Source organism: Lacerta agilis, chromosome 4, assembly GCF_009819535.1.
Source record: "Lacerta agilis isolate rLacAgi1 chromosome 4, rLacAgi1.pri, whole genome shotgun sequence".
In the NCBI taxonomy this organism is placed as follows: Eukaryota; Metazoa; Chordata; class Lepidosauria; order Squamata; family Lacertidae; genus Lacerta; species Lacerta agilis.
In genome coordinates, this window is record NC_046315.1 from 7,746,220 (window position 1) to 7,805,312 (window position 59,093).

At 46.7% G+C, this 59,093-nt stretch overlaps 1 protein-coding gene across 1 annotated transcript; it reads left to right on the top strand.

Moving 5' to 3' along the window:
• Positions 1-1,101: 1,101 nt before the first annotated feature.
• MOGAT2 (monoacylglycerol O-acyltransferase 2) lies at positions 1,102-37,395 on the top strand. Its single transcript, XM_033145740.1, has 6 exons — positions 1,102-1,238; positions 8,584-8,762; positions 28,297-28,501; positions 30,808-30,982; positions 32,522-32,721; positions 37,199-37,395. Exons 1-6 carry the CDS (start codon positions 1,145-1,147, stop codon positions 37,351-37,353), a joined length of 1,008 nt encoding a protein of 335 aa, XP_033001631.1. The 5' UTR covers positions 1,102-1,144; the 3' UTR covers positions 37,354-37,395.
• Positions 37,396-59,093: the final 21,698 nt, after the last annotated feature.

Consider the following 59,093-nt stretch of genomic DNA (forward strand, 5'->3'; position numbering starts at 1 on the left):
GCCTCCCCCCATTTAGGAAGATGACTAAAGGATTCCGCCCAAGGCCTGAAACCGCCAAAGTTGTAATGAGTTGCTATGGGAAAGGCGAAACCTGCCAATGCAGGGAAATTCATTTCCGGCCCTTCAACAGCGGCCTTGGCATAGCAGCGCCTGCGTGCCTGTGTGCCTGTGGAAAAGAGGTTAACCTGCAAAGTAAGAATTAATTGGCGGAGTGGAGGGTGGGAGAAGCTCTGGAGCTGACTGCTGCTTCTCAGGTAAGCTACACCCTCTATTGTGTACTATGTGGTCCCTCCTCCCACCGGGCCAATCCCGCTGGCAACACCTCCCCAGGCGGGATTGGTGGCTGACTGGGGTAGGTGGAGACCACAGGCAGGGCCGGCGCGTCCATTAAGTCAAACTAGGCAATTGCCTAGGATGCCAAAATGGAGGGGGCGACTGCTGCTTGCCTGTCCACCACCCCCCACCTCCCGCTAAAGCAGGCTTTGGCGGGGGGCAGGCGGCGGGACGGGCGAGCAGCAGCTTCTCTGCTACAGCGGAGAAAATGCTACTTGCCTCTCCACCACCCCCACCTCCCGCTAAAGCAGGCTTTCGTGGGGGGGGTGGGGTGGGGTGCCAGAAGGTGGTCTCTCCTAGGGTGCAAGAAGCCCTAGCACTGGTCCTGACCCACAGGTACCTGCGATCTAAGGGGGCTGCGCACGACCACGCAAAATGCGCACCCCATTTGATGTGGGGAACGTTCATTGTGAGGCATAGGAATTCGTTCATTTCCCCCCAAAAAATTTAGTCCGGTCCCCCACAAAGTGAGGGGCAGTGGACCGGCCCCCTGCTGAAAAATGTTTGCTGACCCCTGCCCAAGAGGCTCAGTGGTTTAAACCACATGCTGGACTAGACAGGCCCCTGCCGGACTCTCTCTCTCTGCGCACTGGCTCGATGGCTTGGCTACCTTTCTTAAATCAAAGTTTCCTAATGCACACAGGAGCACTTGATCCGCCCCATGGGATGGGCCTGATCCACTCCCACGTTAATTGCTCCCTGCGTACCACTCCTTTGATTCTGCGTCAGCAGAGACTTTGCTCTCTCTCCCATTTCCTTCGCTCGTTTGCGGAGATCCCTTTGCCTGTGCAGTTTGAAGACACGCGCCGCAATGAAGGTCGAATTTGCTCCCCGCTCCATCCCTTTAGAAAGGAGGCTCCAGACTGCTTCCGTCCTCCAGTGGGTCTTCAGTTTCCTGGGCCTAGGTAAAACAAAACAAAACCCTGCTAAATATTTGATTCAAGTAGGTAGCTGCGTTGGTCAGTTGCTGCAGTCGAAATAAATGAAAACAATTATTTAAGAAGATATTTTAAAAAGACTCTTCTTAAAAACCTAAAAACTCCCTTAAAAGAATCAAGTATTCAAAAAAGTTATATGATCTAAGAAAGTATTTAAAAGAATCCTTCCAAAAGAATTTAAAAATTATAGTGTAGCACCTTATAAGACCAACTGAGTAGTTTTAGGCACTGTATAAGCTTTCGTGTGCATGCCCAGTTCTTCAGATGAAAGTGTATATACACAAAAGTGTATACACGAAAGCTAATACCTAAAACTACTCAGTTGGTCTCTTCTTGTTTAAATTTATTTCTGAGACACTGCCATCTCGATCCTTTTTTCCCCCCCAATAATTTTTTTTATTGATTTTCACATATTGAAACAATTACAACTTATTTTCTATAACAAGAAAAAATACATCTCATTTCTAAAAACGAGGGAGGGCAGGCTTCGTTTGCTTAAATCCTACACACTGCACACCTGCTAAAGGTGAACTCCCCCCCCCCAAAAAAAATGACAGTCCCAAGTGTCCAGCAGACCACTTTTTGACTGTGGGCTCTGACAGTTGGAAGTTAAGAGTCTGGTGATCCGTTGTAGAGGGAAAGCATTCATTGTGGTGCAACAGAGCAATGTTTCACGCTGGCCAACATTGAGCGTTGGGGAGATGAGGGGATGCTTGCAGTTTCCAAGGCGACAAGTTCGGGAGAGGAATGCAGTGGCTTAGGAAGCTCGTAGGAGTACGGAGTGTTTTCTGGAAGAAACGGAATGAGGCAGCAGGGGAGAAAACAAACCGAACAATAGATGGAGTCAGGTGGATCTTGCCCAGAATGGGTGTGCTAGGAACCCCGCAAACGGGTCCCAATGATTTTTTTAAATTTTATTTATTTAATCATTTTTTTCAATACAAACATCAACCACAAAAGACACATAGATAAAAAATCATAACAAAAATAATAACAAAAATAATAACACAATTTGACAATTCAGATTTGAATACAGTGATATACCTATGACTAAAGCATGTAATGTTCTACAGCATGTAATGTTCAATTGCCCTATGTACAGATCGATACGTGCCAGTATATTAAATCCGATAATTCAGTCCATTGCTGATAAGCCAGTTGACCTACGTCTTGCTTGGGTTCTCCAAGATGTGGACCCTTATATAACTCTACAGGTTGCTAGATTCCTAACAGCCGTCATCTCGCACAAGAGACAAAATGGGATGTCAGCCGATTACTGATAATTAGATATGTTTTTCAAAAATAGAATTAGACATTGGTTTTAGTTTTGGGTGCCTAAATTTTAACTTTAATTCTTTTTTATATATGTTTTATCGAAGTGATAATATTGGTCCCTGTGAGTTGTGTTATTATATCCGCAGCCTGTATTGGGTTATCGTTTTATTTGATTTTATCTGATTTTTGATTGACTGCTTGTTTTGTATTGTATGATTGTATTGTATGACGGGCGCAAATGCTGAATAAACACCTATCTATCTATCTACCTATGACTAAACCTTTTTAAACAATATTTCCCCACCTCTCTCTCCTCCCCCTGCTTCCCATCACAATCCGCCTTATCGCTTAAATATTCGTTCCAGATTTCTTCATATGCAATTTGTTCGTATGTAGCTCATCTGTCCATATTATCAATCCATGTGCTCAGTGGAATCTTTTTGCGGCTCTTCCAATTCATCAAAACAAGTTTTTTGGCTACTAATATAGCACGGTATATTTTTTGACCTCCCACGTTTCCGGAATATAATTTAGAATTAAATACAGTTCCCCTAAATAACAATTTTTTAAAATTGCTTTTGCCAGTGTTGTGATCCCAAGCATGGGTGTGCTAGGAAGTCCGCAAACAGGTCCCAATGATGGCATTATCCCACGCAATATTCCACCCAGCAAGTGACGCAGTTCATGTCAAGGGATGCGGAACCAGTTGTGGACCAGATCATTCCTTCTCTTCCCACGTTTAAGGGGTGGATAGTGCCACCCCCTGTCCATCCCTGGATGTCACCGGGCAATGCATTTTTTGCCTGAGCGACCGGCTGACCATTGGGGCCTTTACCTGCCCCAAACAGCTTGGGATCAGGATGCTTAGAAAATTGTCTCACCCCTTATATGCCCAAACAAAGCTCTCTGCTGGTGAGGACCTCCTGTGGATGCCAGCTGATCAGGAGGTCTGTTCCACACAATGCTTTTAGTGTGGTGGCCTACCCCTTGGAACTCCCCACCACTTGAATATTAGACAGGTGCCCTCTAGGTAAAAAGTAAAGGACCCCTGGACAGTTTAAGACCAGTCAAAGGCGACTATGGGGTTGTGGCGCTCATCTCGCTTTCAGGCCGAGGGAGCTGGCGTTTGTCCACAGGCAGATTTCCGGGTCATGTGGCCAGCAGGACTAAACCACTTCTGGCGCAGCGAGACATGGTGACAGAAACCAGAGCGCACAGAAACGCCGTTTACCTTCCCGCCGTAGCGGTACCTATGTATCTACTTGCACTGGCGTGCTTTCAAACTGCTAGGTTGGCAGAAGCCCAAGAGGATCCGTGGTTTAGACCACAGCGCCACCCGCACCCCTCAGGCGCCATCTCTAACCATCGTGGCTGGCCGCCATTGCTAACTCTCTCCTCCATGTATTTCACCTGTCTGGACTGCGCCCTCGAAATTTGGAAATGTTACTTGGTTGCCTGGATAGAGAGAGGGTTTGAATCATAGAATCCTAGAGTTGGAAGAGACCCCAAGGGCCATCCAGTCCAACCCCCTGCCAAGCAGGAAACACCATCAAAGCATTCCAGACAGGTGGCTGTCAAGCCTCCGCTTCAAGACCTCCAAAGAAGGAGACTCCACCACACTCCTTGGCAGCAAATTCCACTGCCGAACAGCTCTCACTGTCAGGAAGTTCTTCCTAATGTTTAGGTGGAATCTTCTTTCTTGTAGTTTGAATCCATTGCTCCGTGTCCGCTTTTCCGGAGCAGCAGAAAACAACCTTTCACCCTCCTCCACATGACATCCTTTTATATATTTGAACATGGCTATCATATCACCCCTTAACCTTCTCTTCTCCAGGCTAAACATTGACGAGACAACAAACTAGCCCATTCTACAAAAGTAAAATGATAATACAGTCGTACCTCGGAAGTCGAATGGAATCCGTTCCGGAAGTCAGTTCAGCTTCCAAAACGTTTGGAAACCAAAGCGCAGCTTCCGATTGGCTGCAGGAAACTCCAGCAGCCAATCGGAAGCTGCGGAAGCCCATTCTGCTTCCGAAAGAACATTCGAAAACTGGGACACTCCCGGGTTTCCATCGTTTGGGAGCTGAATTGCTCAGGAGCCAAGGCGTTTGAGATCCAAGGTATGACTGTAATAATAAAATTACATTTGAGGCTCCGCCCTCCAGTGGCATATGGCCCTTGGGATGTCGTTCGGAAAGGAACGCGGCCCTCCGAAAATGTCCCCCAGCGCTGCGTTAAATGGAAGCGAGTGTGGCATGTGTGTCTGTGTCTGTGTGTGAATGTGGCCTCATTCCCTTGGGACATCCTCTTTGTGCGCCTGCTTTGGGGAAATTGATCTGTTTGTCTGGACGCTGCAGCCTGCCTCTCTCTCTCTCTCTCCACGGCACGGCTGATGCCAGCCGTCCTGCCCGTTACCAGATGGGCTGGGTGGCAGCATCTCGGCTCTGCCGCTCTCAGCCGTTGCTGTGGTTACGTGAGGGAAGCGCAGGAGGCCTCGCTGTGTGAGGGGAGCTGTTTCGAAAGAGGCGAGCACAGGGTGCCCCTCGCTGGCACCAAAACCCGCGGCCGTTACCCTCAGCCTCTCCTGTGTGGTCCCTTTCGGAGGAGGACAAGGGATTCCATAACAGCATGTTCGTGAAAGGGACCGCCGTCAATGCAAAATGAAACGAAATGGAAAAAAAGGACGATGCGAGTCCCTTTTGTTGAAAGGACAAAGGAAGCATTTTGTTTTTATTTGTTCAATTTCCATACCGCCCTTCATCCAGGGAGCACAGGGTGGTTTACAACATGAAAACACCAAAATACGCACCGTAATTACAAACGAAAATAATATCCCCCGCGGTTTAGGAAGGCCACGGATTAATTTTTGCCACCTTCGCACCCTGTTTTCCATAGCGTTGTTTTTTCTCTCCTTCTGCTGCACCCTATTTTCTATCCAGTCGTAACCACAATGTTATAATCTGATTGCTTCGGTTGCTCATAAGCTCAAATCCTGCTTGTGAGGTCATCGCACTATAGCAGGCTTCCTCAAACTCAGCCCTCCGGATGTTTTTGGCCTACAATTCCCATGATCCCTAGCGAGCAGGACCAGTGGTCAGGAATGATGGGAATTGTAGTCTCAAAACAGCTGGAGGGCTGAGTTTGAGGAAGCCTGATATAGTGCGATGACCTCGCAAGCAGCTGCATGTGGAGGAGCGGAGACGCGAACCCGGTTCACCAGATTACGAGTCCACCGCTCTTAACCACTGCACCACACTGGCTCCCAGTAGCACCAGTAGAGTTGTCCAGCTGTTTATATTGAGCCCATCACCTGTCAGAATCCGGATGCCAGTTGCTGGAAGCTGCAGGAGAGGAGAGTGGTCTTGTGTTCAAGTCCTGTTTGCAGATTTATCACAGGCATCTGGTCAGCCACTGTGAGAACAGGATGCTGGACTAGATGGGCCATTGGCCTGATCCAGCAGGCTCTTCGTATGCTCATATAAAGTTCATGGGTGTTTATTTTCTTGTTCAGAAAGCTCCCCTTTAAAAAAAAAAACCCTCTAAGGTGGCATGCTACCACTACAACTGATGATGATGATTATTATTTAAAAGCCCTATGAACCCTGAAATTACAAACAGACAACAACATTGCAACAATGCAAAAACAAACAGTAAAATAGGAATTATTATTATTATTATTATTATTATTATTATTATTTTATTTATACCCCGCCCATCTGGCTGGGCTTCTCCAACCACTCTGGGTGGCTTCCAACAAAATATTAAAACACAATAATCCATCAAACATTAAAAGCTTCCCTAAACAGGGCTGCCTTCAGATGTCTTCTAAAATTCAGACAGTTTATTTCCTTGACATCTGATGGGAGGGCGTTCCACAGGGCGGGCGCCACTACTGAGGAGGCCCTGCGCCTGGTTCCCTGTAACTTGGCTTCTCGCAGGGAGGGAACCGCCAGAAGGCCCTCGGAGCTGGACCTCAGTGTCTGGGCTGGATGATGGGGGTGGAGACGCTCCTTCAGATATACTGGGCCGAGGCCGTTTAGGGCTTTAAAGGTCAGCACCAACACTTTGAATTGTGCTCGGAAACGTACTGGGAGCCAATGTAGGTCTTTCAGTAGTCTGAAAAAAAACCCTCCAGATGTTTTGGACTACAGTTCCCATCAGTCCCAGCCAGGGAGTTGTAGTACTAAACATCTGTTGGGCGCCAGCTCGAGGAATCTGGAGGAGACCAAAGGTCCGAGTGGTGGAGAACAATAAAGGGAGAGTGGTTTCACTCATGTCTTCTTCGCATGGTGATCTGACCCAGCCGAGAGCTCTCCTCGCTTACTTAGAGGGGAATCTGCCCTCAAGACGTCTGGGAAACAGTGGGTCAAGTTGGGGCTGAGTTTTGCAAGCTGGAAGGCACGGCTGCTTCTTGCCCCACGGAGGAAATCTCACCCCCCGTCTTGCCTAACAATTCTCACAAGCATCCAAAGGGCTGGCAGGAATCAATGGATCCCGATTAATCATCAGTCAGCCGGGCTGAGGGCAAGGACATGGTATCTCTTCCCGACTTGTACTTTGGGCTCCGAACAATCATAAAACGAGGCAGCTTACAGAATGTGGCATTTTGCAACAGACTAATCATATATATTCATTTATTTTAAATTGTCCTGGAGCTGTTCAGCTCCTGTGCATCCACACGAAAGCTCATACCAATAACAAACTTAGTTGGTCTCTAAGGTGCTACTGGAAGGGATTTTTTTTTTATTTTGTTTCGACAACAGGCAGCACATTCATAAAATCATAGAATTGTAGAGTTGGAAGGGACCGCGAGGGTCATCTAGTCCAACCCCCTGCAAAGCAGGAATATCAACTAAAATTCAAAAGGTAATGCTCACCCCGGCATGAAGTAGGGATGGCTGAACCTTGTCAATGTCGGTTTCTCAATTCTCCTGTCTTCAGTTGAGTTTTCCACATTTATGCAGCAGTTCGTGATTTCATTCTTTAAAGAAAAAACTTCAGGAAAATGAAGTTTGTATGCAGGTTTGTATAATGTACACACTTTTGCAAGAGTTTCCCCTAATATATTGCAGGATCCGGGAGAGAGTAGACAGGAGGACCCATAGTTGTATATCGTAATTTTTATGTCATGAGCCAACCTCATAGGGGTATAGGGCAGTTACAAATTTAACAATCATCTTCAACAGCAGAATCAGAAGATTTGAAAGGATGTACCCAGGTTTTGTAAGGTGGCAAATCTCCACCATGTTGCAGATGGTTTGCAGGAGCTCAGACGACTTTATTTCTTGGCCAATGACCATCTGCATTTGCCAGCTGGGAAGGAAAACTAAACTTCCTTTTTCAAAGCTAGTTCCTTTGTTTGCAAGGAGTTTCCCACTTTGACTCCCCATGTTTTTTGGTGTTGGTGCTGACCTTGAAAGCCCTAAACGACCTCAGCCCAGTATACCTGAAGGAGCGTCTCCACCCCCATCGTTCTGCCCGGACACTGAGGTCCAGCTCCGAGGGCCTTCTGGCGGTTCCCTCCCTGCGAGAAGTGAGGTTACAGGGAACCAGGCAGAGGGCCTTCTTGGTGGTGGCACCCACCCTGTGGAACGCCCTCCTATCAGATGTCAAGGAAATAAAAAATTACCTGACTTTTAGAATAAGGTTACCAGATTTTTTTTCAATGAATCCGGGGACACTTTTGAACTTCCTACTAAATAGATGGATTTTGTCAGGGGGCTGATTTGTAAATCCGGGGACAGTCCCCGGGTAACGGGGACATCTGGTACCCTCAGAAGACATCTGAAAGCAGCCCTGTTAGTGGAAGTTTTTAATGTTTGATGTTTGATTGTGTTTTTAATTTTGTTGGGAACTGGCCAGAGAGACTGGGGAAACCCAGCCAGATGGGAATAAATAATAATATATTATTCTTATTTATGAAAAATCCCTGTTGAATATAACTGCCCGCATCTTCCTGGGGTAAACGCCCTCCTGCCTAGGCTCTGTTCTGAAGACACACTTTCCTCCTCCTGACCAACGTGCTTTCCTTTTGTAGCGCAATGTTGCATCGCTATCTTCGTCGGCCTCCTCTTCACCCGCTTCTGGCTGATCAGCGCTCTGTACGCGGCCTGGTGGGCCTGCGATTGGGACACGCCAAGCAAAGGCGGGAGGAGAGTCCACTTCGTGCGGAACTGGGCAGCCTGGAGATACATGAAGGACTATTTCCCTGCCACGGTAAGTGTGGGAGATTTTGTGGAGGGTGTTTAAAATAACCTTTGTAAAGAAACCAGAAGCTTTCCTTTTGGGAATTGCAGGGACAGAACTACCTAAATTGTGTAGAACAGGGGTTGGCAACCTAAGGCCCATGGGCCACAAGCGGCCCACGGGGGCCGTTTAACTGGCCCCCAAGCCACCCCCGAACCGAGCCACCCACTTGGCAAGTCCCCGTGCTGTGCTGTGCCGGTTTAGAGCAGCGCGGGGGGACTCATTTCCGCGGCGCCGGAAATCGCATCTGCGCAGACGCAGACACCAGAAATTGTGGGCGCGCTCACTGACACATACACACAATCCGGCCCATGGAAGAAGAAGAAGAAGAGGAAGAAGAAGAAGAAGAAGAAGAAGAAGAAGAAGAAGTGGCATTTGGATTTGATATCCCGCTTTATCACTACCCGAAGGAGTCTCAAAGCGGCTAAGGTGAGTGGGGCTGAGAGACTTCACAGAAGTGTGACTAGCCCAAGGTCACCCAGCAGCTGCATGTGGAGGAGTGGAGGCGCGAACCCGGTTCACCAGATTATGAGACTACTGCTCTTAACCACTACACCACACTCACTCTCTCCGCTAGAGTGAACCGGTCCAGGCGAGGTAAACCTTGCTGACCCCTGGTATAGAAACTTATTCATGTATGCTACTACAGCAGCAAGAATGTTATTTGCCCCAAAATGGAAAGAAGCAGAAGCCCCAGTAAAGGAAGAATGGATACAAAAACTCATGGAAAGCGAGGAAGAATTATAGAACCTTTTAATGAGGGTGAAAGAGGAGAGTGCAAAATATGGTCTGAAGCTCAACATAAAAAAAACTAAAATCATGGCCACTGGTCCCATCACCTCCTGGCAAACAGAAGGGGAAGAAATGGAGGCAGTGAGAGATTTTACTTTCTTGGGCTCCATGATCACTGCAGATGGTGACAGCAGTCACGAAATTAAAAGACGCCTGCTTCTTGGGAGGAAAGCAATGACAAACCTAGACAGCATCTCAAAAAGCAGAGACATCACCTTGGTGACAAAGGTCCGTATAGTTAAAGCTATAGTTTTCTCAGTAGTAATGTATGGAAGTGAGAGCTGGACCATAAAGAAGACTGATCGCCAAAGAATTGATGCTTTTGAATTTTGGTGCTGGAGGAGACTCTTGAGAGTCCCATGGACTGCAAGAAGATCAAACATATCCATCCTTAAAGAAATCAGCCCTGAGTGCTCACTGGAAGGACAGATCCTGAAGTTGAGGCTCCAATACTTTGGCCACCTCATGAGAAGAGAAGACTCCCTGGAAAAGACCCTGATGTTGGGAAAGATGGAGGGCACAAGGAGAAGGGGACAACAGAGGACGAGATGGTTGGACAGTGTTCTCAAAGCTACCAACATGAGTCTGACCAAACTGCGGGAGGCAGTGGAAGACAGGAGTGCCTGGCGTGCTCTGGCCCATGGGGTCACGAAGAGTCGGACACGACTGAACAACAACAATAATATATGAGATAAACTGCCCATTCAACGAAAAATGTATTTCATAGGATTGGAGGGGACCACAGCGGTCATCAACCCATTGCAATGCAATAATCTTTTGCCCAACATGGGGCTCGAACCCACAACCCTGAGATAAAGAATCACACGCTCTACCAAGTGAGCTATTGCAACTGGTCTGGTCCTCAGTGATTGTTGGAGAGGCTGTTATTCCCTACTTGATTTTGGACTGCAGCTATCACCATCCCTGACCATTGGACATGCTGGCTGGGGGGTGGGGGTGGGTGGGCGGGGGCTGGAATCCAGCATGTGCAAAAGTGACAGGTCCCCCCCACCCCACCCCCATTATAATGAGCCTGCATGAAACGTGCCATGTGACGTTTGTCCAGCAGGTGGCACCTCACAACCAGGAACATCCATGTCATTCTGAAATGCCAAAGACATTTTCCCTGTAAAATGCTGGAAGAGGATGGAGAGCTGTTAATAAGGGAGCTTTGAGAAGGATCACAGCAGCAGGGAAGGATGAAAAATGCTCTACAAATTACTATTAAACTACACAATATTTGCCAGAGCCTGCAAGACAGATGCAATATATTGTAGATTGGGAGATATCGGAGGTGCATTTAGGTTAGCCAGAGTGGAACTGAGCTGGGAGTCAGCTGACCAGCTCAGCTGATAAGAGCATGAGAAGAGGTCAATGGACCAGGCCAAACATTTGCCTTTGAGAAACCAGCAAGCAGGATTCGAACACAAGACCCCTTTCCAGCAACTGATATTCAGAAACATTGCCGACTCCAGCCGTGGAGGCAGAGCAGAGCCATCGTGGCTCGGAGCCGTTGATAGCCCTCTCCTTTGTAAAGGTATGCAATTCTCTTTTGAAGCCATCTAAGCTGGTACCAATCACTGCCTCCTGAGGCAGGGAGTTCCACAGTTGAACTCTGTGCTGCACGAAGAAGGACTTTCTTTTATCTGCTCCGAATCTTCCAACATTCAGCTTCGATGAGCTTGATTGTGGCTCTCAGGGCGTCTATTGTCTTTTTCATTCATCTTTTCTTCTCTGGAAGGTGTTGATAATAGAGCAAATCTTGCGTGGTTTCGCATGAATCTCTATAGCACATTCAAGCTGATCGCAAATTCTTCTTGGTGAGGATGCTGAGGCTGCAAGTGACTGTCGTGGGTGAATTTGGGTCCAAACCCATGTGAAGGGCCAACTGTATGGGGTGCATGTGTGAAGCTGGGAGATCAAACACAAAGTCTTGAGGGACTTACTTGACATGAGTCAACAGTGTGATGCAGCAGCTAAAAAAGCCAATGCAGTTCTGGGCTGCATCAATAGGAGTATAGCATCTAGATCAAGGGAAGTAATAGTACCACTATATTCTGCTCTGGTCAGACCTCACCTGGAATACTGTGTCCAGTTCTGGGCACCACAGTTCAAGAAGGATACTGACAAGCTGGAATGTGTCCTGAGGAGGGCAACCAAAATGGTCAAAGGCCTGGAAACGATGCCTTATGAGGAACGGCTTAGGGAGCTGGGTATGTTTAGCCTGGAGAAGAGAAGGTTGAGGGGTAATATGATAGCCATGTTCAAACATATCAAAGGATGTCATATAGAGGAGGGTGAAAGGTTGTTTTCTGCTGCTCCAGAGAAGCGGACATGGGGCAATGGATTCAAACTACAAGAAAGAAGATTCCACCTAAACATTAGGAAGAACTTCCTGACAGTGAGAGCTGTTGGACAGTGGAATTTGCTGCCAAGGAGTGTGGTGGAGTCTCCTTCTTTGGAGGTCTTTAAGCAGAGGCTTGACAGCCATCTGTCAGGAATGCTTTGATGGTGTTTCCTGCTTGGCAGGGGGTTGGACTGGATGGCCCTTGTGGTCTCTTCCAACTCTAGGATTCTATGATTCTATGACTTACCAAATCTTTTGAGGTGGCCATTGTGCCCTCTGGCTTAATCCATTGAATCGGGAGCCACAGGAACGGCAAAATCCCATGCACCCCAACCGGAAACAACACTCCTGAGCTTGCTCTGAAGCATCCTGAGCTTCGAGGTCTGTCCAGTCTCCTACAAACCCTCCCTTGGAGTGGGAAGGTGGAACTCGTGGAGCTTGTCTACGGTCACCCCTATTCTTCCCTCTCCCCCTCCATGAAGTGAAGTGAAGGTGTGTTCCCACGAGGCAAGACACAGTGATAACAGCAAGAACCTTTATTGAACTACATAACTGAGAAACGGGGGCCAAAGATACTGCTTATTCCTGAAAGCCTGGGCCACTCCCACTCCCAACGTGATTGGCTGTCTAAACTTCCAAGCTGTGAATCGCGACTCAGAGTTTAAGGGCCAATGGCAGAGGCCCAAATGCTGAAATGTTCTGTGATTGGACATTGTGTGTTGAATCAGAACACAGGAACTAGCTCAGGGGCGTAACAAGGGGAGGGAGTAGGGGGTGGCCGCCCCTTGTTCCATAATGGAGGGGGTGACAAATTATCAAGGAACAATTTCTGCCCTACTAGGGCGCTTCATAAAAAACTTTTTAAAAATGCCTGCTCCAAAGGTCTTATCTTACTATACTAGGGATTATATAGCTATAGATGAAATTTCATGCATATCGGTTAATATCTTGACCCTCCTCCACCAAAATAGCTGTTTACTTGGCTGTTTTCCTATGTCGTGAAGGCTGAAATTTCAATTCAGTGGAGCACTTACTGTTCCCAGCCCTAACCCTGTGGAAAGCCATCTAATTAGACTTTAATTTGATTTTGAGATGTTTTTAGGAGGCAATTTAATTATTGTTTGATTTTATACCAATGTTATATATCTGATGTTAGCCACCCTGAGCCCGACTTCGGCCAGGGAGGGCGGGATATAAATAAAAGTTTATTATTATTATTACTTGTTATTATTCCTTTGTAAGAAAATATGAAATAACGTAAAACCATTTTTTGCAAGGGGGGGATCAATGGGGGGGTGTGACAAGAAATTTTCCGCACCGGGTACCACCTGACCTTCCTACGCCTCTGAGCTAGCTCAGAATCCTTAGCCCGAATTCAAGATCAGGCAAACACAGACATAACACCAGTGGGACTCCGCTTCCTGCAGAAATCCCCGGAGTTGTCATTGTCCCAGACCAGTCTTTCGGACATGCGGTTCTTCCATCGGCTCTCGAGGCGCCAATCCAAAGTGTCTGCCAATTCCAGAGGCGAGAGCTGGATTTCCTTTCCGCCCTCCCAGTGCGGAGCTGTGTGTCGAAGGTTTCTTACCTGAGGCTTAGTCGCTCCCGAGAGATTAACCAGAGCCTTCTAATCTTCCCATAATATCTCTGTGGCACAAACGAGGGAGTGTGTCTGGGGATAAAGAGGTGAAGTGATGGGATCTGGGCACCGTGCCCACCCACCCTTTGCCAGCGTTAATCTAGGAAGTGGCGCTCCAAGACCCAGGGGCAGAGAGGAAGAAGCACGCTGGGCATGTTTAGCCTGGAGAAGAAGAGACACAGCGGAGATATGATATCTGAAGGTGTTATGTACTTGAGCTGAATCCTAGAACAATAGGATCCAGAATGCAGCAGTCTGATTGGTCCTAGAACAATAGGAACCAGAATGCAGAAGTGTGATTGGCCCTAGAACAATAGGAACCAGAATGCAGCAGTCTGATTGGTCCTAGAACAATAGGATCCAGAATGCAGCAGTCTGATTGGTCCTAGAACAATAGGATCCAGGTTGCAGCAGTCTGATTGGTCCTAGAACAATAGGATCCAGAATGCAGCAGTGTGATTGGTCCTAGAACAATAGGATCCAGAATGCAGCAGTCTGATTGGTCCTAGAACAATAGGATCCAGAATGCAGCAGTCTGATTGGTCCTAGAACAATAGGAACCAGAATGCAGAAGTGTGATTGGCCCTAGAACAATAGGAACCAGAATGCAGCAGTCTGATTGGTCCTAGAACAATAGGATCCAGAATGCAGCAGTCTGATTGGTCCTAGAACAATAGGATCCAGGTTGCAGCAGTCTGATTGGTCCTAGAACAATAGGATCCAGAATGCAGCAGTCTGATTGGTCCTAGAACAATAGGATCCAGAATGCAGCAGTCTGGTTGGTCCTAGAACAATAGGATCCAGAATGCAGCAGTCTGGTTGGTCCTAGAACAATAGGATCCAGAATGCAGCAGTGTGATTGGTCCTAGAACAATAGGATCCAGAATGCAGCAGTCTGATTGGTCCTAGAACTATAGGATCCAGAATGCAGCAGTCTGATTGGTCCTAGAACTATAGGATCCAGATTGCAGCAGTCTGATTGGTCCTAGAACTATAGGATCCAGAATGCAGCAGTCTGATTGGTGCTAGAACAATAGGATCCAGATTGCAGCAGTCTGATTGGCCCTAGAACAACCTCTGGCCGACAGCAGAGGGGGGGTGGTGGGAAACACCGGTACAAACAAACTTGCTGTCCAGTGATCGGGATCCTGCTGCCTTCTCTCCCCCCCCCCCCCCCGCCCTGTTGCCTTAGTCAAACAACACACTCCAAGGAGACATTAAGCAAGATTACCTTGTACAACAACCTGGAGAGAGTTATGTAAGGCCTCTAGGCTCTTCTTAGGATGCAAGGGCTGGTACCATGGCAACCAGGAGTCGGGAGAGGGATGGGAGACCTCCACTCTGGCAAAGGAGGGTAAACAGGGCCAGCTAATCATTCAAGAGAAACATCCGCTGTTTAATGGATGTGCTCAGGCGAGGATGCTGTTTTTGTTGGGAATGCCTACTCCCAAGTAGATAAGAACATGAAGATCCCTGTTGGATCAGGTTAATGACCAGATGCCTTTGGGAAGCCCGCAAGCAGAATTCGAATACAACTGATGTTCACTTTTAAAGAAATCATTTTTATTTGATTTTACAAATATCCATTTATAACAATCCAAATTCAGATTTCTCTGGAATCTCGCAACTCCCCCCCCCCTCCATGGGTCCTATTGTCAACATTTACAACTGCATATTGTTCCATAATCTATATTTTGTATCCATCTATATCATCCATAGTATTTGCTACAAGTGTGATTAAAATCCTGCTAATGTTTTAATAATAATAATAATAATAATAATAATAATAATAATAATAAACAACTATTCCATAGGGAAGTTAGTCCCAAGTGACTTCTGACAGGCAGTCAATAATAATAATAATAATAATAATAATAATAATAATAATAATAATAATTTATTAGTTATACCCCGCCCATCTGGATAGGTTTCCCCAGCCACCCTGGGCAGCTTCCAACAGATTGTTAAAATGCAATAATATATTAAACATTAAAAGCTTCCCTAAACAGGGCAGCCTTTAAATGTCTTCTACATCACCTTGCCGACAAAGGTCCGTATAGTTAAAGCTATGGTCTTCCCAGTAGTAATGTATGGAAGTGAGAGCTGGACCATCAAGAAGACTGATTGCCGAAGAATTGATGTTTTTGAATTATGGTGCTGGAGGAGACTCTTGAGAGTCCCATGGACTGCAAGTAGATCAAACCTATCCGTTCTGAAGGAAATCAGCCCTGAGTGCTCACTGGAAGGACAGATCCTGAAGTTGAGGCTCCAGTACTTTGGCCACCTCATGAGAAGAGAAGACTCCCTAGAAAAGACCCTGATGTTGGGAAAGATGGAGGGCACAAGGAGAAGGGGACGACAGAGGATGAGATGGTTGGATAGTGTTCTCGAAGCTATGAACATGAGTTTGGCCAAATTGCGAGAGGCATTGAAGGATAGGTGTGCCTGGCGTGCTCTGGTCCATGGGGTCACGAAGAGTCGGACACGACTGAACGACTGAACAACAACAACAACATTTTAAATGTATTTTAATATTTGATGGAAGCCGCCCAGAGTGGCTGGGGAGACCCAGCCAGATGGGCGGGGTACAAATAAAAAATTATTATTATAAAATTATTATTACAGTGGTCTCCTAAATAAGTTATAAAATTTTCCCATTCTTTTTAAAAGTTTTTGTCCTCTTGGTTCCTGAGCATTGCCATTTCAGCGTAGTCCATCAGCTTCGCTTGCCATTCCTCCCTCGTAGGGACTCTTTCTTCTTTCCACCTCTGGGCTAAAAGCATCCATGCGGCTATTACTGCATACATAAAAAGTCTCTTTTCTTACTTTGGAATATTGTTACCTATAATTCCTAATAGAAAACCTTCTTGTTTTTTTTAACAAATGTTATTTTAAACATTTTTTTCCATTTCATTATATATCATCTCCCAGAAAGCTTTTATTACCTTACACGACTACCACATGTGATGGAATGTACCTTCCTTTTCCTTTACGTTTCCAGCAGGTATTTGTACCTGTTCTATACATTTTTGCCCAGCGACTGAAGTTCAGAAGCATCGCTGCCTCCAACTTTAGAGGCACAGCAGAGCCATCACGGCTGGCAGCCTTCGATAGCCCTCTCCTCCATGAGACGTCATCTTATTCCAGGAGTATGTTGTAGTTCAGGTCTTGGGAAACAGATCCATTTGTGGACCAGATCCTCCCCTCTCTGCAAGCCACGTTTAAGGGGGGATTGGTGCCACCCAGGGCCAGATTTTGGTTTGACGAGGCCCCAAGCTACTGAAGGTAATGGGGCCCTTTATATGTCCAGCTGTCCTTTGTCAACAACAAATGGTCGCTGTTTTTGTGTTGAATATATGCTATATGGTCATTTATGGTCCTAATAGATATCTAAAGCCATTTGCACACAACAGTCCATGCAGAATGCAGGCACCCTATATATAGAAAGGAGCAAACCAGTGATATTTTAGGGAGCAGGCTAACAGCGAGGCCCATTACTTATATCCAAGGAGCCCAGACAACACAAAACACTTTTGCTGTATGTAGGTTTTATTTTATTTGTTTTTTATCTTATATTTTGGAAATGTACGTTCAGGGGGGTTTTCCTTTAATTTTTTTGGGGGGAGCACCCAAGAGAGTGGGGCCCTGAGCTATAGCCAGTGTGGTATAGTGGTTAAGAGCGGTAGACTCATAATCTGGTGAACCAGGTTCGCGTCTCCGCTCCTCCACATGCAGTTGCTGGGTGACCTTGGGCTAGTCACACTTCTCTGAAGTCTCTCAGCCCCACTCACCTCACAGAGTGTTTGTTGTGGGGGAAGAAGGGAAAGGAGAATGTGAGCCGCTTTGAGACTCCTTTGGGTAGTGATAAGGCGGGATATCAAATGCAAACTCCTTCTTCTTCTTCTTATATGTAAATCTGGCACTGGTGCCTCTCGTCAGTCCCCAGATGTCAGAATGACACCAGGCAACACGTTTTTTTGCCTGCATGTTCACATGACTGTGGGGTCTTGCAAACCCTGTTCAGAGCTGCTGCATCTTTAGCTGCCCCAAGCTGCTTGGGATCAGGATGCTTGGAAGATTGAACCTGGCATAGCTCAGTCAGTAGAGCTTGAGACTCTTAATCTCAGGGTCGGAGGTTCGAGTCCCATGCTGGGCAAAAGATTCCTGCCTTGCATGGGATTGGACCAGATGCCTGTTCCAACCCTTACAACTCTCTGATTCCGTGTCACCCCTGATATGTCATAACTGAGCACTGTGCTCCGCAGGCAAGGACCTCCTGCAGATATCATCTTATCAGGAGGTCCGTTCCACACGGGGCCATATTAAGACCTTTGGAAGCCCTAAGCACTTTAAAAGAGTTTGGTGCCCCCACATATATCTAATTAAAAAATAATAATAAACAGTAAAATGAAATTTTATATTTTGAAATGAAACAAAACCTCCAGTAAAATGGAAAATAATGTTTATTTTTCTATATTTGCATAAATAATGCTTGCTTTTTTATATGCAATTTATTGATTATATAATAACAAATCATAAACAAATTTTGAAACCATGTTCTTTTGGGTCAACTTCCCTCCCCCTCTTGGTTCCATTATATTGATCTTATTCATAAAACCTTATATTCCTCACAGTAAATTTTTAAACCTTCTTCATCTTATTACAAGTGACTTTTAAAAAGTTGTGCTAATGTAGGAATCTATACACAGAGCTTGAAAAATAGGCACAAACATTTACCCCCTTTTAAAACAAAAGTGCTCTTTCTTTCTTGGGTTCCAGATAACTGAATTATGCTGCATAGTTCAATGATATATTTTACCAGTCTTCTTTGGTGGAGGCTTCTTTCTTCTATAAGGGCTGTAATAATGCTTGTTTTTGCTCAGCAGCATGGTAAATCCTGAAATAGATTTTTTGTGTGTGTGATGTCCCCCCTTCCCTTCATGCCCTAAGCACATGCTTATTTTGCTGAATGGTTAATGGTAAACCCAGCCCTAGTTCCACACAATATAGGAATCAGGCCTTTACTGTGGTGGCGCCTACCCTTTGGAACTCCCCTCCCCATGAATATTAGGCAGGTGCTGTCTGTGTTTTTCTTTTCGGCGCCTGCTGAAAGCCTTCCTCTTCCAACCAGTCTCTTAAGAAGAGCTCTTTCCCCATACACCTCTGTACTGGGATTGTTGTTTTCAGGTGATTTTAGTTGTTGATTTTTCCAGCCCTTTAGCCCAAGTGATGGGATCTCCTTCCTTGCAAGTTTCTGAACAGAGGTTGGATGCTCGGGAGATTCCTTATCTGGGATTCCTGCATTGTGAGGGGGTTGGGATAGATGGCACTTGGGGTTCCCATCCAAATCAACAATGAAAGGTGAAACTGGAAAAAATTAGAGTATCGTGGAAAGGTTCATTTCTTTCAGTAATTCAACTTAAAAGGTGAAACTAATAGATGATGAAAACCCGAAAGTTGAAATTGTTGATTTGGGGTTCTCATCAGCTGTACGCCATAATCATCACAATTATAACAAACAAAGGCTTGACATATCTCGCTTTGCATGTCATGAGTCTATCTCATATATTAAAATCCAGTAGCTAATGAATGATTGCCGGAAGAAATATCAACAACCTCAGATATGTTATGTACTGAGTTGAATAGGATCCAAACTGCAGCAGTCTGATTGGTCCTAGAACAATAGGATTGAGATTGCAGCAGTCTGACTGGTCTCAGAACAATAGGATTGAGATTGCAGCAGTCTGACTGGTCCCAGAACAATAGGATTGAGATTGCAGGAGTCTGATTGGTCCGCAGGAGCCACCCAATCCAGCTCCAGGTGGAAGTGAATCCGCACTCTGATTGGCATACAGGAGTATCCCGGAATTAGCCAATCACGTGGGGCCCATTGTGTAAATAGTGTATATAAAGCAAACGTTTTGGGGGAACTACATTCCTCACTACTATGAGCTGAATAAAGAGCATGAAAATCACACTGGACTCCGAGTATCTTTCACTGGCGACGAGGATGGGATCCCGCTGAGCTGACTGCCACACACAGCACCGCAGCAACGCCACCTGCCGCACAGCTGCCTCGCACCGTGTATCCAGGCTTCAGCTCCGGGTCCCAAGGAACTCAAGATGGCAACGGACAGCAGCTTCTCGCCATTCAACACAGCATCAGGAGACTGGGAAGGATACGCCACCCGTTTCACCTTTCTTCTAGAAGCTAAAGGGGTCACCAACGATGCCAAGAAGAGGGCGATATTCTTCAGCGTCTGCGGAGAGGAGACATTCGAAATCGCCCGGGCTCTCCTTGCGCCTGATGATGTCGCTACCGTTCCTTACAAAACAATCGTGGAACGGCTGAAGGGGCACTTCTCGCCACAGCCCTCGGTGGTGGCTCGTCGAAATGCCTTCTATGCAAAGCGGCAAGCCCCGGGGGAAACCATAACGGGGTTTGTGACCTCCCTCCGCCAAGCCGCTCGGTTCTGCAACTTCTCAGAGTTGGAGAACATGCTGCGTGACCGTCTCGTCGGTGGCCTGAGGGACGAGAAGCTGCAACGACGCCTCTATGCCAAGAAGGACCTAACGTTCCAGGTCGCTCTGGAGGAGGCCCTGGCAACAGAAGCCGCCGAGAGGTCAATGCAAGAGGCACGGCCGAGCGTGCCGTCCCAACCAAGGGTCCACCACGAGGACCTCATCGACGATTCGGGATGAGACAGGGAGGAGGTGCACAGAGTACAGCGGCGCACTCAAGCCGTGCACACACCACAGCTGCCTCGACCAGAAGGAGGGAACTGCGCAAGCTGCGGAGAGAATCACGAGAGGAGGACCTGCCGTTTCCGCAATGCCGAGTGCAGGCAGTGCAGAAAATCAGGCCACATCGCCCGGGTGTGTCGGGCTCGGCCCATCCGACGCCAGGCATCAGATGACCGCCCCAAGAGCCCCAGGTCCCGGGGCCCAACGCACCAAGGCAACTCGACGGAGACCACGGACTACCAGGTATACCAGTTGCCCCACCCCAACATAGAGAAAATTTATGTAGAGGTACAGATAGAGGGGGCCCCGTGCCGCATGGAGCTGGACACAGGTTCAACCTTATCCATAATCTCGGCACGGACTTTAAGGAAACTGTGCCCTAGTGGGGGTCCCAAACTCAGGCCAGCCCCATTCACCCTCCGGGACTTCCAGAAACGTAAGGTCCCCACAATGGGGGTGGGGACCTTCAGGGTGCAATATCGAGGGCGGACGCGGCAACTGGACTTGCTCGTGGTCAAGGGCTCCTACGTTAGCTTACTGGGATTGGCATGGTTTGGACCACTGGGGCTAGCCGTCACCGGGGTGAACCGCACTAGCTTACAAGTGGATGTGGACGCCATATGCAAGGAGTTTCCGGCAGTTTTCGATGGGAAATTGGGACAGTATACGGGCCCCCCCATTGCCCTACAGCTGGACCCCGCAGTACGACCTGTCCGGCTCAAGGCCCGCCGGGTCCCGTTCGCCCTGAAACCCCGTATAGACGAGGAATTGGACCGGCTCGTGGAGCAAGGAGTGCTGGAGCCTGTGCCTAATGCCACCTGGGAAACCCCGATCGTCACACCCGTCAAGCCTAATGGTTCGGTCCGCATCTGCGCAGACTACAAATGTACCATAAACAAGGCCCTCACGGCCCACGCATACCCAGTGCCAGTGGTCAGCCATGTCCTCGCCACCCTGGCTGGGTCAAAATTGTTTGGCAAGCTGGACTTGGCCCAAGCCTATCAACAGCTGCCAGTAGATGAAGCCACAGCAGAGGCACAGACGATTGTGACACACAGGGGAGCGTTCAAGGTAAAGCGGCTGCAATTCGGTGTCAGCGTGGCACCAGGCATATTCCAGAATCTAATGGACTCTCTCCTTAAAGGGATTCCTGGCGTCACCCCCTTCTTCGATGATGTGTTGATTGCCGGGCCCACGGCAGAGGAGTTTGAGGATCGCCTTCGCACCGTTCTGCACCGTTTCCAGACAGTGGGTCTCAAGGTGAAGCGGGAAAAGTGTCTACTGGGAGTGCCCCAGGTGGACTTTCTGGGATTTATGGTGGATGCAGAAGGGGTCCACCCGACTGGGGACAAGGTACGGGCCATTTGTGATGCCCCAGCGCCCAAGGGCAAGACTGAACTTCAGGCCTTCTTGGGGCTATTGAACTTTTACCATGCCTTCCTTCCCCATAAGGCAGCAGTAGCAGAGCCCCTACACAGACTCCTGGACAAGCGGGCCCCTTGGGTGTGGGGCCAGCGCCAGGAGGCCGCATTCCAGGCAGTCAAGGACTTGCTCGTCTCAAACTCGGTCTTGGCACACTTCGACGAGAGGCTGCCGGTGGTGTTAGCATGTGACGCCTCACCCTACGGCATCGGTGCTGTCCTTGGACACCAACTCCCAGATGGAAGAGAGGTGCCAGTGGCATACTTTTCCCAGACACTCACCACAGCTGAGCGGAACTACTCGCAAATCGACAAGGAAGGTCTGGCAATCGTGAAGGGAGTAAAAAAATTCCACGATTTCTTGTACGGGCGGCCCTTTACCGTGGAGACTGATCACAAGCCGTTGCTTGGTTTGTTTGCCCCCGAAAAGCAGACCCCCCAAGTGCTGTCTCCTCGCGTCCTCAGGTGGTCAATTTTCCTTGCCGGCTACCAGTATGCACTGATTCACCGCCCTGGGAAAGCGATGGGCCACGCAGACGCCCTCAGCAGGCTACCACTACCAGAAACAGGCCCCGACCCAGCACCCGCACAAGAGGTTATGAGCCTGGAGCTGCTTCCCGACCGCCCTATTCAGGCACAAGAAGTTGCACAGCATTCCAAGAAAGATAGGGTCATCTCCCGGGTCCTGGACTGGGTGTGGAGGGGATGGCCCAGCAGCAGCCCCAGGCCAGAATTCGCTGGCTACGCAACCCGTAAACATGAACTGTCGGCCCACAAGGGGTGCCTGTTATGGGGAAGCAGGGTCGTCGTTCCTGAGCCCCTTCGCAAAAGGGTCCTTGCAGCCCTACACGAGACACACCCAGGGGTAGTGAGAATGAAGGCCCTCGCCAGGAGTTATGTATGGTGGCCAGGGATTGACGGAGAGATAGAGACCTGGGTCAAACACTGCCAGGCCTGCCAAGAATCCCGCCCAGATCCCCCAAGGTCCCCAGTGCAGTCCTGTGAGTCCGCCCGAGCACCATGGTCACGCCTGCACATGGACTTTGCGGGCCCCTTCCAGGGGAAAACATTCTTCATAGTGGTGGACTCCTACACCAAATGGCTGGAAGTCGCACTGGTACCATCCACTTCTACGTCCGCAGCCATCCGGGTACTACGCAGGCTGTTTGCAACCCATGGACTCCCTGACACTCTCGTCTCAGACAACGGAACCGCATTTACGTCAGAAGAATTCCAGACCTTCACAGCGCAGAATGCCATCCGCCACATCCGCTCAGCACCATTCCACCCTGCCACCAATGGCCAAGCAGAGCGCATGGTGCGGACCACCAAGGACACCCTACGCCGCATGACGCAAGGGGACTGGGAGTACCGCCTTGCCACATTCCTTCTAGCACAGCACAGCACCCCCAGCTCAACGACTGGCCGGAGCCCCGCTGAACTACTAATGGGCCGGCACCTCGCAATCAGACTGGACCGCCTCCACCCTGACAGAGCTCAGGATGAGGTAGTGGTGGAGGAAGGCAGGAACCCCCGGACCTTTGTGGCCCAGGATCCAGTGTACGCAAAGAATTTTGGGGCAGGCCCAGCATGGGTACCCGCCACAGTCACCAGGGTGACGGGCCCCGTCTCATACGAGGTGCTAACAGAGGGGGGGCAATGCTGGCGCCGCCACTGCGACCAGCTACGGCGACGATTCCCAGGAGAAAACCAGGAGGAGGACAGGTCAGAGGAGTCCCAAGGGAACAGTGGGGCATTGAGACCCGTAGAGCAGGAGGGGCCGGCAGGGGAGGCAGAATCAGTAAATACTGAGAGGACCCGTGAGGCCGAAAGGGCACCGGAACCAGAGCCACGACAGAGTGAGCTGGTTGCGCCAGACCAAACAGCCCCATCACAACCAGCAGCCTTGGAACACAAGCCTGAATCAGAACCCCTGACCATGGAACAGCCCAGGCCGCAACGCACACGTAGGCGGCCTGCGTACCTTGAGGACTATGGATGCAACCTCCCAGGCAGGACTGGAACTTAGAGGGGAGGGGTGTTATGTACTGAGTTGAATAGGATCCAAACTGCAGCAGTCTGATTGGTCCTAGAACAATAGGATTGAGATTGCAGCAGTCTGACTGGTCTCAGAACAATAGGATTGAGATTGCAGCAGTCTGACTGGTCCCAGAACAATAGGATTGAGATTGCAGGAGTCTGATTGGTCCGCAGGAGCCACCCAATCCAGCTCCAGGTGGAAGTGAATCCGCACTCTGATTGGCATACAGGAGTATCCCGGAATTAGCCAATCACGTGGGGCCCATTGTGTAAATAGTGTATATAAAGCAAACGTTTTGGGGGAACTACATTCCTCACTACTATGAGCTGAATAAAGAGCATGAAAATCACACTGGACTCCGAGTATCTTTCAGATATGCTGATGATACTACCTTGATGGCAGAAAGTGAGGAAGAATTGAAGAACCTTTTAATGAGGGTGAAAGAAGAGAGCGCAAAATATGGTCTGAAGCTCAACATAAAAAAACTAAGATCATGGCCACTGGTCCCATCACCTCCTGGCAAATAGAAGGGGAAGAAATGGAGGCAGTGAGAGATTTAACATTCTTGGGCTCCATGATCACTGCAGATGGTGACAGCCGTCACGAAATTAAAAGACGCCTGCTTCTTGGGAGAAAAGCAATGACAAACCTAGACAGCATCTTAAAAAGCAAAGACATCAACTTGCCGACAAAGCTCCATATAGTTAAAGCTATGGTTTTCCCAGTAGTGATGTATGGAAGTGAGAGCTGGACCATAAAGAAGACTGATCGCCGAAGAATTGATGCTTTTGAAATATGGTACTGGAGGAGACTCTTGAGAGTCCCATGGACTGCAAGAAGATCAAACCTATCCATCCTTAAAGAAATCAGCCCTGAGTGCTCACTGGAAGGACAGATCCTGAAGTTGAGGCTCCAGTACTTTGGTTACCTCATGAGAAGAGAAGACTCCCTGGAAAAGACCCTGATGTTGGGAAAGATGGAGGGCACAAGGAGAAGGGGACGACAGAGGACGAGATGGTTGGACAGTGTTCTCGAAGTGACTGGCATGAGTTTGGCCAAACTGCTGGAGGCAGTGGAGGATAGGGGTGCCTGGCGTGCTCTGGTCCATGGGGTCACGAAGAGTCGGACACGACTGAATGACTGAACAGCAACAAAGCTAATGAAAACAATTGCTTACATAAATGGACTTTTCCACGATATTATAATTTTTCGAGTTTTTTCTGTATACAATTCAGTTGGTGGATGGAAGGCTGAGGTTGGGGGGGGGGCAGAGTCCCATTTGCCCCACTGGACCAGACTCCACTGGAGATATTGGTGGAGAAGAAGGGAATCCAAGCATGAAACCAGATGTTCCAGCCTGGGGACATTGCAAAACCAGAGAACATTCTCTCCTTATCCTGCTCTCACTGAAATGACTCTGTCAGGAAAAGCAAACAGTCTTGGTGATGAGCTAGGCACGAAGGCTCACAGCCTTTGCTTTGTAAAAGTCTCATTAATCTGTAAAAGTCTCATTAATCAGGGAGATGGGCAAGGCAAGCCCAGTTATCACCCCCTGCGATCTGAGAGCGCCTGATGTTTCTGCGGATAAATGAGCTCCAGGCAGAGGGAGATTCTTAGAAATAGGACAAGGGGAGGCTGTTAGGTTATCTAATTCAGCCACCCTCCCCGCCAGCTTTTTCCAAGAAAGAAGTGGCTTAAAGGGAAATGTCTTAATGGGAAATAAAGGGAGAGCATCTAACCCTGGAATCTGTTCCAGGAGCTGGGTGGAATGTAAACCAGGACCCAAATGCATTTATTGATTTTCAAGTTCATTGATTCAACAACATTTATATACTGCTTCGTTTTCATAAAAGCCCCAGAGCCGTTTTGCAAAGCAAAACTCGGAAATTGTCAATAAAACACAGTTGAAAAATTATAGTGACAATAAACTAAAAACAAAGAGAGCTGGACCATAAAGAAGGCTGATCGCCGAAGAATTGATGCTTTTGAAATATGGTACTGGAGGAGACTCTTGAGAGTCCCATGGACTGCAAGAAGATCAAACTTATCCATCCTTAATGAAATCAGCCCTGAGTGCTCATTAGAAGCGCAGATCCTGAAGTTGAGGCTCCAGTACTTTGGCCACCTCATGAGAAGAGAAGGCTCCCTAGAAAAGACCCTTGTGTTGGGAAAGATGGAGGGCACAAGGAGAAGGGGACGACAGAGGATGAGATGGTTGGACAGTGTTCTCGAAGCGACTAGCCTGAGTTTGGCCAAACTGCGGGAGGCAGTGGAGGATAGGGGTGCCAGGCGTGCTCTTGTCCATGGGGTCACGAAGAATCGGACACGACTGAACGACTGAACAACAACAACAACAACAACAAATTGGGACGCGGGAGGCGCTGTGGTCTAAACCACTGAGCCTCTTGGGCTTGCCGATCAGAAGGTCGGCGGTTTGAATCCCTGCGACAGGATGAGCTCTCATTGCTCTGTCCCTGCTCCTGCCAACCTAGCAGTTCGAAAGCATGTCAAAGTGCAAGTAGATCAATAGGTACCACTCTGGCGGGAAGGTAAACGGTGTTTCCGTGCGTTGCTCTGGTTTCACCAGAAGTGGCTTAGTCATGCTGGCCACATGACCCGGAAAAACTCTCTGCAGAAAAACGTCGGCTCCCTCGGTCCGTAAAGGAAGATGAGCGCCGCAACCCCAGAGTTGTTCGCGATTGGAATTAACTTTCAGGGGTCCTGGAGTTCCAAAGTGTAGCAGCTGCAACGCTAAAAGATTGATTTCTTACACTTGTGGGACTGTGGTACCTGTCACAATGCCAGTTCTATAGACGGAGGAGGTTGAGCGAGTATAGATGGGGGAATGCGATCCCTGAGCAGATCTTGAGGTAATTTGCAGCAGATCACCAAGATTCTGGTCTTGCTCTGAAACCCCGGAGAGCCATTGCCAATAACTCTTGACTGAGCACAATAGATCCAATTGTTTGACTGGGTAAAAGGCCGTCTCCTATTGCCACCCTAGTCTCCAAGCAGGGCGAGATTTATGGGGTTCCTGACGCTTGCCCAGGGTCCATGTTTTACTTTCAGGAACGAGGCACAAGTGAGACTGCAGTGTCTTTATGATATATGGTGATTTTTTAATTTTTTAAAAAAGAGGGTTTTTTTGTTAAAATTTTATTCATTTTCAATAACAATCTTTCAATTAATGACAAATTAAACCAAATCAGTCCAAATTACAATAACAACAATGCCACCAATTATATATTCCAATTATAAATATTTTTGGGAGGGACTTCCCATGTTCCAGATGTCTAGAGATAATCGTTCTCGTTCATGTCTCTGCATTTTTGGCTATTTTTCAAATTCAAAACTAATATTATCCATCCTTATTCTCAGTCTGATCAGTCGTTGTTTCTGTGGCTCACATCTTCTGCAGCAAAGTTTTTATATTGTTAACACTCAGGAGGTGTCCCCCCCCAATCTTATTCTCTGTCCAATTATATTGGTGTTCAGTCCTCTTATCTCTCCTTTGTTCGCCCAGTTCTCATTAAAGGCATTGACTTCATTCCAAAAATAGAGTTTATAAATGGCAAGTCAACAAGTTCTCTCTGATGTCTACAAATGTTATTTTAAGCATCCTTTTCATTTCTGGCTCACCATCTCAGGTAGCCAATGGTCCTCTTTCTCACCAGGAACAGGGAGTTTCCTTACAGCAAGCGGGCAACTCAAAACCCCACACTATCTAAACATCAACCTTTTCTGCGGTTAGAGCAAAGTGTGCTTCTGATTTTAAAAACAAAATAAAAAATAAATAAATAAATCTTTCCAGTAGCACCTTAGAGACCAACTAAGTCTGTTCTTGGGATGAGCTTTCGTGTGCATACCTGTTTCTGATTTTAATTTGGGGCTAAGAGGAGCTGTGCCCCCATGGTCAGAAAACAGGGAAAGACCATTAAACAATCTCTGGGATGAGCTCTCTGAATGGCGGTTGTGGTACAATGGGGCAGTGCATCTGGCTATTAACCAGAAGGTTGGTGGTTCGAGCCCACCCAATGATGGCTGTGGGCAGGATTCCTGCATTGTGGGGGGTTGGACTGTTGGATTTATCTTAATGCTGCCAGAGTTTTTAAATGAACACAATCCAACTGTGTAAATAGGTTCTGATGGATGTAACAATGGAATACTGAATGGTTTAGCTCATGTAAAATATGCAGGGATGTATGGCATGCAAAATGAACCGTAGAAAGAGAAGAAGGGAAGTCATTGATTTAAGGATGTTTAAATGAATATTTTGAAATGTAGATTAGAAATGTGTGTGTGTGTGTGTCTCACATGACACACCACAAAGAATCCTAGGAACTGCGGTTTGTTGCTTAGAATTATAGCTCTGTGCGAGGGAAACTACAGTTCCCAGGATGCGTTTGGGGAAGTAACGTGCTTTTACTGTGAAAAAAGAAAAGGGAAATAAATGGTCTCCTTCTCCCAGTTCAGAAGGTGAGTCCTGCAGGAGCCCCTAAATGACTTTGGTCCTCTTACAGCTGGTGAAGACGGTGGAGCTGGACCCTGCGAAGAACTACATCTTCGGCTTCCATCCCCACGGTGTCCTGGTGGCTGGCGCCTTCCTCAATTTCTGTACGGAGGCAACTGGGTTTTCCAGGCTCTTCCCAGGACTGACCCCTCATTTGATGATGCTGAACCTCTGGTTCAGATTCCCGTTTTTCCGTGACTATCTGATGAGTGGAGGTAAGGAGAGCTGTGGTTCTCAGGGAGGTACGATACGAGCCAGTATCTGGCTGCTGAAAAAAAAAGGTGTGGGGGGGAGATAAAATAACAATGGATTCTCATCAACGAGTATTAGCACACCACCTAAACCCAACATGGGAAAAAACTCCCTGCACCCAGTAAAACACAGATGTAGTAGCTGTGACCTTTCAGATGTCACTGAACTCCCATCCTCCCCAAACTCCAACCAGCATGGCTGTTAGTCAGCGACAACAACAACAACAACAACAACAACAACAACAACAACAACAACAACAACTTATTACTTATACCCATAGCTGTCAAGTTTCGGATTTGAAAATAAGGGATCAGCAGTCTCACCTATCCCGGGGACAGTCACATGTCAGTGGTGGGCGGAGCCAGAAGCAAAAGTGGGCGGAGCAGCAATGTAAACTCCAAGCGGGTTCGGAGTGGAGCAAAGAGGAGGGCAGCCATGTGCTCCACGCGACGGAGCCCCATCGTCTTCTTGTCTGATCCCATCAAAACAGGACAGGAAGCAGCAGCTGCTCAAAGGCAGCCAGGCTCCGCCCGCCAGCTAACCCTATTGGCCGGCTGAGGGGCTCGGCGGCAACGGATAGGGGCTGATGCAGGGGGAGGAATACACCCCCCTGTAAGCACGGGAAACGGCTCCCACTTGCTTTGAGGGCTGAGGCTTTTCTCTCCAAGTAGGCGAGGTCTTCCCACCCAGTCCCTGGCCAGCAGGGGAGGAGCTGCTTCCATTAAAAACGGGAAATTTAAGGGAAATAAAAAATAAGGGAGAGCAGCGGGAAACTGCTTAAAATAAGGGAGAATCCCGGGGAAAACAGGATACTTGACAGCACTGCTTATACCCCTCCCATCTAGCCAGGTCTCCCGAGCCACTCTGGGCGGCTTCCAACAATATATTAAAAACACGGTAAAACATCAAATATTAAAAACAGGGCTGCCTTCAGCTGTCTTCTAAAGGTCAGATCTTTTTTTAATTTCCTTGAAATCTCATGGGAGGGCGTTCCACAGGGTGGGCGCCACCACCGAGAAGGCCCTCTGCCTGGTTCCCTCACTTCTCGCAGGGAGGGAACCGCCAGAAGGCCCTCGGAGGTGGACCTCAGGGTTCGGGCTGAATGACGGGGGTGGAGACACTCCTTCAGGTATACAGGACCGAGGCAGTTTAGGGTTTTCAAGGTCAGCACCAACACTTTGAATTGTGCTCGGAAACGTCCTAGGAGCCAATGTAGGTCTTTTCAGGTCTCGGTGGCCGCTCCCAGTCACCAGTCTAGCTGCCGCATTCTGGATTAGTTGTTGTTTCCGGGTCACCTTCAAAGGTAACACCATATAGGCACATTGCAGTAATCCAAGCAATGATGGAAGCTGTAGTCCACCAGTATCTGAAGAGCCACAGTTACAGGTAGGTAGCCGTGTTGGTCTGCCATAGTCAAAACAAAATTAAAAATTAAAAAAAAATCCTTCCAGTAGCACCTTAGAGTTTGTTCTTGGTATGAGCTTTCGTGTGCATGCACACTTCTTCAGATACACTGAAGCAGAAGTCACCAGACCCTTAAATATAGTGAGGGAGTGGGGAGGGGTATTACTCAGAAGGGTGGTGGGAATGGGTGATTAGCTGATGGGTGAGGAAAACCTGTTGACGACTGTTAACCACTGCAATTGGTCTTACAGGAAAAAAGCAAGGGGTGAGATGGCTAAAAATAGCTTTGTCATGTATAATGAGATAAGAATCCAATGTCTTTGTTCCTCTACCCCTGCGCCCATTAGGTAAACTGAGGCACCACAAGGCCTTACACGTTTTGCACACAAAGAGTTTTGCAAAAAAGAGTATGTTGGCATCCATCTGCCCTGAGAGACAATGGAGATCGCCTCCAGGGGTGAAGTCAAACTCCTGGAGAACCACGGCACTTGCTATGACCGCAGAGACCAGTAACTTGTAACTGCTGCCTCTTGCATGGTTTTTGCAGCACTGAAATGACGTCCCTGGGACGTCCCTGGGACTGCCCAGACGACAAGACCCCTTGGTCTCGCTGATGTGGTCCAAAGGAAAGGCAAGCAATTCATTTGGCACCAGCTTGGCTGCAGGGGTTGCCGGAAGGAGGCGAACAAAATGCCATCCAACCATCTTATGGCCCCAACTCTGGGTTTGTGTAGGTTTTACTCCTTAGCCTTGTCTTCTCCTGAAGGTGTCCCACAAGGGCATTTGCAAAATAATAGTACTATTAGTAACACTGCTGATGGTTTTCAGGGAGCTTACTCTCACGACCCCTGCATTTCATACCCAGGTTTAGTCCCATCTGACAAGGAAACGGCTGCCAACGTCCTGCAGAGGTCAGGAGGAGGGAATGTCCTCGCCATCGCTGTGGGAGGGGCCCAAGAAGCTCTGGACGCCCGGCCAGGGGCTTTTACCCTCTTGTTGGCAAACCGGAAGGGGTTTGTTCGGCTAGCTATACACCATGGGTGAGTCAGTCGTGGCACGCTGTCAGGTGAAGGACTGCATTGTGCAAGTCCCGTACAAAATGCAGTGGTACCTCGAGTTACAGACGCTTCAGGTTACAGACTCCGCTGACCCAGAAATAGTACCTCGGGTTAAGAACTTTGCTTCAGGATTAGAACAGAAATTGCGCGGCGGCGGCAGCGGGAGGCCCCATTAGTGGTACCTCAGGTTAAGAACAGTTTCAGGTTAAGAATGAACCTCCAGAACGAATTAAGTTCTTAACCAGAGGTAAAAAGGTAAAGGGACCCCTAACCATCAGGTCCAGTCGTGTCCGATTCTGGGGTTGCGGCGCTCATCTCGCTCTATAGGCCGAGGGAGCTGGCGTTTGTCCGCAGACAGCTTCCAGAAGTACCACTGAAGAAGAAGAAGAAGAAGAAGAAGAAGAAGAAGAAGAAGAAGAAGAAGAAGAAGAAGAGTTTGGATTTGATATCCCGCTTTTCACTACCCGAAGGAGTCTCAAAGCGGCTGACATTCTCCTTTTCCTTCCTCCCCCCCCCCACAACAAACACTCTGTGAGGTGAGTGGGGCTGAGAGACTTCAGAGAAGTGTGACTAGCCCAAGGTCACCCAGCAGCTGCATGTGGAGGAGCGGGGACGCGAACCCGGTTCACCAGATTACGAGTCTACCGCTCTTAACCACTACACCACACTGGCTCTCACTGTATTAACTCTGGTGGCACCGCTATATTGATGTCCCCAGTGGTGGTGGAACAGGGGTGCAGGGGGAGTGTACCACCCCCGGCGGCATGATCCCGGCGGGGTGCCATCGCGGCTGCCCCCCCCCCATGCTGGGCACCACACCCCGCAGGCGGCGCGCCAGTCCCCTGGGATGCGCACCATGCGCCCACCTGCTCTCTGCCCCCACCAGAGCTTGAAGCTCCACCACTGGGTGTCCCCCAACTTGGATGGCTCTGAAGGAGGGCAAGAGAGATTCGTGGAGGAGGAGAGGGCTATCAATGGCTCCTAGCCATGATGCCTCTGCTCTGCTTCCACAATTGGAGGCAGCAATGCTCCTGAATCATAGCTGTCAACCTTCCCCCTTTTTGCGGGAAATTCCCCTATCCTGTAGACTATAGTACTGATAGGGGAATTTCCCGCAAAAAAGGGAAGGTTGACAGCTATGTTCTGAATACCAGTAGATCCTGATCTTATGTTCTGAAATGGGAAGTGCTCCTTGCAACTTTATACAACTGGTGAGCCATCAGGTCAAGCACAGCCCCTCAGGGGTCCAGGAAAATCTCCCGCTTTTGCTTCCTGCCTCGGATTGCAAAAGCAGTGTGGACATCGGACAAGTCACCATCGAGCGCAAGGGGGGGGAGCCTCAGCGGCCCCCAGGCCTTGCTTTTTCAGGCTCATGGGCCGTATCAAATCCAGCATCCACGCCTAGACTGTGGTCCAGGTCGAGGTGGGGCTCCTTACCCCGGTGTAAACACTGGGTGTTCTTTGGGCTTTATGATGATGACACAACACCCTCTTTTCCGTTCCTCTGCCCCCCTCCCCCAGCACCCCTCTTGTCCCCGTGTTTTCCTTCGGCGAGAACGAGCTGTTCGATCAAGTCGAAAACCCCAAGGGCGGCTGGCTGCGGTGGATTCAAGAGCACTTGCAAAAGATCATGGGGATCTCTCTCCCCCTCTTCCACGCCCGCGGGATCTTTCAGTACAGTTTTGGGCTCATTCCGTATCGGCGACCCATCCACACTGTGGGTAAGTCTGGTTGGAAGAGTAGCAAAGTATTTACGTTCTCGTGGTTATTCAAGCATGGGCCTAGCTTTTCTCAGTTGAAGATTGCGTAGGGTTCCCATATTTCAAAACATGAAAATCCAGACACAAAAACTGTTGAGCTTTTTTTTGGGGGGGAGGGGCAAGTTGATGAGCTTTATTTGCAATTTTTCAAAAAAGGATAAGAAGTTTTTTGAACTGATTTGGGTGAGATTCTCCAAAAAAACAACACGTCCGACAATGGCTGCCCAGGTTTCCCTGGACATTTTAAACAATGTTAGGAATTTCTTCCCAGATGCTATCTTCGACGGACGAATCCCAGATATTTCCGGGAAATTCAGGTCGTATGGCAGCCCTAGATTACTGATTCTTCCGTAAACATTCAACCAAACTGTGTCTTTCTCTCAGCCTTCTGTAGACTATCCAGCTTGGCCATGCAGTTCCTTCTGTGATGTTTCCTCTTTCCCCTTCCAGCAGACCTCTCCTTAACTGCTTCTTTGGGAGAACATCAACTTCTGCCCTTCTTTCTGTCACATACATTCGCACAGAAACATCAGCGGTCCTCTCCTTTATTGGGTTGAGAGAGAGAGAGAGAGAGCAATCTCACACAGCCTCTTCTTCAGTGTTCATGGAGATGCAGCCATGAAGTCACTTGCACAAAGCCAAATGGAGAATGAAATAAGACATGTGACCAGAGTTAACCAATCGCACGAGAGTTACTGGGGAACATTCCAGAAGGAAACACTCAGCAAGGCATTTAAGCATTCTCAAGTTCAGTAAATAAAAATCACTTAAGCAAAGTCTGCTTGTGCCTAGAAAGCCTGCATCTGAGCAGTTTTCCACTTCACCCACATTTTCTAGGTGTTTTCCCCACGCCCCTCTCCTTCTTCAGGGAAAACTCGCTCTTTAGTGCTACATTGGAGCAAATGTCAATCCAGAGAAAACCCCAATTGCCATCTGAGCGCTAAAAAGCTGTTTTACCTGGGGGAGAGCCGCAGGACGAGAGGAAGTGTGCATAGGCCTTTAGCCAAGTCACACTTTCCAAAACAATGGGCAAACCAAGACGGTCATTCTTCAAAATCCACACACCTCCAAATTTTTCAGTGTGGCTCTCCAGCCAAGTAATGCGTACAATAAATGCGTAAAATGCAAGTAGAAATGTAGATATTTATGAAAATAGCAGACAAAATGCATTATGTAAAGCAGGTGTAATAAAAATTAGGTTCGGCCCCAGAAGGGAGTCCACGAACCCGAGGGAGTGCCTCAGCAGGGCTCCCCTCCTGTCAAGAGCACCTAAGAACAAATACAGTGGTGCCCCGCTAGATGAATGCCTCGCTAGACGAAAAACTCGCTAGACGAAGGCATTCGTCTAGCAGGAGGCTGCCCCGCTAGACGAAAAAGTCTATGGGGCTGCCTCGCAAGACGAAAAATTTTCGTCTTTTTTTCGTCTAGTGAAAGCGCGACTGTCATTGCCGCTTCGCTAGACGAAAAACCCGCTAGACGAAAATTTTCGCAGAACGAATTATTTTCGTCTAGCGGGGCACCACTGTAGAGACAATACAGAATCTCCCAAAGCAAGGCGATAGCCCTTTATTAGAAAACTGCTGCAGCAGGGTGTCTTGCAAGCAAAAGACCTCCAACAAAGGCGCGCAAGCTCCTATATAGACTTTTGAAATTGCCCCCCTCCAGCTCAAGACCACCCCTCCATACACTAGAATTACATCACTAATTGGGAGGGTCTTGTAGCAGTGATCTGAGCATCTTGGACCCTGCCCCCATGTCTCCTCTTGCCCTCCACCAAAAACCCATCAAGTGAAACAAAGATATTTACATTTCCCTATTTCCCAGCCAAGTTAATCACACCCTTTTGTCTGGCACTCAGGTATCAGGATGCCAGAGATTATCACTCAGGCAGAGGGCTGCTGAGTAGCTGGAGGGGCAACCCCCCCCTTTGTTCCTGAGACAATGAAATACTTGGCCAGTTGGGAGTCAAAATGGAGTGAGGCCTGTCTTCCTGTGCTGTTTTTCAGACATGTGGTCTTATTTGTTTTGGTACATTAATAACAATTATAATATATAAATAAAATACCTTAAAATTCTTACAACACAGGCCTAGGCAAACTCGGCCCTCCAGATATTTTGGGACTACAACTCCAAAACAGCTGGAGACCCAAGTTTGGCCAACACTGGTCTACACTGACTGAAAGCAGCTCCTCGGGGTTTTGGACAGGGAACATTCCCGATTGACCCTGAGACCTTCTGCTTGCAGTGCTCTGCCCCCCTCCCCGTGTCATCAAGGGGGCGCCAGGTGAGGGAAGCTTGCTATTGACCAGCAAACGGCTACGGCAGCGAGGCCTTCAAACTCCTTCTCTCAACCCTTTCTGGGTTTGGGGCTTGGCGCCAGGAATCGGCCGGGCCGAGAATCCAGCGATGACCTCCCTGAAAGGCTGTGCTAATTGTGTTTGCCAGACAACAATGGGCTAAGGCGGTTTCCGACCAACATCCCATTAAGTGTGTCCTCCGCTGCAGAGGTTGGCGAAAGTCCGTCTAACCACGGAGAGGATCCAAACAAGCTGCCAAACAATTACGGGCAACCGCTGCCTGTCAAATCCCATCAGAGAGGGTGGCTTTACCTGTAGGAAACTGTCTCTTTGAATTAACCTGTCGAGAAGGAGCGGCTGAAGTTATTGTGGCCGGTTCCCACAATAATTAGCGCACCACGGTGAATTCAGTCCTAGAAACGCTCTCTCGGTGTTCAGCATCAGGCAGGAAAATCATTACTAGTAACAAATGACCTCATGCTTGGTTGCAGAAGTAGGATCCCTGACTGTAGGATAGGGGGGTATTTAAGCTAATGAATGCTTTCGTTTCTCACTTTTCCAAATTTTAAATTTCACACATTCCGCTATTTTTATTTAACGTCCTCGTGAAAATTCAGCATTTTGGTGCAAATTACTCCAAGTATACTATACACACTTTTCTGCCCAATGCACGTGTTTATGCAAAGCCAATCACTTTATATCAGGCATAGGCAAATTCGTCCCTCCAGTTGTTTTGGGACTACAATTCCCATCATCCCTGACCGCTGGTCCTGTTAGCTAGGGATGATGGGAGTTGTAGTCCAAAAACAGCTGGAGACCCAAGTTTGGCCAACACTGGTGTAGACAGTACTGAGCCAACGGTCTAAATCAGGCATAGGCAACCTTCGGTCCTCCAGATGTTTTGGAACTACAACTCCCATGATCCCTAGCTAACAGGACCAGTGGTCAGGGATGATGGGAATGGTAGTCCAAAATATCTGGAGGGTCGAAGGTTGCCTATACCTGGTATAATTCAATATAAGGTCGTTTTTGTATGATTCTTGGACTACAACTCCCATCACCCCTCATTATCGGCCGTGTTGGTTGGAGCTGATGGGAACTGAAGTTCAAAACATCTGCGGAAAGGAGTTCAATATTAAACAACTAGTCTATTTTCTTGATTTAATGTAATAATAATAATAATAATAATAATAATAATAATAATAATAATAATTTATTTGTACTTCTCCCATCTAATTGGGTTGCCCCAGCCACCCTGGGAAGCTTCCAATATACGGTCATACCTTGGAAGTCGAACAGCTTAGTTCCCGAATGTTTTGGCTCCCGGACGTCGCAAACACAGAAGTGAGTGTTCCGGTTTTCGAATGTCCTTTTGGAAGCCGAACGTCCGACGGGGCTTCCACGGCTTCTGATTGGCTGCGGGAGCTTCCTGGGTCATTAACATCCGTGCAGCCGCGGTCGCAGACATAAATAGTCTTTTCTGCATTTTTTTAAAAAAAATTACAAAAAAGTATAAATTAAACATTACATCCAAATATTCAAAAATAGAAAGAAGAAATGCATAAAAAGTAAAAAATATAAAAAGAAAATAAAAAAGAGAGAAGAGAAAACAAGAAAGGAAAAGAAAGAAAGGAGCGAAAGAAAAAATGATAAATAATAAAACACAAAAAATAATTAGTCAAGTACACAAAATTGCTCACAGGATACAAACAGTACTTTGAATATTCTTTATGCCAGGTTCTACAAAAGAAATAGATTTGTAATCCTTCTTTTCTTTCTTTCTTTCTTTCTTCCTTCCTTCCTTCCTTCCTTCCTTCCTTCCTGCCTTCCTTCCTTCCAGTCACTTTCTTTCCGATCCAGAAAAGTAGTTTAAATCCCTTCTATATTAGTTGCCTTCTCTCTAGCTCTTTGCAGGTTCTACACTTCTCTTAAGGGACAAATATTCTGCATTCATTTAATAATATCAGTCCCCCCCCCCATTATATCTGCGAAATTAATCTAAGCACAACCAAGTATTATTTTTGGAACCCTATTTTGTCAGGTAGTTCTTAAAGCAACCCCATTCCTTTTTTTTTACCTAATCGCCTGAGTTTTCTGAACCACTCTTCGCTGTCTTTCCCTCCCTCCCCGCCCGCCTGCAGTTGGAAAACCCATCCAAGTTGAGAAACAGCCCAACCCCAGCCAAGACGACGTGGACAAGTTGCACGAGGTCTACATGGAGGAGCTGTGCAAGCTCTTTGAAGAGCACAAGCTGAAGTACGGCGTCCCAGAGGACAAGCACCTTTCTTTCATTTGAAACAAGGAAGCCGTCCTTCCCATTCCCTTGCCCACATTTTAAAAAATAAAAATAAAAATAAATAAAATATTTATGCTTTTCAGGTTCATGCATTTCATTAATTTTACAATCATTTAAATGTTTCAAAACTTGACTTCCTTCCCCCTCTTTCTGCGATTCCTTAAATTTATTTTTAATATAATCCCCTCCCCCCCATTTTCTTTATCTTCTCTGGCGGTGGTTTCGTCCTTCTATAGGGATGGGCTGATCTTGATCAGATGCAGGGACAAAGCCTTTCGCTCTATAAGTCATAGAATCATAGAATCATAGAGCTGGAAGAGACCACAAGGGCCATCCAGTCCAACCCCCTGCCAAGCAAGAAACACCATCAAAGCATTCTTGACAGATGGCTGTCAAGCCTCTACTTCAAGACCTCCAAAGAAGGAGACTCCACCACACTCCTTGGTAGCAAATTCCACAGCTCTTACTGTCAGGAAGTTCTTCCTAATGTTTAGGTGGAATCTTCTTTCTTGTAGTTTGAATCCATTGCTCCGTGTCCGCTTCTATGGAGCAGCAGAAAACAACCTTTCCCTCTCCTCTATATGACATCCTTTTCTATATTTGAACATGGCTATCATATCCCCCCTTAACCTTCTCTTCTCCAGGCTAAACATACCCAGCTCCCTAAGCCGTTCCTCATAAGGCATCGTTTCCAGGCCTTTGACCGTTTTGGTTGCCCTCCTCTGGACACGTTCCAGCTTGTCAGTATCCTTCTTGAACTGTGGTGCCCAGAACTGGACACAGTATTCCAGGTGAGGTCTGACCAGAGCGGAATACAGTGGTACTATTACCTCCCTTGATCTAGACGCTATACTCCTATTGATGCAGCCCAGAATTGCATTGGCTTTTTTAGCTGCTGCATCACACTGTTGACTCATGTCAAGTTTGTGGTCTACCAAGACTCCTAGATCCTTTTCACATGTACTGCTCTCAAGCCAGGTGTCACCCATCCTGTATTTGTGCCTTTCATTTTTTTTTTTTTTTTTGCCCAAGTGTAGTACTTTACATTTCTCTGTCCGTCGAGTCCTATACATCTCAGTACCATAACGTCAATTTTTTTAAAAAACAACAACAATCATTTCCCACATTCTCTCTAAATCTTTATACATCTTGGGAGAAGGAAATTTGACAGGACCAGATCGCCCCAAATGAACATGGCTAATGATCTACAGGCCCCGAACCGTGACGATATTTATAAAAACCACCTGTATTTCAGATTGGGTTATATATTTGTGGAAATGAAACCATATGTATTAAAGATACCAGAGTCTCCGTTGACCTTCATTCCAAGGAAATAAAACCCTGTGTAACTGCTGGAACCCATGATGTCTCTTGCTGCTTAGAGATTGCAGTGCACAAGACCACATATACAGGTGAAACTCGAAAAATTAGAATATCGTGGAAAAGTCCATTTATGTAAGCAATTGTTTTCATTAGCGACTGGAGTTTAATATATGAGATAGACTTGTGACATGCAAAGCGAGATATGTCAAGCCTTTGTTTGTTATATTTGTGATGATTATGGCGTACAGCTGATGAAAACCCCAAAGCTAATTTGAGGTTCTCATCAGCTGTACGCCATAATCATCACAATTATAACAAATAAAGGCTTGACATATCTCGCTTTGCATGTCATGAGTCTATCTCATGTATTAGTTTCACCTTTTAAGTTGAATTACTGAAAGAAATGAACCTTTCCACAATATTCTAATTTTTCTAGTTTTCTAGTTTCACCTGTCTACCTGCAACTGAGGGTTATATGTCGTGCATCTGATGAAGCATGGTGTAGTTATGCTTATTGCATAATAAAATATGTCCGTCCCCAAGGTGCTCTTAGTTTTTTCTTAAAGTGGAGTTTCAAAGCAATATGTGGAGATTCAGACAGTACACCCAAGGGCTTACGAAGGATGAAAAATAAAATAAAATTCTGATCTGGGTTTCCCTTAGAAAATCCATAAGCTGCTCGATCAAACGGTTCTCCAAAGAGGGTGCGAATCAAAACATAGATTAAAAACCCAGCTAAAAGAAACAAACCAGTTAAAAACTCATATGCATAACATCGTCGTAATCAAAAAGCAAAAATTAAAACTTTGCAAAACAAATGTACGTAATTGAACCACGAGCCTGGACTCGAGAGAGCTACTAAAACAGAAAGGTTTTCAGTAGGGGTCTAAAGCGATCCAGTGGTTGTCCTTGCCTAGGATCCATTTCCCAACAGAAGCGACCCCCCCTTTTCAGAATGGCAAAGAAGATCCATGGAATGTCACAAACACTTCAAGACATTCCTTGAGTCGTCTTAGCCGTAATCCCGCCGAACGCTGCATGACAAGGCCTCACTCTTTGCCTGGCGGCTATTATTAGCTGTGTGTCTTGAGCTTTAAATTAAATAAGACTGGGAGGTGCTTAAAGAAAGAAAGAAGATTTATTGTGGGTGTAGGGTGTGGGGGGGGAGAGAAAAAGGAAGAAATCCACTGTCTTCAGAGCCTGTCTCCAGCGATCTTGAGAACAACAGAAGGCGGTCCACATTTAGGCTGCCTTTGCGGGGCGTTTTGGACGTTCTCCGATGCGGTACAAGTAATAATAATAATATTATTTATTTATTTATTTATTTATTTATTTATTTATTTATTTATTTATACATACCCCACCCATCTGGCTGGGTTTCCCCAGCCACGCCCAAGTGCAGAAATTTGGCTTCAGTTCCATTCACTTAAATCTTTGGGCATTGGGTCCTAGAATCATAGAATCCTAGAGTTGGAAGAGACCACAAGGGCCATCCAGTCCAACCCCCTGCCAAGCAGGAAACACCATCAAAGCATTCCTGACAGATGGCTTAAAGACCTCCAAAGAAGGAGACTCCACCACACTCCTTGGCAGCAAATTCCACTGTCCAACAGCTCTCACTGTCAGGAAGTTCTTCCTAATGTTTAGGTGGAATCTTCTTTCTTGTAGTTTGAATCCATTGCTCCGTGTCCGCTTCTCTGGAGCAGCAGAAAACAACCTTTCTCCCTCCTCTATATGACATCCTTTTATATATTTGAACATGGCTATCATATCACCCCTTAACCTTCTCTTCTCCAGGCTAAACATACCCAGCTCCCTAAGCCGTTCCTCATAAGGCATCGTTTCCAGGCCTTTGACCATTTTGGTGGCCCTCCTCTAGACACGTTCCAGCTTGTCAGTATCCTTCTTGAACTGTGGTGCCCAGAACTAGACACAGTATTCCAGGTGAGGTCTGACCAGAATGGAATACAGTGGTACTATTACTTCCCTTGATCTAGATGCTATACTCCTATTGATGCAGCCCAGAATTGCATTGGCTTTTTTAGCTGCTGCATCACACTGTTGACTCATGTCCTTCGGCCGGGGGCGGCCCTGTTATTAGGTAGACTTGAAGTAATGGCCTTAGGCGGCAGATATGCAAGAACAGCACCCCCTGGCTGGTCTTCTTAACCCCCAGCCACCCTCCTATGGTGCCACGTGGCCTCTTCTTGGACCCCAAACTTGGCCTGCAGTCTCAGGTATGGTGGAGGATGCCATCCCATCAGCAGCATTGAAGTAAGATTCAGCTGTCCATAATTATGTCATGTATTTAAGAAGAAGAACCTGAGATTGTATAAGCACATGCACTGTGGAATTATCTCGATGTGTCAGGATGTTTTTTGAGCCTGTTCTGAAGAGGTTTGTGGTTACTAAAGCTTTGAATCATCATGATGGGGTTGGACAATGTTTATTCCAAAAGGAGACAGCATTTATGCGCCCAATTTATTCATGCAACACAACATTAATTTTTCTTCTTCTTTGGCGATCGCTTGTGGCCGAGTAAGATTGTCTTCCATGAACACAGTCTTAACAGTGAGTCCGTAAGTGACTGTAGAAGCCAATTCTGGATCCACACGTCCATCCACAGTGGGGACACGGGTTTCTGGGTGGCAGTTGATCACGGTGAGGGTTTGCCAAGCATGCCTTCCTCTTAGCACGTTTCTCCCTTGCGTCCTGAGTTTGAGCATCTTCAAAGCCCATGACACCTTTGGTAAAGGCTGTTCTCCAACTGGAGCGCTCGCAGGCCAGTGTTTCCCTGTTGTTGGTGTTTATGCTACATTTTTAAAGATTTGCCTTGAGAGAGTCTTTGAACCTCTGTTGTTGACCACATTACTCTTTCCATTTTTAAGTTCGGAATAGAGTAGTTGCTTTGGAAGATGACAATCAGGCATCCGAACAACATGACTAGTCCAACGAAGTTGGTGTTGAAGAATCATTGCTTCAACACAGGTGATCTTTGCTTCTTCCAGTACACTGGCATTAGTTCACCTGTCTTCCCAAGTGATGTGTAAAAAAATTTGGTGACACCATATGCAATAACTCTGGGTACTGTAGCTCTGTGAAGGGAATAATGGGAGAGGGGAAGGAGGTCCTTCTAACCACTTTCAGCACCCTTTACAAACTAAATTTCCCAGGATCCTTTGGGGGGAAGCCATGACGATTGAAAGGTGTTTTATGTGCAAGGTGCAGAAACGCTGCATTCTGTGTTCTGGGCACTCCTCAATACTCTCTGCACTGGTTCAATTCATTTGTTTGGGTTAGAGGAGGAAGACCCAGCTTTGTACAGCTCTTGAGGAAATGCCTGGGGCTCCTTTGAAAGTTTTCACACGGCCCAAGCCGCAAAGAAAAGAAACTTCAAGCAAGAGCCTTGGCATGCCCAGGCGACATTCTTGAAACCAATATGGACAACCAAGAATGTCCATCGAAGCGGTCTGAACACGACTGGGGGAGTCCAGCTGATGGCTGCACAAAGGCAGCTCTTGTTTCACAAGCAGCAGCTGTACAGGGCAGTGGTTATTTTAAAAACAGAGCATGAAATCTAGCATGGGGGTGCGGGGAAGAAATCCATGTATTTTTAGATAGCCCCTGAACATTCATTGCTGACCAATGCTGTGCACCACAGGGCTGAGACATCTGTTGGAGAAGGGATGGGGAATCTGTGAACCCCTCCAGATGATGCTGGATTTCCTTCAGCCCCAGGCTGCAAGGGCTGATGGGAGTTGTAGTCCGGAAAGAACTGGAGGGCCATACGTGCTCCATTCTTGGGTATAGGATTTATTATTATTATTATTGTTGTTGTTGTTATTATTATTATTATTATTATTATTATTATTATTATTATTATATATTATATTAGATAGCTTATAATATATTAAAATTATTATTATTATTATTATTATTATTATTATTATTATATTACATATTATATATTATATATTATAAGGGACACGGGTGGCACTGTTGTCTAAATCACAGAGCCTAGGGCTTGCCGATCGGAAGGTCGGCAGTTCGAATCCCCGCAACAGGGTGAGCTCCCATTGCTCGGTCCCTGCTCCTGTCAACCTAGCAGTTCGAAAGCACATCAAAGTGCAAGTAGATAAATAGGTACCGCTCCGGCGGGAAGATAAACGGCGTTTCCGTGCGCTGCTCTGGTTCGCCAGAAGCGGCTTAGTCATGCTAGCCACATGACCTGGAAAAATTGTCTGCGGACAAACGCCGGCTCCCTTGGCCTATAGAGCAAGATGAGCGCTGCAACCCCAGAGTCGTCCGCGACTGGACCTAACGGTCAGGGGTCCCTTTACCTTTACCTTTATTACGCCAACAAATAGATGCTGGTAGTGACGCAACCACAGGCTCCAGTATCTTGGCCCAAGAAGGAGAAGGAGAAGGAGAAGGAGAAGGAGGACAACATCATCTTCAACAACAACAACACGGCATTATCTGTATCTGAAATCAGTAGATTGACTCTTATCAGTATCCAGGCATGCCATGTTCCACCCAGCACTGGGTGGGGGGACGGGACACATCACATGTGTGTAAAATCATGCGTACGATATGCACATATCACATCATGCTGATCAGGAGGAGGCCATGAGACCCAACAGCGCCTGCCTCCACGAGGTCTGGCGAGGCCAGCTGCCATTGCAGGGAGGCCCAGAGAGGCCCGGCCCCTCAAGATTGGGCAGCTCAGCCCTGTCCCAACTTACTTAGCATCCCATAGAATTGGCACCTATGTCTGTATCTATTGTTCTGGCTGCAAACAGCATGGATGTAATCCATGGCTAAATTATATCTCTTTGAAGAAGGCAACATTTGCTCAGAATCAGAAGTGTTTTGGGGTTAATTGTTGTTGTTCTTCAGTCATTCAGTCGTGTCCGACTCTTCGTGACCCCATGGACCAGAGCACACCAGACACTCCTGTCTTCCACTGCCTCCCGCAGTTTGGTCACACACATGCCAGTCGCTTCGAGAACACTGTCCAACCATCTCCTCCTCTGTCGTCCCCTTCTCCTTGTGCCCTCCATCTTTCCCAACATCAGGGTCTTTTCTAGGGAGTCTTCTCTTCTCATGAGGTGGCCAAAGTACTGGAGCCTCAACTTCAGGATCTGTCCTTCTAGTGACTGCATCAAAGCATATTGAAGCACAGAGTGTGGCTGTTTCTGTTGGGTGTTGCCCAGTTCTTTTTTCTAGGTGAAGGGGTGGCAACTCCAGGAGGGGTGTGTGTGTGTGTGAGAGAGAGGGGGGGGGCACAAAAAGACAAGAAGTCTTGAAATGAAATAAACTGGCTTCGATGGAAAGTCTCCCATTCTTTCCTACAAGGTTCACATGGGGGAAAGGGGCCACTTTGCACACAGACGGGGTTAAACTAGCATTAAACCGCTGCCAGCCCGTCAGAGCAATATGTTACAACTCTCAATTTCAACACAGCTGACAGCAGAAACTTTGCGTAAGAAGCTTCCATTCTCCCAAGAGATAAGTAGGTGCCAGATGGCAGATGGCGAGAGAAGTTTTACAGGAGGCAGAGGGTGTCTGGCCATGTCTGCAAAGCAAGGATTGGTGGCTGCTGCCTTCTTTGGTGATAATGATGAAGCTGGCAATGATTTTGTTGTTTAGTCGTTCAGGCGTGTCCAAATCTTCGTGACCCCATGGACCAGAGCACGCCAGGCCCTCCTGTCTTCCACTGCCTCCCGCAGTTTGGCCAGACTCATGTTGGTACCAACCATCTCATCCTCTGTCGTCCCCTTCTCCTTGTGCCCTCCATCTTTCCCAACACCAGGGTCTTTTCCAGGGAGTCTTCTCTTCTCATGATGTGGCCAAAGTATTGGAGCCTCAGTTTCAGGATCTGTCCTTCCAGGGGGGGCTCATCTTCCAGCGTCATAGCTTTTAGATGCCTGATGTCTTTGTCCGTGGAGGTTTCTTGGCAGGGATACTTGAGTGGCTTGGCAGTTCCTGCTACAGCAATGATACAGATTTTAAAAAATCAACAAATTACATGCCAGTTGCTCATTGCACAAAAGGTTTTCCCAGCAACTTACAAGACGTTTAAAACATAAGTAATTAAAAAGTTACCTTGTAACCTAAGCACGATTACACAGGAACACATACACAAAGAAACATCCTCCTCACAATGGAGGGAAGAGATTTGTAGAGCTGGAAGAGACCTCGAAGGTCATTTGTCCCGAACCCCTGTGGTACAGGAAGAAGAAGAAGAGGAGTTTGGATTTGATACCCGCTTTATCGCTACCCGAAGGAGTCTCAAAGCGGCTAACATTCTCCTTCCCCCTCCTCCCCCTCTGTGAGGTGAGTGGGGCTGAGAGACTTCAGAGAAGTGTGACTAGCCCAAGGTCACCCAGCAGCTGCATGTGGAGGAGCGGAGGTGCGAACCCGGTTCACCACATTACAGGTCTAGCACTCTTAACCACTACACCACACTGGCTCTCAGGAATCACAGCTAAAAAATCCCTGACTGATAGCCATCCCACATTTGTTTAAGCAGAGGGCTTTCCACTGGCTCTTGGGCAAGACTTCCATATGGCAGCACTGGGATGGATAGATGCTTTCTATTTTCTAGCCTTTCCTCCAGTAGTCAATGCTTTGTGGAAATACTATACCAGGGCAACAGTGTTGTTATCTGCCTGGAGTGTAGAAAGGTAGCAGCCGGAGGATGAAATTCACTTACATAAATTCCAACCAAAAAAAGGAGCAGCTGTTCCAGAGAAGCAGACACGGGGCAATGGATTCAAACTACAAGAACGAAGATCCCACCTAAACATTAGGAAGAACTTCCTGACAGTGAGAGCTGTTTGGCAGTGGAATTTGCTGCCAAGGAGTGTGGTGGAGTCTCCTTCTTTGGGGGTCTTTAAGCAGAGGCTTGGCACCCATCTGTCAGGAATGCTTTGATGGTGTTTCCTGCTTGGCAGGGGGTTGGACTGGATGGCCCTTGTGGTCTCTTCCAACTCTAGGATTCTATGATTCTATGATCTCTGAGCTGCAATGAAACAGGAAACTGGTCTATGCTAGATAAAATAAAAAATTCTTTCCAGTAGCACCTTACAGACCAACTAAGTTTGTTCTTGGTATGAGCTTTCGTGTGCATGCACACTTCTTCAGATACACACGAAAGGTCATACCAAGAACAAACTTATTTGGTCTCTAAGGTGCTACTCCAAAGAATTTTTTATTTTGTTTAGTTTTGACCATGGCAGACCAACACGGCTACCCACCTGTATCTGGCCTATGGAAATCCTTCAGGTGGAATTGCATTACGAAGAATCAGACCACCGGTCAAGTCGGTTGTCTAGCTGTCGGCTTCAATTGATCACAGAGGCTCTTCGGGATATCAGGCAGATGTCTAGACAGGGCGCAGGGTCGTGTGTATGTTTCAAAAGATCAAAGCAGCGTCTTGTGCATGAAAGAGCTGGGTTGTGACCCTTTGCCTAATACCCCTTTCCTGATCTGAATCCTCGTCCGCCAAAGTTGCTCTTTGCCCTACAGAGCAAAACAGGTAACAGGTACAGTTTGGGTCTCTTGTGTTTCACTGGGGACATCTGCTTGCATGTCCTGGGCTCTGGGCTTGGAATACAAGAATGGTCTTCTCTGACATGCTGCTGTTAGGCCGTTTCTTGCATAGAGGGGAACAACTTGTTATCTTGCATATGATGTTAAGGGAAGATTCGGTCAGGGAAAAGAAAAGAAAATTACTATACAGTGCATAGTTATACTACGGAACAAGCCGCCACTTGTATGAGTTTAAAAGCTATCATATCATGATATGATAGCCATGTTCAAATATATAAAAGGATGTCATATAGAGGAGGGAGAAAGGTTGTTTTCTGCTGCTCCAGAGAAGCGGACACAGGGCAATGGATTCAAACTACAAGAGAGAAGATTCCACCTAAACATTAGGAAGAACTTCCTGACAGTAAGAGCTGTTCGGCAGTGGGATTTGCTGCCAAGGAGTGTGGTGGAGTCTCCTCCTTTGGAGGTCTTTAAGCGGAGGCTTGACAGCCATCTGTCAGGAATGCTTTGATGGTGTTTCCTGCTTGGCAGGGGGTTGGACTGGATGGCCCTTGGGGTCTCTTCCAACTCTAGGATTCTATGAAAAGAGGACTGGACAAATTCATGGAGCAGTGGGCTATCAGTCTCTACCAGCCAGGGAATCATAGGTGTATAGAGTTGGAATGTACATTCGAACGCTAGAATTAGTTGCCTCTGCCAGTCATTGGCTCTGGCTCCACTTACAAAATTATGGAACTGCAGAAATGGAAGGGATCCAAGGGCCATCTAGTCCAACCCCCTGCAATACAGGAATCTCAGCTAAAGCATCCATGACAGATGGCAATCCAACCTCTGCTTAAAAACCTCCAAAGAAGGAGAGTCCACCACCTCTCAAGGGAGGAGTTTGGATTTGATATCCCGCTTTATCACTACCCGAAGGAGTCTCAAAGCGGCTCACGTTCTCCTTTCCCTTCCTCCCCCACAACAAACACTCTGTGAGGTGAGTGGGGCTGAGAGACTTCAGAGAAGTGTGACTAGCCCAAGGTCACCCAGCAGCTGCATGTGGAGGAGCAGAGACGCGAACCCGGTTCACCAGATTACGAGACTACCGCTCTTAACCACTACACCACACTGGCTCCCAGGGAGTCTGTTCCACTGCTGAACAGCTCTGACTGTCAGAAGGTTCTTCCTGGTGTTTGGTCGGAATCTACTTTCTCGTAACTTGAAGCCATGGGTTCGAGTCTTACCCACACCACCCCACCCAGAGCAGGAGAAAACAAGTTTGTTCCCTCTTCCATGTGACAGCCCTTGTGATATCTGAAGATGGCTATCCTATCTCCTCTCAGTCTCCTCTTTTCCAAGCTAAAAATATGCGCTGCTCCTTCAACCGTTCCTCATAAGGCTTCGTTTCCAGATCCTTCATCATCTTGGTTGCCCTCTTTTGCACACCTTCCAGGTATCTGGAGGTATCTGGTTGGCCACTGTGAGAACAGCATGCATATATACAAGAAATATGCCCAAAAGTATAATAACAACTTTACTTCCATGCCAGCTTTTGAGTGCTAAAGGAAGGGCAAAGAGTTGGGGAAAGATGGATATATAATATGGCGGAATGTACTGGAAAATACCTGAACGAAGTAGTATTGTTTGATCTACATTCAATAGTAAGAGAGGTAGACGCATGGGGATTTGACAGGAAGTCTGATTTGTGAAATTAAAGTTTTGTCAAGTTATGTTTCTTATGTACATGTAGGTAAGAGAGTCTAGGTATATATAGGTATGTATAAGTGGATGTATGGACTATCTAATTATATGCCTGGCTGATTTTTTTTTCCTTTTTCTATTTTTTTTCCTTTTAGTTTTCTCTTAAGATATAAACAATAAGACACAGATACGACTATGTGGGATGTTAAATTTTATTCAGTAATATTATATAATAGCAGTTGTAATACTTTGTTACCTTTTTTTCTCTTTGTTTGTTAAACAAAATGAATTAATAAAAATTAAATTTTAAAAAAGAGAGAGAACAGCATGCATGACTAGGTGGGCCTTTGGCCCGATCCAGCAGTCTCTTCTGGAAGATATCAAAGCCAAGCCTGGAGCTTGCACAAATCTTGCGATTGGTTCATTTCTTAAGGGGGTTGCCAGGAGGACCTTTGATTCCATTAACAAAGACCACCTCTGGGGAGCAGCAAAATATGCCCATTGTGCTTTGCAACACAGAAGCATCTGCCTCCCTCCCCTGGCAACATCCCCCCGCTTGCCTTTTCGGATAAAAATAGAAGCAGCGGTGGAACGCGAGCTATTTCTACACCAGAATTTCAGTCTAAGTCTTGCAGCAAAAAAAGCTGGAAGAGACCAACTATTGACCCCCGAAAGCCAACATGTCTAGACATGGTGGGTTTGTCTTGCCCCATACCAACCTGGCCCAAAACTTTGCACTTTGGCACCTCCTTAGCAATGTTTGTGGTGGTTTCGTTGCCACCGTGGAATCAGGAGCAAGGGGGGCGGGGAGCAAACTCTGTGGGTTCTCCATCGGTAGGAGAATATAACAGAGGCCAACCAGAGAATATTGAGAAGCAAAGCAGCTAGTAAGCCTGATCTTTGTTAAAGCTGTTGCAACAGGATGCTCCCCTCACATGCAGGTGAGAGGAGGAGGACCCAGAACAAAGGTGTGCCTGCCCTTATATAGACATTTTGAAATTCCCTGCCCTGGAGCTCAAGACCACCCCTCCATGCATCATACATACATCACAGAAGGGGTGTAGCCCAAGACCACACCCCCCCAGATACATCATACCTACCAGGGGCGTAGCAAGGGGGGTGTAGGGGGCCCATGTTCCATAATGGAGGGGGTGACAAATGATCAAGGAACAATTACTGCCCTACTAGGGCGGGTCATAATAAAAAAAACTTTTTTAAAAAAATGCCTGCTCCAAAGGTCTTATCCTACTATACTAGGGATTATATAGCTATATATGAAATTTCATGCATATCGGTTAATATCTTGACCCTCCTCTACCAAAATAGCTGTTCACTTGGCTGTTTTCCTATGTCGTGATGGCTGAAATTTCAGTTCAGAGAACACTTACTGTTCCCAACCCTAACCATGCGGAAAGCCATCTAATTAGACTTTAATTTGATTTTGAGATGTTTTTAGGAGGTAATTTAATTATTGTTTGATTTTATACCAATGTTATGTATCTGATGTTAGCCACCCTGAACCCTTCCACAGTGGGGACATATGTTTCTGGGCAGGAGTTGATCACGGTGAGGGTTTGCCACGCGTGCCTTCCTCTTAGCACGTTTCTCCTTTTTGTCCTGAGTTCGAGTGTCTTCAAAGCCCACGACACCTTTGGTAAAGGCTGTTCTCCAGTTGGAGCGCTCGCAACTCAGTACATAACACAGTGTTTCCCAGTTGTTGGTGTTTATACTGCATTTTTTTTAGATTTGCCTTGAGAGGGTCTTTAAACCTCTCTTGTTGACCACCGGCATTACGCTTTCCTTTTTTAAGTTTGGAATAGAGTAGTTGCTTTGGAAGACGATAATCAGGCATCCGAACAACATGACCAGTCCAACAAAGTTGAAGAATCATTGCTTTGACACTGGTGATCTTTGCTTCTTCCAGTACACTGGCATTAGTTCACCTGTCTTCGCAAGGGATGTGTAAAATTTTTCGGAGACGCCGTTTAATGGAATCTTTCGAGGAAAACCCAAGGGGGAATACCTTAAAAACATACCACCCACTTCCAGAAGGCCACAGATAGTTAAAGGCTATGGATGTTGAAATAATAGAATCATAGAATTGTAGAGCTGGAAGGGACCCCAAGGGTCATCTAGTCCAACCCCCTGCAATGCAGGAAACTCAGCTAAAGCATCCATGAACGATGCCTCCAGCTTGGGGGCTGCACAAACTTGCAGTTGCTTTTCGCGTTATCTATGGCCCACACCCTGTGGTCCCCACCATCCCCACAAAATGAGTAGCGAGGGCCCTGCTTCTCTAGGAAGCCAGCTCTCTGTTTCCTCCTTCCGTTTCCTACAAAATCATCACACAGATGTCGGCTGGACAGGAGGAAAAAAATAGCATCTTCCAAGAGGACACTTTCTCCTCTCTGTCTCCATGGCAACAGTAGAGGCTTCACAGGCCCCGGCCTTCATTCCCATTTCCCAGTTTTGTCTCCTTCATCTTATCTGTGTCGTGTTATGTAACTGCTGGTGAGGATGAGGCAGTTCAAAGTCTCAGCAAGGCAGTAGATAATTGGCATTAAAAAAAATTTTTTTTTGACAGATCTGAGCTGGATCTGAAGGCCGTATAAGTTTTGCTATGAGAATTATGGGTTCCCGCCTCACTTTGTGACCACCAGCAATGGAAAGCAGATCCTGCCCTGACTTTCGAGACCCTTGAAAGCCTTACAGCAACCTTTTGGACTACGATTCCCATCAGCCTCAACCAGCACTGCCAAATGTTGCTGGGTCTGATGGGAATCGTAGCCCAAAACAGCTGGAGGTAGGGATGGGTAAGCAGTCTGTCATTTCGGGTTTCTTTCTGTTTCTCGTTTTTTCCTGACTTAAGTTCCACATCGTGTTGCGATTGTCGTTGTTCAAAAGAGAATTCTCAAGGACATTCATGAGGTACGAGAAAGTGGGAAACCTAACCTTCCTTGGAGGCTTTTAGGCAGAGGTTAGATGGCCATCTGTCATGGATGCTTTAGTTGAGATTCCTGCATTGCAGGGGGTTGGACTAGATGATCCCACGGATCCCTCCCAACATTACAATTCTATGATTCTACGATTCAAATCTGCAAAACTTGGTCAAAACACAGTCCGCTTTTATTCCATTAGCACAGAACATGTGCATGAACTAACCAAGGCATATGGGAACCTGTGGAACAGCACTTTTGAAACAAGCAGTTGTCGATCTAATATTTTATTTTATCATCACTAATGGAGCTGTACTTGATTGTAGACTGGTCTTCCAGCAGTGAAATGAAGGCCTGAAGACAGGGCCGTGTTAAGCATATCCGGCGCCGTGGTGCAAAGCTCCCTTCAGCACCCAGCACCCCATTTCCCAGATTTTTTTAAGGGAGGATGGTGCTGCCAGCGGGGTTGGAGGAGGCAGGCAGCAGCTGGAGGGCGGCTCCTCCGATGGGGAAGAGGCAGAGACTCTGGGGTTGCGGCACTCATCTCACTTTCAGGCCGAGGGAGCCAGCATACAGCTTCCGTGTAATGTAGCCAGCATGACTAAGCCGTTTACCTTCTTGCCAGAGTGGTACCTATTTATCTACTTGCACTTTGACGTGCTTTCGAACTGCTAGGTTGGAAGGAGCTGGGACCAAACAATGGGAGTTCACCCCATCGCGGGGATTTGAACCGGCGACCTTCTGATCAGCAAGCCCAAGAGGCTCAGTGGTTGAGATCAAAGCACCACCTGCGTCCCTAAGTATATTAATGGTGAAATACAATTAAGAAATATATTAATAGTGAAATAATTATTAAGCTCTAAGTTAAAATGATTGTGGGCCTAGATGGAGGAATGAATGTGGAGGTATAATTTTTCTAAGAATGTACTGGAGTGTATGTAGATGAGAGTTTACTGTGTTGTAAACATTCAAATTAACATAAATTGAGGCAAAGGGATTGGACAGGAAGTCGGACCGGAGGAATTAGAAGTAAAGTGGGTGAAGAATTAACAGATTTTCTTTTCTTTTCTCTTTTTTTCTCTTCCTTTTTCTCTTTTTTCCTTTTTCTTTCTTTACTTATTTATTTATTTATTAACTTAGTCTGCTTATCAATCAATGTAATTTATGTAAAATTGCAAAATCAAAACACAAACAACCAAAATATCATTGTAAGTTATTCATTTTTGTAAATGTATTGGTAATTGGTTGGATTAAGACATTTCTTATTTCTTCTTTGTAAATCAAAACTATGCAATAAAAATTAATAATAATAATAATAATAATAATAATAATAATAATAATAATAATAATAATATGATTGTGGGCCCATTACTTGCGTCATGGGAGCCTATACAACGCAAAACACTGTTGCTGTGCATAGGTTTTATTTTATTTGTTTTTTATCTTATATTTTGAAAATGTACATCCAGTTTTTCCTCCTTTAATTGTTTTGGGGGCCCCCAAGGGAGTGGGGCCCTAAACTATAGCTTGTTTGGCTTATATGTAAAACCAGCACTGGGATATGGGATTCTATCTCCCTCCCTCTTACCTCTGACATGTAAACAGCTCAGAGGTAAATGGGATCTGAGTTGTTATCCCCGTATGCTTTTTACAGAATTGTAGACAATTCTGGGACAGCTCAGAAGTGGCCCTCAGGCTGCAATTCTGTTTCAAGTGTGTTTGGATCAGTTGTTTCCAGTGCAGCCATGCAGCAAACTTAACTGATTTCATGGGAGGTGGACTTGTCTTCCTCCCTCCCATGAAGATTGCATCCCCAAACCAGTGATTGCACTCCTGCACTCTGCAAATTAAACTTTTTTTTTTCAGGTGGGAAGAGTGATGTAAGTTTCAGATTCACCAGCTCCCTGAAGTCTGGGGACACTGTCCCTCGTTGAACCCCTCCAACTGAACTGGCAACAAATAAAACTTATCCTTTTGTAACTTTGGCCTTTTGTATGCATTGCAACAGAGCCGCACTTCGGATTTGGGTGCAAACCCAGTTTTTGGCGCCTGGTTAAGTTTGTACAGTGGAGAAATGATCCACGGCAAAAAAATTAAAATAAAATTATAAAAAAATACAGCCGACTTCATCTCTAGAGTCAGGGGTGAAAGTCTAGGACCTGGTGGGGACATAGAAGTTGTCCGTGTCTACTGACTTTTTGCTGACCGTTTGGGAAAGACACAGATTTTGCACGCTGGCAGGGACTTAGGATGAAAAAAGCAGCCTGCCTTTGCTCTCCCTTTCCATGGCTGGATTTAGCCACATTCAAAAAGTGGGGCACGGGTCTCCGGGGCTCTTTGCTGAAGCAACAGATTGCAACCATGTCTCCCGGGGCCAATTCTGTGACAGGAGTCACGCAATGACATGATGCAAGACGCCGAAAATTGGGACAGCGGGCACTCGTGCATGATGCGCTAATGTGACATGTGCACACCATTGTGGAAAACCACATCAGGAGTTATCCTCAGTTATGGCTGGTAACTCCCAAAGCTGGTGGGGCAGCCAAGGTTCAGTGGGACCAGTTTGTTCTCCCTCTCCACCCCCCCTTCTCCTCCATTGTAAAGATATTACAGGCATTTAAGCTGTGGGTTAAACCACAGGGCTTGCCAATCAGAAGGTCGGCGGTTCGAATCCCCGTGACGGGGTGAGCTCCCGTTGCTCGGTCCCTGCTCCTGCCAACCTAGCAGTTCGAAAGCACATCAAAGTGCAAGTAGATAAGTAGGTACTGCTGTGGCGGGAAGGTAAACGACGTATCCATGCACTCTGGTTTCCATCATGGTGTCCCGTTGCGCCAGAAGAAGAAGAAGAAGAGTTTGGATTTGATATCCCGCTTTTCACTACTCGAAGGAGTCTCAAAGCGGCTCACATTCTCCTTTCCCTTCCTCCCCCACAACAAACACTCTGTGAGGTGAGTGGGGCTGAGAGACTTCAGAGAAGTGTGACTAGCCCAAGGTCACCCAGCAGCTGCACGTGGAGGAGTGGAGACACGAACCCGGTTCCCCAGATAACGAGTCTACCACTCTTAACCACTACACCACACAGAAGCGGTTTAGTCCTGCTGGCCACATGACCCGGAAAGCTGTCTGTGGACAAACGCCCGCTTTCTTGACCTGAAAGTGAGATTTGTGCCACAACCCCATCGTCACCTTTGACTGGACTTAACTGCCCAGGGGTCCTTTACCTTTTACCTTTTTATTTTTTACCTTGTCCGCTCAATCCGCTGGTGTCTTCCACATTCATTGCCGATTGTCCTGTGGGATTAGCTGACCCATGTTAGGCATCTCCTTCCCAACATTTTTCATCACTACACCACACGGACTCTCCTCCAGCTGTTCCTCGCAGAACCTGTTCTCCATGCTATCACCACAGTGTGTTGTCTATGGTCCACGGGCTTCGATCCATGAACGAGAGGAGCTGCGTGTTGGAAAACTGTTGGCAAAGTAGTTCCTCTGTCAAGTCTTCTTGCATGGTGTGAAGGTCACCAGGGTTGGGGGTGGGCTGCATGGGTGACAGGGAGAAGACCCTGTTTTAGTTTATCTATGCATTGCATTTTATCCTGCCAGAGAGGAATGGCAAACCAAGCTGATGGACTAATAATAATAATAATAATAATAATAATAATAATTTATTTGTACCCCGCCCATCTGGCTGGGTCTCCCCAGCCACTCTGGGCAGCTTCCATCAAACATTAAAATACATTTAAAATATCACAGTTTAAAAACTTCCCTAAACAGGGCTGCACCGAAATGGCAAAACTGACCGGGAAGCCCAGGAACCAAGAAGACAAAAACTTTTAAGAAACAATGGGAGAAATTTATAATTTATTTAGGAGACCACTGTAAGCAGATGAAAACATTAGCAGGGTTTTAATAACACTTGTAACAATTATTATGGACAACACGGACAGATACGAAATATGGATTATGAAATAATATGCAGTTGGAAATGTTGACAGTAAGTCCCATGGAGGGGATGGTGGGAAGTCTGGAGATTCAGAGACATCTCTAAATGTGGATACAGTGGCACCTTGGGTTACAGATGCTTCAGGTTACAGACACTTCAGGTTACAGACTCCACTAACCCAGAAATAGTACCTCGGGTTAAGAACTTTGCTTCAGGATGAGAACAGAAATCGTGCGGTGGCAGCAGCGGAAGACCCCATTAGCTAAAGGGGTACCTCGGGTTAAGAACAGTTTCAGGTTAAGAACGGACCTCCGGAACGAATTAAGTTCTTAACCCGAGGTACCACTTTTATTTATTTAGTATTTTTTAACTCTACACTTGCAAAATCAAATAAAAATTATTTTCAACAAAAAATACACAAACATTTCTGTGCACGTGGACAGACTTCTAAAACAGCGGCTTCAGCGATTCCCCTATCGGCACAGAGGCTGTCTGGAAATATATACAGGTAGGTAGCCGTGTTGGTCTGCCATAGTCAAAACAAAATAATAAATAAATAAAAAATCCTTCCTGTAGCACCTTAGAGACCAACTACATTTATAATATTTCATAGACAACAAGGCAGCTGGGATTGGTACTTTGACCTGCAGCCAGTCTGCTTGCAGTTGGGTCGATGCCTGGAAACTTGTTTCGAAAACTGTAAAACTAATACTTTCTAAAGTTTAAAAAAGGGGGGGGGAGGGAGTTTCCAAACTTGGATTAGACCTTGATCACCCCGCAAAGGTCCCGAATGCATTTCCCTAGGGCAGGCACCCCCAAACCCGGCCCTCCATCATCCCTAGCTAACAGGACCAGTGGTCAGGGATGATGGGAGTTGTAGTCCCAAAAGTCTGGAGGGTCAAGTTTGGGGTTGCCTGCCCTAAGGCCATTGAGGGATGGGAAGATTGTTTCAGGTAGACCTGCTGTTTTATTTCCAACCAGGGCATGTATCAAGTTTCTCGCCCAAATCCTGCAACTTCATACTGCAAATGTTCCCATGTGTGCAGACTAGCGCTATAACTTTTTGACTATTCCCCTCCCGCAAAAAAAAACAACCCGATTTCCTGTATCATAAAGCGATGCACTTTTGCTTAGATGCACTGGAAAAGGGTCCAATTTGTGAAATTTCCTTATAATTCCCATATTTAATTTTGTATCTTTATTAAGGCTTTTATTGTCATTCATTTTTAAATTTAATGTGCGCATTTGTCTTAGTATTGTTTTATATGAGCTTAAAGCGGAAATAAAGTGACTGAGACTGGGGGGGTCCAATTCTTCTGAATAGTGAAAAATGGTCACCCCGAAATGTAAAATTGGAATCACCGTATATGTAACGCTATTACCCGTAAGTATGAGCACTTTGAAAAACTTTAGGGAACTGTTCAGAACTTTTACAGCTGTCTGGAACTTCCTAGTCTGTGTAGAACATTCTAGAAGAATCCAAATATTGGTCTATATACAAAGAACACACCACCGAAGTGATGCGGGGACTTTACAGTTCTTGCAGCAGAAAGAAAACTGCAACCCCAATTTATTCCAAGCCATAAGAAGCGATGTACATTGTACATAACATTGTATAAGTGTTAGGGGGGGAAATTGCAAGCTCTGTTTATGCTATGCATATTACGTAATACATTTTACAGTTTGTTGTTGTTGTTCAGTCGTTCAGTCGTGTCCGACTCTTCGTGACCCCATGGACCAGAGCACGCCAGGCACGCCTATCCTTCACTGCCTCTCGCAGTTTGGCCAAACACATGTTAGTAGCTTCGAGAACACTGTCCAACCATCTCGTCCTCTGTCGTCCCCTTCTCCTTGTGCCTTCCATCTTTCCCAACATCAGGGTCTTTTCCAGGGAGTCTTCTCTTCTCATGAGGTGGCCAAAGTACTGGAGCCTCAGCTTCAGGATCTGTCCTTCTAGTGAGCACTCAGGCCTGATTTCCTTCAGAATGGATAAGTTTGATCTTTTTGCAGTCCATGGGAATCTCAAGAGTCTCCTCCAGCACCATAATTCAAAAGCATCAATTCTTCGGCGATCAGCCTTCTTTATGGTCCAGCTCTCACTTCCGTACATTACTACTAGGAAAACCATAGCTTTAACTATATGGACCATTTTACAGTTACATATACAAAAATCAATTTATTGATTTCAGGGTGACCTTTCTTCAAAAGATTTGGAAATGACAGTTCATTTCTTTGTCATTAGGCAAAAGTTCATCTAAGTAAGCTACAGGAACATGAGGTTGTAGAAAAGTTATAACCCTAGTGCACCCCCCCCAAACAAAAAATTGTTGTAACGGACTGCAAGTGCCCCCCCTCCAGACAGCGTCAATGTTTGGGAAAGCATTGCAGAACAGCTAATAAAGCAGAAGAACATGGTTATAAATTCCCCAGTATTGCATTATTATTGCATCAATGACATACAGTATTGCGGGATAAGACTCGCCTTTCCAAAGGGACACGCATATTTGCCATTGACAAGCAAGACCAGTTGATGACATATGACATGTGACATATGGCAGAGATGGTAGTGCAGTATTGCTGTGAGTTTGGGGTGTCCAACTGTGTGCCAGACCTTTCTGAGCCCTGGATCCGGCAAGTGTTAAAAACTAATTAAGCCAGGACCATATAACACTACTGCAATGCGCTCTCTGTGGGGCTACCTTTGAAGGTGACCTGGAAACTGCAACTAATCCAGAATGCGACAGCTAGGTGTGGCCCCTGAGACCATATAACACCAGTCCTGAAACACCTTCATTGACTCCCAATACGTTTCCGAGCGCAATTCAAAGTGTTGGTGCTGACCTTGAAACATAGCTGTCAAGTTTTGGATTTGAAAATAAGGGATCAGCAGTCTCACCTATCCCGGGGACAGTCACATGTCAGTGGTGGGTGGAGCCAGAAGCAAAAGTGGGCGGAGCACCAATGTAAACTTCAAGCAGGCTCGCGCTCAGAGCGGAGCAAAGAGGAGGGCAGCCATGTGCTCCGCGCCATGGAGCCCCATCGTCTTCTTGTCTGATCCCATCAAAACAGGACAGGAAGCAGCAGCTGCTCAAAGGCAGCCAGGCTCCGTCCGCCAGCTAACCCTATTGGCCGGCTGAGGGGCTCGGCGGCAACGGATAGGGGCTGATGCAGGGGGAGGAATACACCCCCCTGTAAGCACGGGAAACGGCTCCCACTTGCTTTGAGGGCTGAGGCTTTTCTCTTCAAGTAGGCGAGGTCTTCCCACCCAGTCCCTGGCCAGCAGGGGAGGAGCTGCTTCCATTAAAAACGGGAAATTTAAGGGAAATAAAAAATAAGGGAGAGCAGCGGGAAACTTCTTGAAATAAGGGAGAATCCCGGGGGAAATGGGATACTTGACAGCACTGCCTTGGCCCAGTAGACCTGAAGGAGCACCTCCATCCCCATCGTTCTGCCTGGACACTGAGGTCCAGCTCCGAGGGTTTTCTGGCGGTTCCTTTCCTGCGAGAAGGAAGGTTACAGGGAACCAGGCAGAGGGCCTTCTCGGTGGTGGCACCCGCCCTGTGGAACGCCCTTACATCAGATGTCAAGGAAATAAACAACTATCTGACTTTTAGAAGACACCTGAAGGCAGCCCTTCAGATATTATTATTATTATTATTATTATTATTATTATTATTATTATTATTATTAGCTAGCCTCCTGGTGAGGCGATGGGGGATTAAGGGGCTGGGTGCGAGATGCCAAATGGGTGAGACCTCCTCCCTCAATAGAAAAAGGCAGATTTGAGAGCAGAGTTTGGGCAGTGACGTGACCTAGATGTAAAGCAGCATGGCAGATGAAAATGATGGACTATATGGAACTTGCTGAGATGACCAGGAAACTCCGTGACCAGAGGGATGACGCAGTGGGAGAAGAAGAGAAGAATGGAAGAAATTTAAAATGTATTTGAAAAAAATATAGTAAGATTGAAATTTAGAAGGAACTTAGAAGAAAAGTTAAGTCTGCAGATTTAGAATTAGGTTAAGTGTTAAAGAAATGTGAAATAATGAATTAAGAAAATAATTTTAAGAAACGGATAAGATTTTTTGGAAAATATGGTATGTATAACGTAAAGAAATTACTAAAGATGAATGAAAATGAACGCAGGAAGGGCAGACGTGAGGAAGTCAAGCAACAATGTTAAAGAAAGAAGCAGTTTTTAACAAAAAAAAGTGTTTTTTATTTTTGTATTTTGTAGTTTGTTTGTATAGTTTTTAATTTTCATATTTGTAAGGTGTTTGTAATTGTTTTACCGGTTT

Coding starts and splice junctions, on each gene's coding strand:
- MOGAT2 (XM_033145740.1), top strand. CDS start 1,145: ATGAAGGTCGAATTTGCTCCCCGCTCCATCCCTTTAGAAAGGAGGCTC. Junction 1,239..8,583: donor CTTCAGTTTCCTGGGCCTAG/GTAAAACAAAAC, acceptor TTCCTTTTGTAG/CGCAATGTTGCATCGCTATC. Junction 8,763..28,296: donor AGGACTATTTCCCTGCCACG/GTAAGTGTGGGA, acceptor GTCCTCTTACAG/CTGGTGAAGACGGTGGAGCT.